The 72,089-nt window shown below is 43.5% G+C and overlaps 1 protein-coding gene across 1 annotated transcript; it reads left to right on the top strand.

Moving 5' to 3' along the window:
* Window positions 1-22,976: 22,976 nt before the first annotated feature.
* smad3a (SMAD family member 3a) lies at window positions 22,977-44,467 on the top strand. The gene is made up of 8 exons (XM_010875209.5): window positions 22,977-24,001; window positions 36,566-36,759; window positions 37,241-37,375; window positions 38,771-38,896; window positions 39,852-40,064; window positions 41,642-41,779; window positions 42,263-42,407; window positions 44,318-44,467. The coding sequence occupies exons 1-8, from the start codon at window positions 23,799-23,801 to the stop codon at window positions 44,439-44,441; spliced, it is 1,278 nt and encodes a 425-aa protein (XP_010873511.1). The 5' UTR covers window positions 22,977-23,798; the 3' UTR covers window positions 44,442-44,467.
* Window positions 44,468-72,089: the final 27,622 nt, after the last annotated feature.

Here is a 72,089-nt window from a genome sequence, read left to right as displayed (position 1 = left end):
TTTATCCCTAATTTTATCCCAATTTTATGTCCTTACACAGCTCTCTGGTCTTGGCCATTGTGGAGAGGTTGGCGTCTGATTGAGTGTGTGGACAGGTGTCTTTTATACAGGTAATGAGTTCAAACAGGTGCAGTTAAGACAGGTAATGAGTGGAGGGCAATAGGAGGGCAACAGGAGGGCTTCTTAGAGAAAAACTAACAGGTCTGTGAGAGCCAGAATTCTTACTGGTTGGTAAGTGATCAAATACTTATGTCATGCAATAAAATGCTAATTAATTATTAAAAAATCATACAATGTGATTTTCTGGATTTTTTTTTATTCCTTCTCTCACCGTTCAAGTGTACCTATGATAAAAATGACAGACCTCTGCATGCTTTGTAAGTAGGAAAAACTGCAAAATCGGCAGTGTATCAAAAACTTGTTCTCCCCACTGTATGTAGAGCACATGATTTTGAAACGTGATGTCACCATATTCATCATGAATGCGCTTTCCCTGGCAGACAGTAAACTTCAAACTTATGTAGCTTATAAATATAACTTAAAAAAAAAAAGTTAACTTCCATTAGGATTTTGTTTGGGTTTTCAGCAGAGAACACACTTCCCATCAACTGCGGTCATACATTACGCCTATCCAAAGCTCTCTCCCTTTTAAGGCTACGCTTTGGGCTGATCAAACACCCCATTACAAAACTCACATTTATCCACAATGCCACTGCAAACACAACAGGGCAAATGTACGTAGAACTGCAGCTTGATTTTCTTCTTTAGGCAACTTAATGTTTTCCACCCAGTCTAAATGGATGCAGGAAATGCTGTCACACCACTTAGCTTTCCAAACTTCCAGAATGAGGTTTTGGCTCTGAGTGATGGCTGTGTGGTGGATTCCAGCTCTGTGTCGGCCGACCCCGCTCACATTTCTTTCCTTGGAGTTTGGTGCCTCCCTTGTGCTGGAGTAGAGACTCCATTCTCCCCCTGCTGCCAGTACTAGTCATCTCACATCCAGACTGCATTGTGTGTATGTGTGTGTGTGTGTGTGTGTGTGTGTGCGTGTGCGTGTGTGTGAGTTGGGTGTGATCCTGGTTCCACTCTACATGTTATGTGGGGACCTGAAGTCTCCATAAACACATTAAAACCTGAGAATTCAGTCCATTCAGCCCATCGCCACAAAGGTAAAATGGTTATTTCCGGTTTAGCAAATAGTTTCAGGGGGAAATTTACAATTGGGCTTATTGTTACAATTGGGGTTGGTTTTAGGGTTAGGCTTAAAGGTTAGGTTAGTACGGTTAGAGTTAAGGCAGAGTTTAAGTCAGACTTAGCACAAGGAATGTTTTGTTTTAGGTTTAGGATTAAAGGTTAGGTTAGTACGGTGTCAGTTAAGGTAGAGTTAAAGTCAGGATTAGGATTGTGAAAGTTTTTTCTCATAATTTTTTTTTTAAAAGGAATTAAATAAGATTTGTATATACATTTAAAAGGAGAATAATTAAACCATCATTCTGCACCCTGGGAAAGCTATATGTCCAATGTTCATCCAATCATGTCCAATTATCATGATTTAGTGACTTTGATTGATCTTCGGATAGTTTTTAGGACAGACTAACTTTAGATTTTGTGTGCATGTACGCAACATAGTGTATGATGGGGTCAATTCAATTTGATACTGTTGTTTTCTTTTTCTTTATGTTGTTTTAATGCTTTCATTTTAACTGAGATAAGTGTATGAATGAATTGCGTTTTGGGAAGTCTGTAATGAAAATAAATGTACTCGTTTGCCAAGAATAGTGAACATTTTATAAAACTTGTTTTGTCCTTTTTTGCCATACAGTACCTTTCAATTGTAACTCACCTCTGTAAGAGCACACAAAATGTTCTACTTATGGAATCCTCTCCAAAGTGAACACCGATGCTTCATCCTATAGTTGTAACAATAACAGGTTAGTGCTCAGTTAGACCTGTCAGAACTCAGTGCGCATGGTGTCTGAGAAGCAGTTAACACCAACAGGAATCGGTGTTAAGGATGAGCCCCAAGCTAAATGCTGAAAAGTTTGACAGCATTACAAGTGGTGACACTTACCTCTGCTCCTTTCCCACAGCTACTGTATGGATGAAGCAAAGGTTAAGTGGAATGCTTCATTAAACATGTTTTAACCAAAATACCCTGACAACTCCTTTTTATAATTGCGACGTCGATGCAAGATTAGCCCTGAAACCTGAAGAATGTGGGATACAGTGCAGCATCCCCCAAAATATTGCTTAAATAACGAAAAGAAAAAGCATTTTATTGACTTTTACTCCTGACATCGTCCTTTGATGTAGAACACAATTATTTTTGTTATCATCTGAGCAAAGTTTACTCATATTTGACAACAAATTTGAGGAAACTTTGTCCCCTGAAGTCTTTGTCTGAAAAAATCTCTGTCAGGTCATTATAAATAACTCTACAGATATGAGCACAGATGACAGTTGGTTTAGCCTCTGTATTCAAACCTCAAAATTGACTCTTTTCATCTTTTTCTCTCAACCGCTCTCCCTCTGTCTCTCCCTTTCTCTCTTCATATCAAAGCCTTCTCTCTGACGATGTGGACTAGACTAGAACAAGACTTCATTGTCATGTCTCTTGAGCCAGCCAGAAAACACAAAAAACGTTTTCATTCCTGTTTCTTTGTGAAAATAAGGTGGCAAAAAAAGAGAGAGAAAAGGTGGAATGGAGAGGACTTGTCCATACCACACAAAAGCTATTTTTCTGTGGGTTACCGGTCCAGGTGACACGTTTGAAATCGAAGAACATAATTTCAGCCCGTCAAGGAGACAAGAAAAGATTTTTCAGAAAATACCCTTTTGCCCTGTTGTAACCAGATAGTTGTCCTGTAGAGACGCTAGTGGTATCGTTGCTGTATAGAACAGAGAGGACAGGAGATGGGAGTTAAGGAATTTCACACAAAGTGGCCAATGACTCCGCTAGGTTCTTGCGTTGTTCTGGTTGCCCTTGTTCGAGTGGTTTAAAGGGAGTCTACGAAGCCTCTGTGAGGCTTGTCAGTCAAATACGGTGGAGCTGAAGAAGGTATTCCTTCACTGTCACTCTGTAGGAACTACTCCCATGATGCCCAAGGGGCTGCATTAACGCAGTCATGGCAGGCCTGGAAAAAGCCTCTTAAGGTAGGTGTTACTACACGCCCTCCAGTGCAGAACTTCCACTGCTGTCTGCTTCGCATGCCTTCTGGCTGTAGGCAACCATGCAACACTTTGGTTGGGCTTATCTCTCAGTTCCTTTGGATCCATGAAGATCAAAGGCGGTGTGTTAAGAACATCTAATAGCAGGACCGAGCCAAAAACACTGAGAAGACAGAGTCAGCATTCTGTAAATACTGCTCCGAGTTAATTGATTTATGGAATTCCTCCTACTGCATGTCAGCTAATATTGTAGATATGTCTTAATAATCCTCCTAGGTTGTGTATATGTAACAGTTTCCTGGCATTCATGATTGTCTGTTGACGGGTCATTGAAAAAGAAATCCATGGAATTCCTTTGGAATCTCTATGGAATTTTGAGGCACTGACATAAAAGAGAGATACTACTCCCGTTGTGCATTGTGCCTTGTGCCTTGTGCCTGGATTCCTGTTTGATTCTACCTGTGTGGTCTAGCTTTACAGATTTATTGATTATTAAATAGTCCACATGTACTTGTTTATAAATCACACAAGTAAATGTTTGAATCACAAGTAATCATTTGAAGACTCGCCTGGTTTGAAACTCCAATGGACTTCAAGAAATACAGACAATTATCCAGGATTAATTGGGTTCCTATCATAATGATGTAAGCCACGGATAATGGCGGACTTTAAGTTTACTTCTCAGTTCACCCGTTTCACACATTAAAATAAGTTGTACACAGACACAGGAACACACTGGAACAGAAGCGTGTTGTGTTTGGCACTTTATAACAACTCATGAAGCATTCATAACGGACAAGTAAATAATGTGTTCATCAGTCACAGGAATCCCAGACAAAATCTGTCTTTTCTCTCCACCGTGCTATGTACGCCATGTAGACTGTACGCCATGTAGACTGTACGCCATGTAGACTGTACGCCATGTAGACTGCTTGTGCTACTTTTACACTACGTCAACACCTGAAAGTAAACGGTTGTAGCGCAGTATTCACAGCCCATGTAACGATCACAATGAGGAGATAACATTGAGACAGGCCAAGCCTTCCTGTGTGGAGGATGTGACTGGTCTGATGCAGTATCCAATAAGGAACGACCTGACACCACACTTGAAGTCCAGTTCCAGACAAGCACGCCCCCAAAACGTCTTGGAACTATCTATTACCCATAGACAGATGTGGAATTGAGTGACAATAACAAGCTGTTACAAACATACAACCTTGGCGGCAAATTACTGTGGTTGGTAGCAGACAATACTGCCAAGCCTATTAGCCAATAAAGAAAATGTCTTGCCCCAAGACCTGGGAGGGACGCCAAAGTCATTCCGTTTCCCAACAATAGCAAAGCGCCCTTTAATGATTTGAACAGCCGATCCAGTCAGCCTGCTACTGTTGTCTGGCAAACTTTTGGAAAGAATTGTGTTTGTCCACATACACAACACACAAATGTACACAAGTTAACAACACACTTTGAGCATGCTTAAGGAAGGACAATCAAAGGCCAAGCCCTGACACAAATGCCCTGATGACTGGCTGAATGAAATTGATTGAAACCCGTGGCTGTAGGTTTTTATACTCCACAATGTCATGGATTGAAAGTTACCTACTGTGTTTCTAAGGCAACCCATTTTGCATCAGCATCTGGCCAACTGACCCAGGTAACTATCAACTGACCCTCAACACAGCTCACGCCTTTCTCCTAAAAGAAGCATATCGGCGCCCAACCAGGCCGTTTGGGTGAAGATAAAAAGGCCACAGATGAGAAGCTCAGGGTAGATGTCAAGGCAGAGGAAGCTGCAGGGCTACCAAGGGACATGTCTGCCTCGCCACTCCCGGTCACCTTTTGTGACTTTGTGCCACAGCAATGTGGAAGCAGACAGCGCAGGAAGACAGCCAGGGAGGAAACGCGCAGAGGATGCCTGAATATTGATCGACCAGCCCCCAGCGGTTCGTCTTTCGGTTTTGGCTTACCACTCGCATCTCCTGAGGGTTTTGGTTAAAATGACATTTTACATGAACGATCATTTGACCAGAGAGGCAGGTCGATAGAAACTAAATAACAATGTTGACCCATCCCATCTCAGCTAAATATTCTAACTTGACCTTATATGCTGTCCACTTTGTTTTAAATAATTGCATGACTTAAATTTGAAAATAAATACACACATATCTCACGTCAACTTGCATGGCTGATCATGGGCATGCCAAATGTTGTAGTAAAAAATGATTAAATGCATTATTTATAAGATTATTGATAAAATGTCAATGATTAGCCAGTTAAAGAAACTTAAACACAAAAATCTAATTCTTGTCTGCAAAACAGAATCACTTCATCATGTTGTAAGAAGCATATCCTGGTATCCTAAGACCTGTTGGACATCAGCAGGCTAATGTAAGCTAATATTACACATTGTTAGTTCTCAAATTGAGAAATTCTTTGCAATCAAAGATCAGAAACTACCAGTTTTAATATCAGCCAACACTCCATGCGAAGTAAGTTGAGGCAAAAACGTTACTTGCTAGATTCAATTCATTAAAAACATCTTGCTTGGTGACAAGCTAGTTCTTCTCTCTAGTTTGTTTCTCTGATTTTTTTTTTGCTAGAAGAGAAAAGTCAGGGATGTTAGAATTTTCATTGCATTTATAACCCCTCCTTTGTTTCAGAGGAAATACAGATATCGTATTCAATAGTATTTAAAAATGTGTAAGTAAGCCACCTGGCTCGAGAGATTAGGCCAGGGTTCATTCTGGAAATCGCCTGCACATTTGACCATTACATGTAGCAGGTCTTATTCCTGAATTTTACCTGGGATGAAACACAGCAAAACATATATGCTTCTATTGGTGGTTTTGCCAGAGCCTTCATGAAAGTGAGAAAATGTTGTTGCCAGCACAAATTCACAGAGAACTATGGGTAAAAGAATGCGATGATGTCATGCTAGTATCACCCGAGACACACCCAACTTGAGACTCCATTGACATAAAATATTTATTATAATACTATAAATATATATATTTTTTTCATTAAACTATCCTATTATGTTTAAAAAGTGACAATCTTTGAAGGTCCAGTAACAGTGCTGCCAAACAATATCATGTGTGAAAATATTACTAGTAATGTGAAAATTGTAAGGAGCAGAGATCCCCGTAAGAAACTTGACAGTCCTCGACATTTCCTTAATCAATGTCCTATGTTGTACAATGAAAAGCTGTCACACACCTTGCCACCAATTTGACCAAGGCTATTAGAAAATGTCAAGGAGCCTCCACTGCTGGGATGTCTTCCAATCTATTTGTGAGAAAGTTCTCTGGTCACATTTTTTAGCAATATAAATAGCCTGATCTTTGGATCAGGCCATGCAGCCAGATTTAAGTAATCATTAGTGAATAGTTTATAAGAACCTATATTAAACCTTGTACAAAGTTGTAGTGATGAATACATTACGAATAAACAATTCAGTGATCCCTTGTGAAAGTTTTATCATTTGGAGTTATCCTAAAGTGCGACCAAACAGGGAGAGACAGACTGATATGATGAGATAAGACGCGGCGTCCCTCCCTACCTCCCTCCCTCCCCCCAATGGCGGGATGTTCTCAGCAGCCTCCCTCCCTCCCCCCGATGATGGGATGTTCTCAGCAGTTGTGAAGCGGCACTGGCGACTGGCAGTCGGTCTGGCTCCAGAGGCTGGCCTGGCATAGACAAACAGCTAGACATTCTGTCATGGGCTTCACTTTCACTGGGCTCAGCTAAACAAGCTCCCCGAGCACACTGCAAAAACACACACACACACACTCACACAGGCAGGCAGACAGGCAGGCACGAACACACATACTCTAACACTCACACGCACACACACATGCACAGACACACTTCCTTCCGCGATGCCTGAACCCGATACTGAACACAGGAGCTGTTTACTCTTTTCTACTTGTCCACACACACACTAATTTACGAGGAGAGAGAAGCAGATAGGGCCTGACAGATGACATTGTGTTTACTGTGAGAGACTGAAGCAGATGTACGGTGTGTACTGTATTCTGATGGATGATGTACTGAGACTGCAAGATGTTTATTACAGAGCCCACTGGTCCCCCTATTCCTGCCCTGTCTGGCTGAACAGGCTGAACACATACGATCTACTATCCATGTGGTCTCAAGTCGCTTGCAGCTATTTTAGTGAACATTTTAAGTGTCATTCTTTTTTAAATTTTTGATTGAAAGTCTTCTTATTTGGTTTCTTCCACTTTATGTATAATGAATCACTGTGTTTATTACACTGTGTATTAAATTAGGAACATAACTTTAATGTGTATGCATTTGGTCAAAGGTACCGAAATGTTCTGAAACAGGTTAAAAGTCCAGGATCTTTTTTCCTTTTTCTTTTTTTCACAGTGTTTTTTTTTCTCATTACAATGTGGATGTATAATACATTTAAAAAAAGGTAAAATCTAGGATCTGACTTAAGTTGGCCTTTAAATAAAGATTACACATTAAGGAATAAATGGTTCCATATTAATTAATTTAACTATTTATGTTGTTTTCCCCACTACTTCTGTTTAACTATAAGGACAAGACTTTCGGCCTGATTTATTTCTGAGATGTAAAAAACATTATTGTAAACAGTTTTCTGCCTAATAATGACTGTATGTCGTTTTTTCTTATTCTGTTTATGGAACTCAGTCAGTGATGTGCAACAATTGCCATTTTCATCCCTTTACACTATCATTCAAAAAAAAATCTACTGCACAAATCTGGCATCAACCCAGCTATTGTAGTGTAAAAACATTGTGTAAAGCCATTATTAATAACTTGGTTGGACCAAATTGTTATTTTTGTTGCTATCTTAATTTGTCACTGATGTACAGTAGCTCACAAAAGTGAGTACACCCCTCACATTTTTGTAAATATTTGAGTATATCTTTTCATGTGACAACACTGAAGAAATGACACTTTGCTACAATTTATAGTAGTAAGTGTACAGCTTGTATAACAGTGTAAATTTGCTGTCCCCCCAATAAACACAACACACAGCCATTAATGTCTAAACCACTGGCAACAAAAGTGAGTAACCCCCTAAGTAAAAATTTCCAAATTGGCCCCAAAGTGTCAGTATTTTGTGTGGCCACCATTATTTTCCAGCACTGCCTTAACACTCTTGGGCATGGAGTTCACCAGAGCTTCACAGGTTCCCACTGGAATCATCTTCCAATCATCCATGATGACATCACAGAGATGGTGGATGTTAGAGACCTTGCGCTCCTCCACCTTCCATTTCAGGATGCCCCACAGATGCTCAATAGGGTTTAGGTCTGGAGACATGCTTGGCCAGTCCACACCATTACCCTCAGCTTCTTTAGCAAGGCAGTGGTCGTCTTGGAGGTGTGTTTGGGGGTCGTTATCATGTTGGAATACTGCCCTGCGTCCCAGTCTCCGAAGGGAGGGTATCATGCTCTGCTTCAGTATGTCACAGTACATGTTGGCATTCATGGTTCCCTCAATGAAATGTAGCTCCCCAGTGCCCACTGCACTCATGCAGCCCCAGACCACGACACTCCCAGCACCATGCTTGACTGTAGGCAAGACACACTTGTCTTTGTACTCCTCACCTGGTTGCCGCAACACGCTTGACACCATCTGAACTAAATAAGTTTATCTTGATCTCATCCGACCACAGGACATGGTTCCAGTAATCCATGTCCTTTAGTCTGCTTGTCTTCAGCAAACTGTTTGCGGGCTTTCTTGTGCATCATCTTTAGAAGAGGCTTCCTTCTGGGACGACAGCCATGGAGACCAATTTGATGCAATGTGCAGCGTATGGTCTGAGCACTGACAGGCTGACCCCCCACCCCTTCAACCTTTGCAGCAATGCTGGCAGCACTCATACGTCTATTTCCCAAAGACAACCTCTTGATATGACGCTGAGCATGTGCACTCAACTTCTTTGGTCGACCATGGCGAGGCCTGTTCTGAGTGGAACCTGTCCTGTTAAACAGCTGTATGGTCTTGGCCACCATGCTGCAGCTAAGATTCTGGGTCTTGGCAATCTTCTTATAGCCTAGGCCATCTTTATGTAGAGCAACAATTCATTTTTTCAGATTCTCAGAGAGTTCTTTGCCATGAGGTGCCATGTTGAACTTCCAGTGACCAGTATGAGGGAGTTTGAGAGCGATGACACCAAATTTAACACACCTGCTCCCCATTCACACCTGAGACCTTGTAACACTAATGAGTCACATGACACCGGGGAGGGAAAATGACTAATTGGGCCCAATTTGGACATTTTCATTTATGGGTGTACTCACCTTTTGTTGCCAGCGGTTTAGACATTAATGGCTGTGTGTTGTGTTATTTTGAGGGGACAGCAAATGTACACGTATACAGGCTGTACACTCACTACTTTACATTGTAGCAAAGTGTCATTTCTTCAGTGTTGTCACATGAAAAGATATACTCAAATATTTACAAAAATGTGAGGGGTGTACTCACTTTTGTGAGATGCTCTAGGTCAGGGGTGTCAAACCGGTTCCACAGAGGGCCGAGTGTCTGCAGGTTTTTGGTTTTTCCTATAAATTGGTTCCTAGTTCATACCTACACAACCAGGTGAGCGTAGAAACTAATCAATCAGTGACCTAATTAACCAATCAAGTACAAGGAGAGAGCAAAAACCTGCAGACACTCGGCCCTCCGTGGAACCGGTTTGACACCTGTGCTCTAGGTTATAAGAATTGGTGATTTATGTTAACATGTTGCTCGAATAGTGGAGGCAAGTCTTTGCTTTCTTGTCATGACTAAAACTATTTGTTTTTCATTGTTGTCTTCTACTCTCAGACGTACAATCATGTATAAGCTATGAGTACCATCTGATCGAGGTAATAATAAATATAGGCTATGAATAATGGTTTATGGAAGAGTGTGCAGTCTTTAGTTCCCTGTACAGAGCTCAACGCTGGTGTTGTCAAATATTGCTCTCTGCTCTCACTTTGCGGTAAAATCAATGTACTACAGTATCGCGGTAATGATCTCACTGAGTGTACACCCAGACTCACGGGCGCTTGTCCTTTTTATTCTTTCGTTCTTTCTAGCCTTTTCTAATAAAAGTGAGAGTGTTGGTAGCGAGTAATGCTGCATGACCAAGAATAAAACATGGATGCACAGATTGAGAAACATACGTGTCCAATGGGTTCATGCCAGATACGCATTCAGCCCTATAAATCCTGATGAGTGACGGCCCCAGAATTCTTTCAGCATTTCGTCAGGCGCACAGGTAATTATGCAGCGGTTCCACGACTGGCTGTGACGGAAGGGGACCCCGCTGAGATCATCTGAAGACCCACACTGCATGATAACGTGGGGTGCCACGCACACACACACACACACACACACATAAACTGATATGCCTTGGGGTGGAAGGGGGGAGATAAATGAGGCGAAGGGGCTTAGCCAAACAGAACAGCCCCAGGGGTGGATTTTCAACCCAAAGAGCCCCACCCGCGCTGACATTAGCATGTTTATAGAGGTTGAATGTGTTTGTTTACATTCCACCGCCCCTGGAATCACCTTTTGATGAAACCTATTAGGAGCAAAGGAGTCTGGGAGAAGCCAGTGCTCTGTGATGACGGCTAGCACATGAATGGTTGTGTGCACCTCGTTGTGTACCAAACAAACCTGATGATTTCAGCCCTCAGATGACAGTTAGAGTCATCAAGCCTGTTCCATGGTGTTGTTGTTGGTTATATCCCACTGTGAGAATACCTGGGTCTCAAACCTACATCCAGACACACAAGTGACCATTGTTGGCTCACATAAATCCTATTGTTAAGGCTATTTTTCTTTTGCTAAATTAATTCCCGAAAGCCTCATGATAGAATAGGGTGTCGGGTCCAAGAACTAAAATAGGCACAAACATTTTTACGGAATTTGATGAGAAAACAAACAAACAACAACAGCGTTCTCACTCACACTGGCCAACCGTGGAAATACAATGGCAGCCCTGGGACATCATTTGCATACTGTCAAGGGAGTGAATGGAGAAACGAAATCAACCACAGACAGAGTCAATGGGCTATGAACTGATCTTCAATGCATGTCAGACAGTTTGACTAAAGGCTTTAGATCATATAAATGCAAATTTGGGATTATTCTCATTACACGTGACACAAAGTTCAATTACGGTTTACTGCAGGGAGGGGTTCCACGAAAGGTGATGGGCCTCATTGCCAATCTAGGTCCTGCGGAGCTCTGGAACGCACATTTTTGTCCCAATCCACTCTTGCTCATTCTAATAATCCCAGCTTGTGGATGACGTGGCCAAGTTACCATGGCCAACTGCCGAAGACAGATTTGACGCAAATTAGTGTGTACTAAACTGTGACATTTCTTAAATTTCTGTTACAGTTGATTAGACAAAAACAATTGTTGCAATAAAAGTTAGGGTTAGGGTTTTTGCAATGGTTGTAGATGTCTTCATTGATCACAGTTGATTATGGGATAGAAATTCTGGAAATTATTTTCAGTCAATTGTAATGGGTAGTGTACAGTAAGAGTTATGTCTAATGTGAAAAGAGTGAAATAAACTGTAACAGATTGCCTTCAGCACTTCAAAGACTCCTTTTGAAACATATGCCATGCATTGTTTGATCTTGGGCTAACTGATTGTTACGACGACTAAACTGAGGGAATTACACAATGCTATGTTTTGATGATTGTTGTTCTCAAAAGTCATTAAAACATAACATAGTTCTCATTATATTTCACCAAAAACATAGTGGTTGAATCAATAATCTTGTGGTGTAAGGTGTTTACAAACCAAATGAATGCAAGATCAGTTGTTTTGAATGCAACTGATTTTAGGTTTATCAGGTGCAATAGGTTTATCAGGTGCTATAGCTTTATCAAGTGCTGTAGGTTTATCAGGTGCTATAGGTGTATCAGGTGCTATAAGTTTATCAGGTGCTATAGGTTTATCAGGTGCTATAGGTGTATCAGGTTATATAGGTTTATCAGGTGCTATAGCTTTATCAAGTTCTGTAGGTTTATCATGTGCTATAGGTGTATCAGGTGCTATAGGTGTATCAGGTGCTATAGGTTTATCAGGTGCTATAGGTGTATCAGGTGCTATAGCTTTATCAAGTGCTGTAGGTTTATCAGGTGCTATAGCTTTATCAAGTGCTGTAGGTTTATCAGGTGCTATAGGTGTATCAGGTGCTATAGGTTTATCAGGTGCTATAGGTTTAGATTCTAATCTCTTGAAACAGAATACACATGCATCCCAAAACGACCTGCTGCAAGCCTGAACGTCATTTTGATTGTGACTCTCTATGGAAGACGGGAATATTGATAGTTTTCCTGAATTTGCTGTACCAAGCCAATACATTCCACCATAAATCAAAAAGTAAGCTATGAAGCAATGCTCTAAGAATCATAGATCGACTCAAGCCAACAGTGTCTTTTTCCAGAACACACCTGAACGCTCCTGTCAGGACTCTTCAAGCCTCCTGACAGAATGTTCTATGGGTAAATGACTCAATAGAAGAGGTTTTTGGAGAACATGGGTCGTGTTACGTCTGGCGAAAACCAAACATTGAATTCCAATGCACTGACCCCATACCAAAGGTCAAGCAAAGTGGTAGTGTGATGTTGGGGATGTTTTGCTGCACAAGACCTGGTATACCTGCCATGGTCCAAGACCAAATACAGCTCCAGAAAAAATGAAGAGACCACTGCACCTTTTTCTTTCCTTTCCAAAAAAGTCAAAAAGGAATGTTTTTAGTGATGAACAGAAGTGTTCAATTTGCAGTGGTCTCTTAATTGTAACCCTTCTGTTCCTCTCTCAAAACCTCCCTTTTTGACTTTTTTGGAAAGGAAAGAAAAAGGTGCAGTGGTCTCTTGTTTTTTTCCGGAGCTGTAATGTAAAACACATTTCAGAATGAGTCTGAAGTACTAAAGGTACAGTTACATATGTTACAGTTTATTTCACTGCTTTCTTTTCAGTTAACTCTTCATAATTTCTATCCCATAATCAAAATGTGATCAGTGAAGACATCTTCAACAATCAGTGATGCAACAAAACTAACCTTTTCAGATATTTCCCCCCTTGTGTAGTCAGTTTTAACAAAAATCAGGAAGCATAGATAGATATGTCAGTGTTTGGTGCACACTATACTAATTTGTGTCAGCTCTGTCTTCTGCTTTTGGTCATGATATCTGGTCCACGTCACAACTCATATTTTCATTTTCCATGCACTTTTGGAAAAAAAATTTGGCATGGCATTTCCAAACCTGACATTGGTCACAAGTTCAGGCACACAGAGAGTTGTTGATTGGTCATTGATATTACACCGAGTTTTGGCCCGCTAGAAGGCTGCTTTGCCAGCAAAGATGTACTTCTGATGGTTCACAGCTGCTCAGTTTGTGGTTTTGACACTTTCAAGAGACCTATTCCTCTGACTTGCCGTCTGTCCTTCTCCATTTTGAAAGACATTGCCAGTGTTCACCTTCTAAACCCCCTGAAGCAGATAGCATCAGAACTCGTTCTGATGATTGTTCTGATAGACAGTCATATCAAAGGGGTCACCAAAACAGAATTCTGTCATTTAAAAAATATAGCCAGAATCAAGGGCCTGGTGTCCCAAAAAGACCAATAGAAGCTCATCCATGCTTTTATCTCTAGTATCATTGACTACTGTAATGGCTTCTTATCTGGACACCCCAAAAGGACTGTAAAACAGCTGCAGCTCATTTAGAGCACTGCAACGAGAATGTTAACCAGGACCAAGAGAACAGAGCACATCCCTCCGGTTCTTACATTTTTGCACTGGCTTACAGTCAGTTACAGAAAATATTAGTGGTGCTTTTCGTCTGTCACTGACAGGTTTAGGCCCCAAATACATTTCTGATATGTTTGAAGAATATAAACCAAGCAGGGCTCTTTGATCCATGAACTCAGATCAGCTAGTAGAGCCCAGAGTCCAAACTAAACCTGGAGAAGCAGCATTTAGCAGTTATGCTGCACACAACTACTAGAAGATCTTAGATGTGGCCCAAACGTATGTATTTTTAAATCTAGGTTAAAACATTTCTCTTTTCAAGCGCCTATGACTGAGCACTTAAACTTAACTGCACTGTTTTGCCTTACAGCTTTTATAGCTTCCTCATGGAATCTACTACGGAATCTACCAGTTATGTTTTTATAAATTTTTTATTCTATTTCTATTTTCTTATTCAATGTTTTATTGTTGCTTATTGTTTTTATTCTAGTATTTATTCTAATGTATTTTTTATATTGGTCTTTCTTTGTTTTTATTCTATTTAAATTTTTCTATGTTTTACCAATCATTAAATTATTTTTCTGTAATGCAAGTTCTGGTGCTAATCAGAGGAATAACCTCTGTGTAAATGTAACAATCTGCTGACTGTTTTCATTCTATTGCATTTTTATATTTTTCTTCTCATAGTAAAGTACGATGAATTGCTTCTATGTATGAATTGTGCAATATAGATCAACTTGTTTGCATCACATAGTTTATATGGCTGGATGATTTCTAGTTGTGGTTATTTCTATGGATGGCAATCTTGTCCTGTATTTAAAAGTATTGTATTGAACATGGTCTTTTGTTGATCACAAGTACCAAAGCGACTTAAATCAGGAACTAAAACAAGAAATTCACATTCAAAACACCAAATCTATTCTCGTGATATGAAAGACAGCAGTTTGACAGCAATCATTGCTAAGACCAGTAATTGACCTTAGGGGGAGCAATTGTGTTTTCCCAGTTTGGCATTGGGGGTAACAGCTACGTGTAGGGCGCGTTCAGACCTTGAACAAAATGTTGACATTTCTGGTGGTTCCCAAGAAGAGGCTTGAGAACCACTGTGTAAATTATGTAATTATATATGTGAAATGGATTCAGAACTACTAGTCAATCTTTGAATGTGGCACTTTTTTGATCTCAGAAAAACACTTTAAATACATTTAAGAAACCATGAGATATGCAGTATCCTACTTTGCCACTGGGAGGCACTAGATGACCTTGCTTGCTGACAATCCAACTCCAAAGGCCACAAACACAAAGCTACCTGAATGAGAGGAAGCATGTGTTGTTCAAATAATGTCTCTCCTTGAATTTTAAGAATCTTGATTATATCAAAAAGTGGAGGAGCAGTTTACAGCATTTTTCTTGTTCAGTACAGATTGGAGTAATAGATTTAGAAAATGCACAACTTTCAGATTATACGCATTATATATACATTTTCAAGTTAGTTTCCATGTTTTTGTATGTATTCATAAATATACTGTATATACACACAGAAATATATAAGACAACAAAACAGTGATAAATGCTACTTTGGATGCCTCCACACAACCTCTGATTCAAAACAAAAGCAAACATAAAACAATAAATACCAGACATTCACTGAGTCACTCATGGTCAAGGTGTGCCCACTTAAACCTAAGATATCACTGTCTGCTCAGTGTATCACAAACTACACGAAGCATCACCGCATCTGTGTTTCATAACCACTATCAAAGAAAGTGGGTGAGCATACAGGAAATCTTATCACAAACAACAGAACGTCAGTCCTCATGTCTCAACAATATTGCCTGACAGTCATTTTGCATGAGTCACATCGTGATGGAGTAGAGTCACAGCAGTCTACAGTTGTAAGTGCTTGGGCGGCGCAACCATTTATGGCTCTGTATGACATTGTAGTACCCCGGGGGTATGACTAAAAAAAGTTGCTAATACATTGCTCTGTGTGTCTTTGTGTTTGTGTGTGTGTGTGTGTGAACATGACCTGCATGACTCAAGTGAACTTCAGCTCACCCCCAGTACAATAGAACGGTCACCTCAGCAAATTGTGATTAGTTCCAAGTGGACATTCACACCTGAATCATCCTAGCCAAAACAACATAAACTTGAAATTGGCTGACATTGCTGTGTAGTTACAAGTGGGAGTGGTCAGTGGATGTCGTTCTGGCATGAAATCTAAAGGTTAGAACTGGTTTCAGTCACCACAAGTTCTGTACCTGATTAAAACAATGGCCAGACAAAAAAAGACCACCATTCTTTTCTTTCTTTTTTTTTTATTATTTGAAAGAACGTTTGTTGATGGATGGTATCTTTATTTTAACTTTTTTGTTTTAAAAAAGTTGGCACATATTAGACATTTTGACCTTACTGAAGCCATCCTAAGGTCTATACTAAGCCCTACATTTGCAATTTCTACTAAACTATATAGAATATTAAGATGGTCATATCATGAATTATTTAGCAATTAATTAAACTAAACAACAGGGCACACAGAAATACATTAAAATAACATTAGGAAGTTTGTTTTACAGTATTTTTCCTACATCTGAGACTTACAGTATAACAAATCTCGGGATACCCATACTGCACCACTTGACTTAAAGCGTCCTTGTTTCCCCGTTTCCACTTTCTTCATTGCTGCAGCAACAGTACCTGCCACTGCCATGTTCCTGGGAGTGGTTGGGGTTAAGGTTAGGGTTAGGCTTAAGGGGGAAATGTAATCCAGCCGTGTTCATTTCAATGACAAAATGCAAGGTTTTTGGGGGGGCTGTTAGGTGATGTGAGCATGTTGTGAGGGCATGAACATAGTGGGATCAAAGTTTAGAAAAGCTGAAAGAAATACAGCACTGTTTAAAATCTTAGGCACCTGAACGTCAAACTAAAGCCATTTATTTGGGTATTTTTTTAGTATTTTTAGTATTTTTTTGTAAAAATATTTATACAGCTCTGGAAAAAACTAAGAGACCACTGCACATTTTTCTTTCCTTTCCAAAAAAATCGAAAAGGAAGGTTTTGAGTGAGGAACAGAGGTTCAATTTGCAGTGGTCTCTTAATTTTAACCCTTCTGTTCCTCACTCAAAACCTTGCTTTTAAATTTTTTTGTAAAGGAAAGAAAAAGGTGCAGTGGTCTCTTAATTTTTTCCAGAGCTGTATATATTTGTTGAAATTGTTTATGATTTATAATTTTATTATGATACCTATTATACTGAGATAGCAACTTCTCTTTCTGGTGACCAAAAAAAGCATAGATTATTAGATAATACAAAACATGAATATACAAGTATGGTACAAATACATTACAAAGATAATAGTTTGGCTCTGCCTTAAGTTATAAATATTGGAATACTTTATTTAAATTATATATTTATTTTAGATCATCCTTTCAAATCTAATATTCAATAAAGAGACCCTCTATGACATTGGTGTCAGTTTATCATTAGAGAAGGCCTACTTACCCTGTTGGACCTTGTGGCTGAAAGCAGTCACGGAAAAGGGTCCTGCTTTAAACACTGCTATTTCTTGTTAGGTCTAGCCAGAAACAGCTTCAGAGGCTGGCCTGCATTTCAATTATTGTGCTTTATCATAGAGTGTTGAAAGTAATTTACTACCAATTCCTCTCAAGATTAACCTGGTGTTTTTCCACGGGGGTCATGCATCTGCTGCTCTTGTCCATCTCTGTGTGATTTTGTTAGCCATGATTTGTTAGCCATCCTCTCTCTCTCTTTCAAACCATGTAATTTTAGACCAGTGCCAAGATTTGTATTGCGCAACGGCATTTTGTATTGCGCACCTTGAAACTACCACCATACAAGAGGTTTACAAAACAGAGGTGGCGCCAGGGCAGGGACCTTGACAGGAATTACCAGGACATTGGTGGCAGTGCACCGCCTTGTTTTGCTGACAGGGGACCCTGCACTGTCAAGGCCTAAGGAGGGGCAGACTTGAATCGGCACTTAGGGCTACACCATGATTTGATTGCTTGGAAGGCCGGGCCTTCACTCTGGCTTGAGGACTCATTGGCCAGGAGAGGTCTGATTTACAGTGACTTCAGGTGTGCACACAATGAGAGCACATAACCGTAAAATTGTGCTACGTTATTTCTAGAATGGAGAACTGGGACAAACGCCATCCATAGCAGAATGAGAGATTGATCAACAACAAAATCTACTTTTCGGAAGGGGGGAACTGACATTTGAATCATTTAGCAGATGGTCTAATCCAGAGCCTGGTGGAACAAACACACAACTCTAAAGTAACAAAGAAATTCCCGGGCTTACTACTGGGTAGTTTGTGTTGCATACATTTTGTTATTAAAAAAGTGAAATATGTACATTCTGTATTCAACATTTAATCCTTTATTCAACAAGAGATTTTGGTTGAGTGTCTACAAAGACTTATTGTCAAAATATGCTAAATAATAGAGAAAATCTGAACGAGGCAAATACCATTTAATTACACTGTACATTGACACTGTACAGTCCTTCACCTGATAATCTTAACCAATGCAATTTACATAATTGACTACACAATGATGTCCTTTTAGTACTTCAGCATTTACGTTGCAGGGCAAGGATAGGTGATGAATAAGACCACTGGAAAGCTGCAGTGCCATTAGGGTGCTAAGAGGGCCAGACAGAACAACAACACCCCTGCCCTTTTGACTAGGGCCATGGGATCATTCCTGACATCAGAGTCGGGACGGACGTTTATGTCCCGACCCAAAAGAATGTCCCCCTTCCTACCCACGGAATTTCTTCCATCCGCGATCCAGCCGGGGACCGACCTTATTTAGCGTCAGGCGCAAGCCGGCAGCGCGAGATAGATCTTGTGGGACAATTGTGCAGCATGTTTCGTAATTTTTGAAGACCCTCAAATGGATTCTGCTTCATTAGGAAATAGGATGGAGTATTGCTCCCTCTATTCAGTCTGCTGGAATTGAGCTGCTAGTGTAAACAGAGAGGCAGTACCACTCTACCCTAATTGTATCAGCCAAAAGTAAATTAGAGAAAAGGGTGATGACCTCTAAGAGGAAGAAGAGTTTGTGTATGTGTGTGTGTATGAGACAGAGGGAGAAAGGGAGAAGGAGAGAAGTTTTGGGACAAATGAGGGTTAGTGAAATGTTTGAATGGCATGGACAAGGGGCGGTGCTCGTGCTTCCAGAACAGCATGTGCTGCCTCAGATCTGGAGCTGTCAGTGGCTGCTGAGAGATTGACGGCTTTTAGTGAGGGAAAACATCATGTCATACTATCGCCATGGAGATTTGTGAAAACACAACTCCACAGCTTTCAACAGCTCGCCCTGAGCCCTGTTAAGTCACAAGTGGACTGGAACCACAACCTGTGGTGTGTCATACAGGTAGCTTATAAATACTCTCACACACACAGACACACACACACACACACACACACCGAGACAAACAGTAATAGTGGCCTCAACTCACTTCATCTGGATTAGGTAAATGTCTGTCGTGTTAGATGGGTTGCCCCGCAAACTGCATGCATATTGTGCATGAGGTGCCCTATAAAATAGCCTACAGGGAGATTTAAATTAATTGGATAGTATTTATATGAAATAACACTCTGCTCAAGATACAAAATGTGAGCATTTTAGTTGCACTTGAAAAAGGCCCTGAATTGGTGACACATCCCGTGTGAAACTCTAAGATCTACACCTCCTTAGGCGTTAAAAAAACTGTTTGCTTCAAGTTACACACTTTACTTCCATCATGACTTTGTCAGTACTGTAGATTTGGGAAACAGTTTTGATATGCGGCCTTGGAGTTTGTTGTGTTTTATGTCTATAACAACTATTGGAAGTGGTACTGTCTCTCATTATTTTCAATCAAACAGTGATTAAATTAACATAAAATAAGCAAAATAACAGTTTGATATATCACAGACGTGAAAGTGTTAGCAAACAACTGACAGACTAAAGCTGATGTTGGCACATAAAGAAAACAGACTAAGGCGAAATAAAGTTGTTTAGCCCCCAGGATGATAACTATCAGTTTAGCCCCAGTGTTTTCCTCTTATCAGAGCAACACAAAGCCCCTGCTTCCTTTCATTAGGCCCCCTCATCCTCCACTGGGATGCCAGCTGACATCACACACACACCCACAAACACAACCATGCACGTCCATCCTCCTCAAGTGTCCCCAGAGTCCTGTAAACCACAATGCCATTATCATCCATCGGATTGTACACGGCCATTACCCAATCAGCCCGGCCGACGTGCCTTTTGTGGCGGGCCATTCTTCACGGCGTCCCTCATCCCCGCCCCGCTCCCACCCTGTCCCGCTACCGACCACTGTGGCCCATCTGTGAACCCCATCCCCCATCCTCACGTCCATCCCCGTCCGCCACACACTCCAAACCAAACCAGCTGTCTTGGCCTCCCCTGTCCCGGAGGGTCTAAACAGGTGTCGGCTGAGCCCGCGGCAGGACGGATACAACCCACACATGGCAACACGGGCTCTCCCCGTCTGACCTGCCAACACAGTACCGCACGCAATGAGTGCTGGGAGGAAGCTAGGGCTCTTATCCTTGTCTATGCAGTCTCCAGCTGCAGGCAGTTGATTGTCGCCCCGGACCTGGAGGTATAGCTTTTTAGCTAGAAAAAGAGGGAAAACTAAGAAGAGCTCTGTGGGAGACCCTTAAATGCTTCATCGCATTTGAGCATTTGCTACCCAGGAACAGACGAAAACAATATTACTGGATGATTGGAATGGTTGCCTGTATACGCTGTGTTCCCACTTGACACATGTGATCATGACAACAGGTGACACAAAGAAAATAATCATGTTCAATGAAGAAGAAGAAATCTAACTGTGGTGCTGTAGGACTGACTGTACCAGTGCGTTGACTGAACCCAACGGCAAAAATAAACAGAGCTTCTCCAACACAGGCCACCCTTTAGAATTCTATTTTTAAAGGTTTTAAAGGATTCTTCGACCACGCCCATAAGCTGACGTAAAAATACACATTTCAGCCTCACCAAAGTAGATAGAGGGAAAGCTGGCCGTCATGCTGAGCCTGGGGGAAACCGTATTTTTGTAACAGGCCACGCAGTGTGTAAAGAGAGGAGTGCGGGTTGGACGATGGTCAATACCCCAGTACACACAGACAGAAATAGCAACAGCGGGTCAATGTTACTATTTCAGGAAGACTGCAAACTGTCAATTATTGGACTGGTCAAAGGTTGTAGCTGCTAGGAGATAGTACACAGACACACACATACACACACACACACACACACAGAGATGCAGTGGATTCCTTTGGGATGTGAAGACAAAGTAACAAAGCTGGTAGAGTTACGTACTGACGACATTACAGGAAATAGATGTTATAACACCTTTAGAAATCTCCTGACTGCCATTAAACACAATTCCACGTCAAACCCAACAAAGTAGGCCTCTACGCGCACCGACCCTTTTAGCGACAAGCCTTCAAAACGTTTACAACTCTTTCCATTGTTTGCAAATAGGACACTCAAGACTTGGAAATGCTCCTGGGTAGCAGTAAAGGGCTTCTTTTGATGCTGGAGAACAAAGGCACACAGCACATATAGGCAAGTCCTGGTGACACTGTCTACTGCTGGGTTAATGCTTACATATCAGGCCATTCCCTACTTGTCTCTTTGACCCCTCCACACCCTTTACAGATAGATCACTGCTGTCTGTTTTTCTGGTTTGAATGTACAACACAGCAGAAATGTATCCAAACTGGTTAAATCAGAAAAAGGTGACTACCTGTAATGGGGACATGTTGAACATTATATATATATATATATATATATATATATATAAGTGCTTTATGTTTAGGGAAAAGGTTACTTTTAGGGTTTGGATAAGCCATTAGAGCTTGATGAAGTTAATCACATAAGTGATAGGTTATTGAGGTTAAGGTTAGCATGAGGTTATGGTAAGGTTTATAGTTAGGATTAGTAAACATTTTTTAAGGGCATTCAGTATTGGTGTCCTCGTTTAGACAGTAAAAGTGTGTGTGTGTGTGTGTGTATGTGGGTAAGAGAGAGAGTACTACTCAGTGCTCATTAAATGTTAAGTATCCCTTTGCTGCAGCTAGGATTATGTTAGCCTGACCTGGACAAGCTGAGGCAAGTTCTGTGCCTTCCCCGTACCTCTTAACAGACACAAGTGTCTATCTACTCACTACCACTGATAGGGTCTGGTAGTAAGCAGAGGCCAGGCTCTTACTGGAAAGTCCCTCCCCGGGGATGCATTGCAGTCTAGCTCAATCCCCCACATTAATATACACACCACACTTTACACGCAAGTTAACACACACACACACACACACGTGTAATGCAACCACATGCGCAGCGAATCGATCTTATCCAAGCCACAATACTGTACTCTCACACTCTTGACACTCTGTCTCCTATCACCATGCTCTTGTAGCAATCACAGGCACAGTATTTTTGATTGTGTTCAATGGAGATGAAAGGACGGCAATTACTCTAGTGTCTCTGTGATAGCTTCTCCCCAATGCCTTCCAATGGTCTCCATACCGTACAGTTGAAGCACTGTGTGCCCCAAAAGATTCAGATTGGGTGACAATTTAAAGGAAAATGGACAGCTTCCTGTGTGTCTTGGCATAGATTCTACAAGTCTCTGGAACTCTCCTAGAGGGATGGAACACCAGTCTTCCAAAATATATTCCCTCATTTTGTGTTTTGATGATGATGATCGGGGTGGGGTTGGTGCAGAGTGCTGTTTAACACTTAGGTCCTTTCCTCTTGCCAACTTGATCAACTCGTCAAGGACAGGGTTTGCACAGGTCTTAACCATTAACCAGAAACACATTCGTATCTGTCGCGTAGGCCTTTGTGTGGATTTGGAAAACTCCAGAAAACGCAGTGCTTCCCCAGTGCATGGACAGAGTCCTGGGCAGAGTCCTGGGCAGAGTCCTGGGCAGAGTCCTGGGCAGAGTCCTGGGCAGAGTCCTGGGCAGAGTACTGAACAGAACGATTATTTCTTATTGATTTCTAAATGTGAGCTAAGCTTACGCACAACCTAAACTTCGGGTGGTGTACGGTGGGGCTCGTGACGTTGATGAAAGAAACCTATTGATTTTAAGCTTACCGACTAGGTCTGTAATATGCGACGTGTTCTGTAAAATGTTACATAACATGACGTTTCAGACTTGATTTTTACGTGGAGTCAATCACAACTGCAGGCAATTGGGGGGCCAGGCGAAAGGCAGTGCGCATGCAATGCCGACACAGCACATTTTGGTCAGTTGCAGCAACATATGGGCTTTCGCAGATTTAGTACTTTGCCGTCTGAATGGGGAGTCCGCGGAGGGGTAGTGCCCTGCATTTGCATTTAGAAGCAGACTTTTTAGCAGACTTCTGACGGAGCCTATGACGGCGGATGGCTCTGAACTTGGCCAAACGTTGCTGATAAAAGAATAATATTCGAACCGAAACGCTGGAAGACAAATTATTAGCTTTTTATTCGAAGCTGTTTTTTTATTTTATTTTTTCACCGATTGTTTTAACTTCCTCGAGCAAGATTGCTTTGAGAATCCACTTGTGCGAACTACGTTCTACTGCGGAGTGTTACTGATTTTAGTGGTGTGCAACAGTGTTGCTGTAATCGCTTTGCTGGAGCTAGACTGTGTGCCATAAAATTGATACAATTACATATTGTATGCTTGTGTGTAGCCTAACGTACTAGTGTATTGAACAGTGTTTGTTCAAGCACCCACTTTATTTTGTCATTCGAATAGTTTTAGGGAATTTTCATCTGTAGCTTGCGACACTAAGGACCACAGTATTGGAAGGACTTTACTGAACTCAAGATGTCAATTTTGCCTTTTACTCCCCCCATTGTGAAAAGGCTTTTGGGTTGGAAAAAAGGCGAACAAAACGGACAAGAAGAGAAATGGTGTGAAAAGGCAGTGAAGAGCCTGGTGAAGAAGTTGAAAAAAACCGGACAACTGGATGAATTGGAAAAAGCCATCACAACTCAGAATATCAACACGAAATGTATTACCATACCGAGGTAGGCGACAATTAACATGCATTGCAATGTTTGAATCGATTTCAAATACCCAGCTTGCTATTTACGTTTTGGACTTCATAGCTGATGTTATCGCTAACATCTGCGTGTAAACGATTTCATATTACGGCCGCCGAACGTTTCTAATTCAAGACAAAGTTTGGCGAGTCCTCTTAGCTAGCTACTACAGTACTAGCTGGGTTTTTGTGCAAACCATGGGATGATAGCCAGCGAGCCAGCTAGCTAGCTAGCAAGTTCATGCATTTCTACCCAGCCGGCCACTTAGATGTGTGCATCGGTAAACGTAGTAGTAGCTAGCTGACGTTAGGTAACGTTAGCTTGCAATGTTTTCAGGGTTGCACATGTTTTTTCACCCATCATAGATATATCACGGTCCTTGCATGCCACTTTTGTTGCACGAACAATTTGGTTCAGTTACTAGGAAATTACACGCTCGCCTTGTATATTTTGTACACAATCTAAAACCAATCTGAATTACTGCAGTATCACAAGCTAGTTAGCTAGCTACAATACACCGTTGTGAAATTCAAAACATAACTGGGTGCAGAAATGTATATAACTTGTCCAATCTGGGGCACTTTCCAGTACGATGGTGAGTAGACGAGCATGACTCGTTATCGCCACGGGTAATACTTTTGTTGTCTTGTCAAACTGTCATGGACTGATATATTTCAAATATACTCAAAAGATTCTCATTAAAGCCATTTATTTATTGATTTGGTCTTGGAAAGTTATTCAGATGTACAGCTGCATCCCTTATCATGTCATTGGAGAAATATATCCCCTGTCAGTTCACTGAATGTGGTATCTGTAAACTTACCCTTGTTTATTGTTAAGAGAGTTTTCACCTATATGATCTTTCAGCCTGCAGCAGTGTAGTTTTTGTTTTGATTTGCAACCATGCTACCGAATTTTGTAATGCTCAGGTCTGTTGAGCCCTGTTTTTGTGAAGTGGAATAAGCCATCACTTTCATCCTTTCGGTGACATTGCCCCTCAAGTTTAAGAAAGTTAATGGCCATTTTATTATTGTGTTACCTGACAGTTGCCTGACATAGACTGTGAGTTTAGAAGCTGTGAGCTGTGATACAATTAGCCAAGCATGCACTCTGAGATTCTTGTTTGACTCACATTCTTCAGTCAATCAAATATTCCCTTTGCCAAGCTAGTAGCGCTGATGTCTGTCCTGGAAGCGCTGTATAATATGGTGACGCTAATATCCTCGATGTAATTGCAGGTTGTTCATAAGCCCTTTTCCATGACCAGTTTAGTTTACACACTCCCGTTGGTCAGTGCAGGGTCTGGAATGGGGAAAACTGATTCCAGAGCAGTGCTTAAGGGACGTTATTGTCTCTGGAGGGCTGCCCTCTTAGCCCCGGCAGGCCTGTGCCTATTTATTCCCTTGTGGCGAGGCTGACAGCAGCTGCTTGCTCAGGCCTGTCGAAGGGGGTCATAAGGGAGCTCTCGTGGCTGGCACATTCATGGCTTATCATCATCATCACAGCTGACAGGCGGGCTAAGCTACGGTAGCTAACACCACAGAAACTGTGCTGTGCATCAGGTTCCCCCGTCAAAGCTCACTTGGATGGAGACGATGGTGATGGTGGACGGAGACGGAGAGAGTGCCTGATACCCCCACCAATCACTTCAAAATAATGATTCATGCACATTACATGAAATTGAGAATTGAACTTACTGTACACAAGCCTAATAGTGTTTTGTTTACAGAACCACGGGGCCCAGTTATCAGATTGTGCATGCACTCACTGATCTAAACCTAAAATCCTAAATCCAGAGCGGTTAAACAACTGTTCTCATGTATATTAAGCTGGATTAAAAAAATTAAATAAAAATCAAAACAGGAGCTGTACTGAACACTTAGTGCCCAGTGTGGATTTACAGGCCCTGCCTTGTTGGATAAAGTTCCAAATGGACTTAACAAGAGCCTGGTTTTTCTTTTTGTACATTTAAGTTTTTTGAAATGTTGCACATGAAATCGCTGCTCTCTACTCTTGAGATTTATCTTATCTCTGTAGTGACTCAGGAGTGTCGCTGTGATGCGTCCTTCAGGCCCTTGTGGTTTTCACGCAGTAATTATTTGTAGTTTTTAAACAATAGGTAGCTCTGAGTAACTAGGGCCGTTTGCCAAATTGACATCTTTCATCTTGCAGTATGCCCTTGTCTTTGTGTGGTGTGTCTCTCTCTCTCTCTGCCTCTCTCTCTCCTTCCCCCTCCTATGTTATGGTGCTAGCAGAGACTTTATGACAGGCCTGTTATCTAGTTAGAGGCCCACCTCCACCTTTTATCAAACATTAGTCCGTCAGGAGTCAAGTCACCTAAGAGAGAGATCTCAGAACTGCTGGAGTGGATGCAAAGTGAATAAGCCTGCGCTGTTTGCGAGTGGGGAAGATGACAAAAGTGATCTGTCATTAAACCTGGTTTGGTCAAATCTAGGCAACGTTCGTTTTGTCCCAGAAAAACCGAGAAACGTCACAGACTCAGTTAATAGTCGATTCCATCTCAGCAGCTGTCAGTGCAGTATATTATGTGGCTCTTTCTCTGACTTCAGACGGTTCTTTGAGAAGCTCTTGGGTCTCGGCCAGAGCCTGGGAGCAGCGCCCTGTCTTGTCCACACACCTCCCGTTGGCTGTACTCTGAAACATGTTGCAGCAGGACGGACACAGAGTGCAGGAAGTGGAGGGGGAGGGAGAGCTAAAGGGAACGAGGCCTGAAGAAAGCTCATTGGTTTGAGACTGTTTCATTGAGATTAACGAGTCCTACATTTGTTGTCAGCACTGTTGTTTCTAATAACGTCTTCGTCCACAGATACCCCCACCAATTACTTCAGTGTGAATACAATGCGACAGCCAAGGTGTTATCACGTGAAGTGTGGCAAATTATGTTCAGAAGTCAGTTTTCTGTCCAACGTATATGATGTTACTGACCCAAGTTAGCTAGCTAGATAGCATTAACTAACGTATCTCTTCTGACACAAATGGTTTGTTTCATAAAGTTGTGAACATACAGCCCCAAAATAAGGGGTGGGATTAAAAGGGAAGTTTCATTTTCTTGTAAAAATGTTTAATTTATATTAATGTATTCTTATTATAAAAAATAACCACAAAGCCCTTGAAAAAGCAAAATAAAGTAAAACGACTGTGATAGAGTAGGTCTGGACTTGAATTCTCAGACCGAGCTGATGGTTTTCAGTAGTTTGAACAACCATTAAGTGGAACATGGTTTGAGCAGAGTGGTTAGTGTCCGACTGTTTTCATTATACCGCTCTGTTGTAATGTCTTACTGCTTAAACAGAACCTAATGACATGGAACTGTATCTGTGTTTTCCTTGTTGCTAACAATTAATAAGCTAACAATTAAAATGCCATGGCAAAATGCTTCTTATAATGACTCTAAATTGGCGCAACATTTTATTCAGGCCAGAAAATCCATTCAGTTAAGCTGCTGTTTTTGTTGTAGTTCTCAGGTTGAAAGATTTCAGCAAATGATCCCAGTTATAGTAGGAGCTGGTTCTTTGTTGACTTTGAAAACCTATCGATAAGTAGCCCAGACTAGATCTAAATATGTGTAACTTGAACTCCATCCTGGCAGGTCTGGTGTTAATGCCTTTTCTAGATTTATATGTTGGCCAGGTTTAACAGCCATTTTTCTTATCCATAGAGTCAGTTATTTATTTCCTGCAGTCAACCCTTCAATCAGAAATTGAAGAAATACTAATTTAGAAAATTACAAGAACGTGCAGAAGACTACTTTGGTTTGGCAGTAGGAGCTTTGGTTTTGTCAGGGTGGTAGAGGGTAGGAACACGCCCTGTAATCATAAAACAGGTTTGTTTTCTCACCACACGGGTCTGCTCTGTGGCTGCCCGTCAATGAAAGCATGCGCTTGTCATGTTGATGCATAGACTAATGGCGCAATGCTAAAGCTAAGGCTAATGACGCAATGCTAAAGCTACGGCTAATGGCGCAATGAATAGTCTGCCCTTCATAGGGACAACCTTCTGTATGTTCCCAACAATACGCGCAAGCTCAAATACACAAGCTCACTTTGTCTTTCGTACCTGAGACCTTAATTCGCTCTGATGAATCTGGTTCATTCACTACAATTGAATTGGATGGGCTGTAGCGATTGGGCACGCGATTACATTACGTTGGCCAATATTTTGTGTCAATTGGTGTTTTTGCTAGATCGCCCAGTGTTACGCTTGCAGTAGTTGTCTATATACTCGAACTCAACTTTGGACCTCAAAGCCAGAGCCACAGCTTTTCTTCTGTTCCCTCTAGCTTTTCCCCGCAACAAAGTATAGCTAACATTTAGTTGGGGAAGGTTCTATTGCTATTTATTACATTGAATCGTGTTAGGGTTCCGCAAATACATGGTTCTTGTTTTACAAAGGCATGTGTATAATCTCTGTGGACTTAGCATACAGGGTTTGAATTTGTTTCTTGCTATCAACAGTGAATATATATATTTGTTTTCCCAGGTAGAGCTCTAGGGGAATTCCAGGTCCATCTTTATCTAAGTTTAATCATGGCATACATTTTTCACTCGTTCTTTTCATTTCCCCTGATTGTTAGGTTAGCTAGACATTTTTGTGTGAGCTAAAAAGTAGGCTAGTAATGTATAGTGACTAGTTGGGCTACCCAATAACGTATGTAATTCTAACATGGGAGCGGGGGGAAGTTTCTGACAGATCCTTCTCCTCTTTCTCCTTTATCCCGCCTCTCACAGAAATAAAGGTTTGTGTTTATATAAACGTTTCCAACACACAAAGAAATTGTTCTGAACCCTGAGCTGACCCACAGTTATTTTCTTTATTGCACCTGTTCAGTGATTTAAATTTGATTTGCGGTTCATCCGCAGGGTACCTCCTGCAACCCAACAGATGCAGAACTCCACATCTAAGTGACCTAATGATACAAGTATTAAGAGATCCCTGGCAATTGCAACTCGGATCATCAGTGAAAGCATTCCACTAGCAGAGTAGAGCAGTCCACAGTCCACAGAAAAAGCTACACACACACACACACAGTTTCCTTCTCTGCTAAAGCCATCAAACACTCCTTGAGCAAAGAGAGGGAAGTAGAGTGGGGTGGGAAAGTTTGACTCTGATCCACAGGTGATATCATAGATCTGGACTGTGTGTAATGTCTTGATTTCTCTTTTTGAGTTTGAGTTGCCTCACCTGCCAGTGGAAGTGAGGTTAAGAGCAAGAAATGGATAACCATGGGGCTCAGACTCTCTCACACACACACACACACACACACAGACCACCATGACTGGCTCTGACCATATTCCTCCTAATGGGCATGACATAGTCAACTCAAACATTGTACTTTAAAATATATATACTTTTTTAGCTATTACCAAATGTTTTGGGGGGGAATATAAATACCGCTAGGCCAGTACGCAAACGAATGAGAGGGAGACTGCTGCACATTTACTGTGAACAACCTGGTATTTTAATTCAGGCGCACCAGTGCTTTAACAGCTCAAATATTTGTCATTGTGCACATACGTTTTTCAATATTGGCGCACGTCTTCCTTGTTTTTTTTGCTTTTTGCACCAGTCCAGAGCCCTGCTTTACTCCAATTCACCAGGCTCTCTCCCTGCTTTGTGAAATAATAAAGTTATCCTTGGAGAACGGCTCCCCCCCCCCCCCCCCCTCACACAGAGCCAGTTGCGCTGACGGCAGCGGTGGTTGTGGTGGCGGCCAGTGAAGCACAAAGCAAGCTTGTAGTCTGTGTGTGGAGCGTGAGCTTCTCTCCCCCACAGATAGTCAGGCCAAAGCGACGCCTGGTAGAGTAGCGCTTTCTCTCTACTAATATAACCTAACCCCTCCACCCGAGCCGCTGCCGCAAACCAAACAGCAACCCACACCCTCCCCGAGGCCCGGCAGTCATCCACACGCTCCAGCGCATTCCTCTGAGCTGACTAACCCGCCGCGCACACGCACGCGCACACCGAGACCGCATAAGGAGACACACAGACTGACTGTAAGCACAAGCTAACTCTCTCTCTCTCTCTCTTTCTTTCTTTTAAACTTGCACAATACAAAATGTAAATTTTTAGGACTGCTGGTGAATTTAACAGGTTGTTGAAGCGATCTAGCCAGTGAAGTGACTACTTAATGGAGTGTAAAGAAACGGCTGTCCACCTGCCATTAGCTTTAGATCAGTCTTCATTGTGGTTTTTGAATGAATAGGCATAGGGAACAGTCCGACTGAGGGGAGAGCCCAGGTTGTTCAGGGCTTAGGTCTTCCTTAGGTTCAACAGAAGCCCAGAAAAAGTTAGCGTTTAGACAATTAGGGCATTCCTTTGATCCAAAACAATCCCTCCACATACTGTGGGGAGAACAAGTATTTGATACACTGCTGATATTGCAGGTTTTCCCACTTACAAAGCATGTAAACGTCTGTAATTATAGGTACTCTTCAATTGTGAGTGACGGAATCTAAAACAAAAATCCAGAAAATCACATGGTATGATTTTTAAGTAATTAATTTGCATTTTATTGCGTGACATAAGTATTTGATACATCAGAAAAGCAGAACTTAATATTTGGTACAGGAACCTTTGCAGTTACAGAGATCATACGTTTCCTGTAGTTCTCGACCAGGTGTGCGCACACTGCAGCAGGGATTTTGGGCCACTCCTCCATACAGACCTTCTCCAGATCTTTCAGGTTTCAGGGCTGTCGCTGGGCAATACGGACTTTCAGCTCCCTCCAAAGATTTTCTATTGGGTTCAGGTCTGGAGACTGGCTAGGCCACTCCAGGACCTTAAAATGCTTCTTACGGAGCCACTCCTTAGTTGCCCTGGCTGTGTGTTTTGGGTTGTTGTCATGCTGGAAGATCCAGCCACTACCCATCTTCAATGCTCTTACTGAGGGAAGGAGGTTGTTGGCCAAGATCTTGTGATACATGGCCCCATCTATCCTCCCCTCAATACTGTGCAGTCGTCCTGTCCCCTTTGCAGAAAAGCATCCCCAAAGAATGATGTTTCCACCTCCATGCTTCATGGTTGGGATGGTGTTCTTGGGGTTGTACTCATCCTTCTTCTTCCAAACAAGGCGAGTGGAGTTTAGACCAAAAAGCTCTATTTTTGTCTCATCAGACCACTTGACCTTCTCCCATTCCTCCTCTGGATCATCCAGATGGTCATTGGCAAACTGTAGACGGGCCTGGACATGCACTGGCTTGAGCATGGGGACCTTGCGTGCGCTGCAGGATTTTAATCCATGACAGCGTAGTGTGTTACTAATGGTTTTCTTTGAGACTGGGGTCCCAGCTCTCTTCAGGTCTTTGACCAGGTCCTGCCGTGTAGTTCTGGACTGATCCCTCACCATCCTCATGATCATTGATGCCCCACGAGGTGAGATCTTGCATGGAGCCCCAGACCGAGGGAGATTGACCGTCATCTTGAACTTCTTCCATTTTATAATAATTGCGCCAACAGTTGTTGCCTTCTCACCAAGCTGCTTGCCTATTGTCCTGTAGCCCATCCCAGCCTTGTGCAGGTCTACAATTTTATCCCTGATGTCCTTACACATCTCTCTGGTCTTGGCCATTGTGGAGAGTTTGGAGTCTGTTTGATTTAGTGTGTGGACAGGTGTCTTTTATACAGGTAATGAGTGGAGAACAGGAGGGCTTCTTAAAGAAAAACTAACAGGTCTGTGAAAGCCTGAGTTCTTACTGGTTGGTAGGTGATCAAATACTTATTTCATGCAATAAAATGCTAATTCATTGTTTAAAAAGCATACAATGTGATTTATTTTATGTCTCTCACAGTTGAAGTGTACCTATGATTAAAATGACAGACCTCTACATGCTTTGTAAGTAGGAAAAACTGCAAAACCGGCAGTGTATCAAATAATTCTCCCCACTGTATATTTAGGAGCATATGCATCCTCTATGGGCCAAATGTAGAGCTGTACATGTGCAAAATACCCATAAGGCCTTGCTGTTTCTGAAAATACCGAAAGCAATCAACAAGCCAAAAGCACCCGATGCCAGCACATACTGGGGAATCTTCACACAAAGCAGCCCCGGTTCCAGCGGAATGGGTTTGGGCGGTGGTACAGACTGGAGCTACCAGGCAGCGCAGACAGACAGACCGCACAGTATCTTTCTGTACGTTTGCCAAGACCACACACTCACGGGGAGATCAAGACAAAGAGGCACAGAAAGCGGGATGTCTTAGGCACAGCAGTATCTCCTTTCTGTCAGGCGAATCAAACAATGAGGGCAATTCAGCACCACTCCGTCATTACGGAACAGTAATGCAGGACGCAGACAGACAACCTCTGGGTGACCCGGGGTACTGTATCACCTCGTCTGTGAAGGGTGGGCGTGTCCCTGTGACTGTGGCCCTGTGAAGGGTGGGCGTGTCCCTGTGACTGTGGCCCTGTGAAGGGTGGGCGTGTCCCTGTGACTGTGGCCCTGTGAAGGGTGGGCGTGGCCCTGTGAAGGGTGGGCGTGTCCCTGTGACTGTGGCCCTGTGAAGGGTGGGCGTGGCCCTGTGACTGTGGCCCTGTGAAGGGTGGGCGTGTCCCTGTGACTGTGGCCCTGTGAAGGGTGGGCGTGTCCCTGTGACTGTGGCCCTGTGAAGGGTGGGATGGGCCCTGTGGTGGGTGTCTTTTTTTTGTTGCACGTTGCTATTGTTTGTTAATGTTAGGAAACCATGGTGCTCCTGAAAAATTACCTCATCTAAAGCAACATCCAAAGGCTGTCACAGCATCCAACACTAATTCAGTTGAAATGAAATAAACAGCTAATTTCGCTTCAGGACTAGATCTGGAGTCTTGACTGAATGATCAACGGTCACTAGTGCTGATAACATCACACATTTATCCACATCCTCTCTGCTCTAGTTAAGCTTAGTGAAACAGGATGTTTGTGTGACTGCTATTTTGAGGGGAAGAGAAGAAATATGTAACTAGCAAGCAGGTGGAGATTTACACACTCACAGTTACAGGAACTTGGTGTGTAGGTGAATTGTAAATGTCAAGTCTGCAAAAACTTGCTATTGTTTTGACCTACTTAATCGCTCCCAATTGTTGTTTAGTGAGTACATCGTAGACCTCAAAATCAGCTTAGCATCATCAGCGTACATCGATGGGGTTTATGCACCAGTTCAAGCCTCAGCAGTGTTGCCAACAGGGACTACCATGCTTGTGGGCGCAGTGTCATTTACTGGTCCACCACCGACAACGTTTGACTGCTGTCAGTTTGAGCTCTCTTGGCTGGCCGCAAGCTCCTTATGACGGGGCAAGGCGGCTCAGTTCGTACCCTCTAGAATTCTTTGAGGATGAAGAAGCCCGGGGGCGGGCGGAGGGTCTGGGTTGTTTTGGACCGAGGGGGGCAGCAGACGCTCCAACGCTGAGCTCCAGAGGCGGTCTGTCATTCTTTACCCTCTTTCGTCTAACAATGCAATCTCTAGCCTCTCGCCCTGTCTCTCACTGTTACTTGAACTCTCCCACTCTTATTACTGTATAATGGATCACTATATTGCTAGTATAGACCAGTGTCAGCAGTTATTTACGAACGTTAGCCTACATTTCGTTTTTATTCTCGAACTTGGCGTGGTAATTTTTGTTGCCAGACTTCAGTAAAAACAAAATGTGATTTTTAACTAGACTCCAGACCCAGGTATGTATGACCATTTTCTTCTGATTATAATAATCAGAGTGGATGTTGATTTGAATCACCTGTGTAGGGCTATGGTGTAAACCAAAACCAGAAATCCTCAAAGACCCGAGGATCCAAGGTTTGGGAAGCCTAAGCTAGACCAAAATAACTACAGTGATTTAGCGGTTACAAAGATTTAGGTCAAAAGGCTCAAGATTATTAGTAAATAATTGGTAATATCTTTAAGTGTAGTTATGTAATGGACATTCTCCTTCAGTTCAGTCTTCTAGCAGAGCTGTGGGAGAGTAGGGCTAAGCAAGTTAACGGAGAGCAAATTACATTGGAAAGCAGCAACATCTGCCTGGCAAAACGAAGGGATCGGGCTTGTCTCTCGTTGTCTAAAGTGTTTATTTTGCCCCCCACAGATTTAGAGTAGTTCAGCCTACCAGTCTGGTATGAGTCGTTCATCCGCACCCACAAACCCCTCGATCTGACAAAACCTCTTCACTCCTGCAGCCGACATGTATGCAGGTCTTGGACCTTCGTTGTCCTGTGCACGACAACCAGACATATAAGGCATTTGGGGTGCAGGTCGCCCATCCCCTGCAGAGCTGACAGGGGCTCTGGGTTTATTCTGGTGAGCCACTTTACTCTTCGCCCAGTTACTTCAGGCAAAATCCTTAGCCCTTCCCCCTCACGCCCTCACCCATTTCCACTTCAGTTTTGTTCCGACTAGATCTCCTGTGACAGGTCACTGCTGTACGGCTGCAGATGAATAGCCATTAGCAAGGCCTATTTTTCTTTTTATTAGAGTTGATCTGCCTTCTGAGGGGGATTTATCTTTGTCGACTCGGGAGTGCAGAGGATCAGATACCTTACTGCCAACCCTGTGAAAGGTTCGACATTGACATTTTAGGGCTCAAAATTAATCCTAGCGGGGGGGGGGGACATTTGAGTGAGCAGTGAACCCCCCCCACCCACCCGGGACCTTCCACATCCTCATAAATGAATGCGCTCCGAAGGGATGGCCAGGGGCTGGTTGCTCATCACAAATGGCTCAGGTTTGTCTCCCACTCCTCCTGACATCTTTCGCCGACACTGGTGACTCACTGGATGTGTTTTGTCTACGGTTTGTTTTGTGGTCCCTCATCTGGACTGGTACAGGGGAATCCCTCATGCAAAATCAGCATGTTAATCCCGGTTCTGAATTCGTGTCTGTGTGTCCAGACCAGAAGGCGGTTGAGAGGGTGCTGTCGGGTGAGTGTCCGGGAGAATCGGAGCAAGACCGCGAATGTCAAGTTGAGTCTGTTGATTTGCCGTTACTGCTGTTATTATTAATCTGTAATGGACTCACAGTAGGAATGAATTGAACTGTATTATATGAATGTAAACGCAACAGTAAATTGCTATTAGCCTAGTAAAGGCTACTTGTCGTTGCTGTCGACATAAGCAAAGGTCCTTGATTTAGTACTTGGTTCAGTTCCTGAATTTGACAGATGAGATAAGAAGACTGCCCTCTCTTCAGCTCTCAGTTGTCGTGACGGAAATAATGCCAGGAATGGAAAGCCTCACCCATGTCAGTTTTGGGAAGTAGGACCTTTGTCTGTTCAGCGCCCGCTCCCATGTGTGTACACCCCGAAATGCCTACACCCACACCAGAGCATGGACCTGTGCTGAGACACATACCGCTGACATCGACCCAACACACACACACTGCTTGCTTGGCTAACCCAGTTTCCCTTGTTAACCTTAATTCTTTATGATGGCCACAGGACTCACTGATGTGCAAAGCCCCAGGAAATGGCAGCTCGTTTACAGATTGTGGCAACAGCAACTCACTTCCTCCACTCATCCAATCAGCCGTCATAAAAGGGGGCCTTGCCCTGTGTAAAAAAATAAAAAAAGTGTTTGGATATCAACTAGAGGATTTGTTTGCCAGTAGGGTTGAGGGCATGTCCTGAATGAAATGCACCACTATCAGGTCTGTCACACCCACCCACCATCCACCACCATCAGGTCCACACACACACCCTCCCAGCCATCCACCAGGGATGGGTTGGACACTCCTCTGTCTGGAAATGCCACGATGCTGAAAAGCTGCTCTGAAATATTAACACCCCCCCCCCCCCCCGCGCCACACACACAGACTGTCTGAGTACCACTACAGGCTCTTCCATGCACATTAAAGGAGTGATGGATGTTGAGGTAACTGGTTGCCTGATCCTAACTTTAGAACGGGATGCAGGTGGTTGAGATGGTAGGACTGTGAGTTGGTGGGTTTCAGAAGGTCACGAGTTAGGTGAAGGGCTTCAGAGGATCAGGGGTTAGTTAGGTGAAGGGCTTCAGAGGATCAGGGGTTAGTTAGGTGAAGGGCTTCAGAGGTTCAGGGGTTAGTTAGGTGAAGGGCTTCAGAGGATCAGGGGTTAGTTAGGTGAAGGGCTTCAGAGGTTCAGGGGTTAGTTAAGTGAAGGGCTTCAGAGGCTCAGGGGTTAGTTAGGTGAAGGGCTTCAGAGGATCAGGGGTTAGTTAGGTGAAGGGCTTCAGAGGATCAGGGGTTAGTTAGGTGAAGGGCTTCAGAGGATCAGGGGTTAGTTAGGTGAAGGGCTTCAGAGGATCAGGGGTTAGTTAGGTGAAGGGCTTCAGAGGATCAGGGGTTAGTTAGGTGAAGGGCTTCAGAGGATCAGGGGTTAGTGCACATTTCTCTAAAATGTTTATTGGGGTTCACGTGCGATCTGTAAATGAATGCCATTACAGCCCTAGAAGCCTTTGCTCTGATGCTGTTCTGCGTTTTGTGCGCTGGTCTGTTGGGGTTTACCTGTCAGGGTGTTTCAAGACATTGTCACGCGTCCGAGCGTTACCCGCGACAACTGACGACAACTACCCAAACCCCTCCCTCCACCAGGTCCCTGGACGGGCGGCTGCAGGTGTCCCACAGGAAAGGCCTCCCACACGTCATCTACTGCCGTCTGTGGCGCTGGCCCGACCTGCAGTCCCACCACGAGCTGCGGGCCACGGAGCTCTGCGAGTACGCCTTCCACACCAAGAAGGACGAGGTCTGCGTGAACCCCTACCACTACCAGAGGGTGGAGACGCCGGGTGAGGACGGGAAGACGGGCCATACTGGCTGTCCTTGTTCCAGTTGCCCTCACTGTGATTTGATTTGTATTTTACCTGCATGATCGCAAGTTTGACTGACTGGCGAAGCTTTGTTTTATGTTTTCACAAGTTAGAGGTTAGAAGAGGGGTGTTTGACCCTTTCCCTATACCGGGCGTATTTAGCCCTTTCCATATACCAGGCGCATTTAGCCCTTTCCCTATACAAGGCGCATTTAGCCCTTTCCCTATACCAGGCGCATTTAGCCCTTTCCCTATACCAGGCGCATTTAGCCCTTTCCCTATACCAGGCGCATTTAGCCCTTTCCCTATACAAGGCGCATTTAGCCCTTTCCCTATACCAGGCGCATTTAGCCCTTTCCCTATACCAGGCGCATTTAGCCCTTTCCCTATACCAGGGGTATATAACAATGAGTAGCTGTGTTTCCTGGTCTGATTAATGTCTGTGTGTGTGCCCCTGCAGTGCTCCCTCCAGTGCTGGTTCCTCGACACACAGAGATTCCCAGTGAGTTCCCTCCACTGGATGACTACAGTCACTCCATCCCAGAGAACACCAACTTCCCTGCTGGCATCGAGCCACAGAGCAACTACATACCTGGTGAGATATCAATCCTGTAACTGGTTTACGTACCAGCTAGCGTCGGGAGAAAGCTAGCTAGTAGGTAAACCTCCTCTTTCTTTCTATAGGCCCCTCCTTTAACCTTCTTTCTATAGGCCCCTCCTTTCACCTTCTTTCTATAGGCCCCTCAACATGGCTCAAATGGCCAATGATCATTGCTCACCCACAGCAGGCTAGCTGTTTATCTTTTGAAAGGTACATATTTCTCCTATGCCACAGCATTTATAGAATCACCATTTACTTGTACCTCTGCTTTCTAATCTTGTAATAGTCTATTTTTTTTATTTTTTATTATGATAAAGAATAATTAACAAATGAAAGCACTAGTTTAATTTACTCTCATCACAATCACTTGGTTTCGCCAAGTTTCCAATCGTAGCAGCGGACTCAATGAACACTCCCACGCTTATCTTTACTGACAGCAGAATAGTCCAATTGAGTGCATAGCAAGCTGCGCTGTTTGAGTGACACGTTCTGTCTGTCTAGTATTCAGTAAATATCTTATCACAGATTTGAAATAATCTGATTTTGTCCGTATCCAGCATATTGCTCATATCTGTACTGACACTGTCAGAGCACTCTGCACACGCCTAGTATATGCAGCTGGTAAGTAGTCGTAAGACTGTTTTCAAACCAGGTGAAGTTGCGGAGCCTGGGGCATGATGAGCCAAGAGTTAGTAATGCATGACCTTCTTTCACACAACTTGGTGGCTCAGATTTTCTCTCTTCTGCCCACTCACACAGTCTGGTTGGCCAGTGGCTTTTAGGCAGTCACTTTTGCTTCAGTTTGCCTCCTGTATGCTCACAGAGAGTTTGGGTGGCATCTAGTGCCCTCCAGGCCCCTCTCCTCATCTTATGTTCTATAGGCCCCTCGTCTTACGTTCCACAGGCCCCTCCTCTTACATTCTATAGGCCTCTCCTTTAACCTTCAAGAGGCCCGCCTCCCCTTCAGACAGTCACCAGGAGAGCCGAGAGCTAGATCAGCAGACAGAATGAGCCCGTCCACCCCAGGACCTGGGACATGTCGTTGTGGCTCTCAGGAGAATGACTTACACAGAAAGTACTTTCAAGCTATGCTTCCCACGTCCTGTTATAAGCACTGTCCGAAGGCCCGCCTGCCGGGCTGTAGAGATGGTTAGCAGGGGGTTGTTAATATGCAGGTGTGTGGCAGTGTGAGGACCTTGGGTGCGTATCATTTACAGGATCCTACCTGGATACCATAATCATTGTTTACTGTGTTCCTTCTATATTTACTGTGATTACCTGAGTGTGTGTTTGTGTGCGTGCGTGCATGCCTCCATTTAACATGTGCTTCTGAAATTGGACATTGGATTTGTGGCCTCAAATGAAGTATTTGAAATGTGTGTGTTTCAGAGACTCCACCGCCGGGCTATCTCAGTGAAGATGGAGAGACCAGCGATCACCAGATGAGCCAAGGCATGGACACGAGCTCGCCCAGCCTGTCGCCAAATCCCGTCTCTCCGACACACGGCAATTTAGGTAAGTGTGTCTGTGTACTGAACAAGTCAGGCCGGGGCAGCATGTAGATCAGCATTGCTTCTGGTAATGTGTGTCGGCGGATGTTTGGTGGCTTTCGGGACAGTATGTGTGTGACAATGAGATTCAATAGTGTTTTTGCGGTTGTACTGTGGCTCCCTCCCTTCCATAAACGTTGGACAAGCTTTGCCCCACAACCCTCCCCGGGGAAGCCAATCCATTGCTTTGTGTTGTAAGCGAGGAAGCCTGGTCTCCTCATGAAAGAGGCCTTTGTCTCTGTCCCATCTGAGCCTGGAGTGGGCCAGCTCACAGCCGGCCCGCACTAACATCAATAATAATGTCCTCTGGGTTATTATATCAGTGTGGAAAATCACAGTGGGGGGGTCATGAGCCAAGTTACTGAAGAAAAAAAATACAAATGGTCGAGGTTTTATGGCCCCAAGCCAGTTCACTGTACTTCAAAGGTAGTTAGAAGTTGGTCAAGAAAAAAAATAACTGTTACGGGAACCGTGCAAAGCGTTTGCCAAATGTCTTAGTTCCTGGAACCCTGTAATTTTGCCATTTGGTCTCCACTGTCTTTCAGTGATGGAGGATGTTTCCACATTTCTGGTTTATATTTCTGGGAACTGCTGCATTGTATTTTGTGACGTTGGCCACCTTTCTCCTTTAGTTTTTCTCCATCTCTCTTGATCTTCTCTCTACTCCCTCTCTCTCTAATATCCTTCCTTCTGTTTCCTTCCTGGCTCTGCTGTTATCTCCAGGTTTGCTTGCCATTGTTAGCTCTTCTCTCATCTTCAGTTTGCTTTCCCCCCCTCCTTCCTTTTATCTCTCTTCACTGTCTTCCTTCCACATCCTCTTCAAGTCTGTAGTTTACTGATACGTTCTTAAAATGAAAGGCATCCAAGGCCGCCAAAACACTAGAGTACAACAACTGTTTTCCCCCCCGTCCCTCCCTCAGACCTGCAGCCAGTGATGTACTGTGAGCCGGCCTTCTGGTGCTCCATCTCCTACTATGAGCTGAACCAGCGGGTGGGCGAGACCTTCCACGCCTCCCAGCCGTCCCTCACCGTGGACGGCTTCACCGACCCCTCCAACTCGGAGCGCTTCTGCCTGGGCCTGCTGTCCAATGTCAACCGCAATGCAGCCGTGGAGTTGACACGCAGGCACATCGGTACTGAGCCTTGTAATAGGGCGTGTGCTTGTGGCTGTGATTCCGTTGCGTTCGTTTTAGCGTGGCGCCCTGCCACGGCAAAACGATTTTCTGCCACGTCCAGAAGAAAATCACTAATCAAAACGTTATGTTTTGACAGCTAATTTGTTCGGGTTACGACACCTTTCTTAATAGCACAGTGAGCTTAACACCCTTTTCTGCATGTGATTTGAGAGACACCGATCGCATTGTCGTGTTATTCGTAGCCACCAATATGCTCTGTGCAGACGAGCTGTATGCAAAGCACAGGCGTACTTATCGCATGCGAATCACCTCGTTCTCAGAGTGAGCATCACGCGTAAAACGGCTCATGTTCCTGGTGTGCGAAACAAATTATTTCTGAGTGTATGGCGATAGAGAGGTCCCCCGAGGAACCCACATTGAAGGTAGCTGTCATTTGTTTGACTTCGTCAATTAGTTTACTATTCAGTTAAAACACAAATTATTGTAACCTTGTTTAGGTATAGCTATCAATATTACTGCCCAAATTGTGTCCCCAGTTATACTGGGAAACGAAGACTTTAGGCAAAGCCAGTTTTGCTAGTTAATAGTATGGATTTGCCACGTTAGCGAGCTGTATATCCAATGTTAAGTGCGATGTAAATGGATACTTTTTCGGTGAGTTTATTTTACGTTGAGTTTGTTGAAATGTTTAAATTTGTTGCAGAAAAAGAGAGAGGGAGCAGATTCCGATTGTCATCAAACTAGCTAAAGTTATGTATTTACTTGAACCTAAATAACCTTATTAATTACGAGAAGATTATTAGAATCATCTTTAAAATATTAAGCTCAGTGTTTCTATTTGAAGTGTATGCATTACATTACTAGGCAGGGAAGAGACAGAATGGGACAAAGCCGTGGAAGTAGACCAGAGGAAATTGGAACAGAGGAGAAGAAAGAAGAGGAAAAAGATGGTTTTGTTATGGAGATAATGGAAGCAGAATAGAGAAGAGATGTCTGAAGTGGAGAAGAGATGGAGAGGAGGCAATAGGAAGAGAGATTAGATGGAGAGGAGGCAATAGGAAGAGAGACTAGAATGGAGAGGAGGCAATAGGAAGAGAGACTAGAATGGAGAGGAGGCAATAGGAAGAGAGACTAGAATGGAGAGGAGGCAATAGGAAGAGAGACTAGAATGGAGAGGAGGCAATAGGAAGAGAGACTAGAATGGAGAGGAGGCAATAGGAAGAGAGACTAGAATGGAGAGGAGGCAATAGGAAGAGAGACTAGAATGGAGAGGAGGCAATAGGAAGAGAGACTAGAATGGAGAGGAGGCAATAGGAAGAAAGATGAGAGGCAGAATTAAGCCTCCCCCAGTCAACAACATTCCCCCCACAGCAAGAACATTATCCAGAGGAAACAGTGGTGCGTCGTGCCTTTATTTGGTTGCTTTTAAAAAAAATGTTTACGTAGTTCTAGTTAATCCAAACTTAACAAACTGATGCCAGTTCATTCGACAGGGTGTAGCGAATTAGACGTGGGCGTGAAGAGAAGACGATTGGTTCACTGGTTGTGTTTAAAGTCTGCCTGTCTCTACCAAGGCCGGGGTGTACGTCTCTACTACATCGGGGGAGAGGTGTTCGCTGAGTGCCTCAGCGACAGCGCCATCTTCGTTCAGAGTCCCAACTGCAACCAGCGCTATGGCTGGCACCCCGCCACGGTCTGCAAGATCCCCCCAGGTGAGGCCCGACAGTGTGGGGAGGGCGGCGGACCAAGGGGGGTGGGGGGGGTGGGGAGAGACTCCATGCACAGTCGCAGATGCGTTCACATAACCAACCAACCGACCAACACTTTTTGAACCCAGATTCTTTTTGAACACACACACAACACTGACGAGGCCTGGTTGGGGACAGGTGTGCCTCGTCAGGGGGTGTCGGCTGAGCTGCGTTCAACAGCCACAGTCTGCGGCTCGGGGGGGGGCCAGGCGGTTCTTACCCCAGGTGTTGACCGACGCTGATTCAGGAGGAGGGGAGTTCACGCCACAACGCTCAAAACACACACACACACACACGCACACACACACCTGTAGGGCATCATTCCCTGTGGCCAACTGTAACACCGACGTGAAGGTTGTCTAGTTGTGGCGCCGCAGTCGTTCATTCGCCCGTTGTTCAGTGGTTGTGCGGAGGTTACGTCTTATGGCTGTCTTGTGGCGCATTTAGGCTGCAACCTGAAGATCTTCAACAACCAGGAGTTTGCAGCCCTGCTGGCCCAGTCGGTGAACCAGGGCTTCGAGGCGGTCTACCAGCTGACCCGGATGTGTACCATCCGCATGAGCTTCGTCAAGGGATGGGGGGCTGACTACAGGTAACCACCGCTCACTGATGACCACCTCCACCAGTCTCATATGCGTTAAACTCTCCTGTGGCCTTCTACTGGGACGGGACAGTCAAGCCTGTTCCCGTGGCCTCGGAAGCTGACTAGTTTATGGTGGTGTGCTAGTTCTGGACGAGACCCACATTGCAGGATAGCGGAGGGGTGCTGGGTTCTGTTGTAACTCGTGAACTAGCGCCTCGCAGGCCTCACCACAGCATTTCGACCTCTGTTCTCCACCCTCTGCGGAGGTCAGGCTGTGCCCACCGCTGTTTTAACCTGAACATATGCCCTGCGTCACAGGGAGCCGCCACAGTCCTCCCTCCTCTCCCTGCTTTAGTCTCTCTCTCTTAATGATTGATATTTACTTAATGACTATTGCTACCTAAATATGTTTGCTTTGGTCACTGTGGCAACCATCCATTCGCGCCAACAAAGCACCAATGGAATTGATTGGAGTAGAGGGGGGGAGTCTGTAATTGGGGTCAGTGGTAACTTTTCCCCTGGGGAGATATTCCTCATGTCTCCCTTCCCCTTTATTCATCTTTCTTTTTTCCTCTCACCTTTTCGCTGTCTGGGTCTCTGTCTCCTCAGTCTATGCCTTGTTCTCACTATTTATTTCTCTCCCTCTCTCTCTTATTCTCCCTCTCTCTCTTATTCTCCCTCTCTCTCTTATTCTCCCTCTCATTCTCCCTCTCATTCTCCCTCTCATTCTCTCTCTCCTCTCTCTCTCTCTCTGTCTGTCTGTCTGTCTGTTTGTCAGACAAAGTGGTCTGACAGACCTAGCTGTTGTCTTGATTTATCATTCACCTCTCTGGGCTCTGCATGGGTTTGGCTGCTAGTAGCTCTCCTGCCTGGCAGACATTTAGTGAGGGAAGCATGAAGGAGCAGAGGGTTTGGACAGCAGGGAAGTGTTGAGATCAACAGTCCTCGCCAGCCTGAAATGGTTAGTTCTACTTTTCCTTCGTCTTTTTCTCCCCAACTGTGAGGACGGGTGTGGAAAACAAAAGGATTTCTTTGTATCTTCTTTATGCCTGCAGCGACTAATGGTGGACAGATTTATCTTTTTAGTGCCTGCAGAGTTCTGTTTATTTTTGCCCTATGCAGTTTCGCACTCTTATTTATTCGTTACGCAATTCTTATGCATGGTGCAATTATTATTATTATTTTTTTTTTAAGATATCAGATTAATCCCCAGCGTACAAAGTGTCATTTTTATTTATTCCATTTGACGAAGTGTGCATCTGATTCATCCCCAGTTGATGAATTGTACATCTGAGTGGGTCTAAATCCCACCAACTCAGGCCAGCACCCTGGGCTATGACAGAGAGGGAGTTGTATAACGGGGAAGGAATGCCGGAGAAACTGTTTGGCAGGGGGGTCAGTGGGGAAGAGAGTGGGCTGCCCTGCTGCTGTCTCAGGTGGGACATTTTAGGCTGCCCCCCCCCCCCCCCCACATGCTACGGACGTCCCTCGCTGTGCTATTACTGCGCTGTCTGTGTAGCCGGGTCTCTATGCATGACCACTGGCAAAAGTAAAACCATCATTTGTATGTTGTTACATACAGTATGATATCATGTGGTGCTGATAGTTGCTATGGGGAAGACCGGGTCGTGGAGTTAATGAGGAACTGCACACTGGGTGTGGTCCCTGTTTTGTTATAAGCTTCACAAAATGTAATGAGTCTCTCTCTTTTAGTTCTACTCTAGTTTCATTGTTATTTGCCTTTTATTTTCCTTTTTTCCTTGCCTTTCGCATTGTGTGATTGCATGTCTTTATAATAATTAGGGTGGTATGAAGAACATGTTTGAAACATTTCAATGCAGTTAAAATACATTCGTAAATAAATTAACCCGAAAATGTTGAAGGTTTTTTCTCACATAAATGTAATTCCATCTTCCCAGGCGACAGACTGTGACCAGCACACCCTGCTGGATCGAGCTTCACCTCAACGGTCCCCTGCAGTGGCTGGACAAGGTGCTCATGCAGATGGGCTCCCCAAGCATCCGTTGCTCGAGTGTGTCGTAGGAAAGCCCCCCCCCCCCCCCCCCCCCCCCCCCCACGTTGCCCACCCAGTCTGTCACAGCACCCAGGAAAACCACACAGACTTCAAACTCACAGACGGTCAACACGAACACAAATGGTCATGGGAAGGCTTGACAAGCGTGGAAAGACGCCGGAGTCTTTTGTAGGCTAAGAAACCCCTGTCTGCATTTTGCTCTTCTCACCAACTGTTGGTAGCACTTTTTTTTTTTTTTAAGATATTTGTGGCAAAAGGGGATGAGTGCATTATAAAAACAGTACCGTGTTAGTATTGTCTCCTTGTCCATATCAAGTTTTGATGGCAGTTTTTTTTGATCATGTGTAATGTGTCTGTGTTTAGTGCCAAAGCCGGTAGCATATACGCAATAGTTATCTTTTTTCATGACTTCCACTTTGTTTTTTTAGTTGTACATAATGTATGTTTATGTAGAGGTACATGATGATTCCAGGATATATATATATTATAATTTTTTACGTTAAAGTGATGCTTTTTGTATAGCATGCAAGTTTTTACATTTCAGTGGAGGTTTGTTTTTAACAGGCATTGGTAATTTGTAGCTACATTTTGGAAACGAAGCCCATTGTTGGTCAATTGAACATTTTATTACTTTTTCTGGAGAAAAAAAAGTTTCTCCCTTGTTTCTCACTTCTGAGCAGTGTGTGAAGGGAAATATAGTAAGACATTTTTATGCGTTGTAGTTGGCCTGCCCACTATCAATATTTCACATGTTGAAATGGTCCTCTTTTGATTTTTGGTGCAGAGAAAACTGAATGAAAGTACAGAGAATTCACTTGGAAATCTTGGAATGCAGAGGATTGTGAAAGCAAGGATCAGCCAAGCATGGCATCAAACTGGACATAAATTGCTACAGTAATGCTCTTATTGTCTACACCTGTCCAAAACAATTTAACATTGTTCTAGCTTACATGTTAATTCTGGAAACTCACATTTTCAGCCTCTCGTGCTCTGTCACTCATTCCTCGTGGCAGGTTTATCATGTTTTCCCAGTTCGTCTTCTGGAAGCGAGCCAAATCTCATTCTCGCCCTCTCTTAGATGATTGCGTTGTGAATTTTAACTGTCAGCCAGATGTCTTCTCCGAAGGTTTGAGGAGTTTGAAATGGAAGTGTTAAATTGGTCCGATTGGCTAATGGCAGAAGTTGACAAAAATATTGTGATAGGAGTCATTGTAATGTTGGCAGACATTACAGCTAAATTCTACAACTGATCTAAAAAAAAAAATGTATCAGGAATATTTTATGTAATCGTACATAAGCAATTGTCAACTCAATTACTACATTGTGCATTTTATCGAATTAAGCCAATTGCCCTGTACAGGAGGGTTCCTCCTCTGGTCTCACTCACTACAGAAGTGTTTTCAAGTGTAGTGTTTTGTATTGTGCGACGAAACACGGAAAGTGTACGGTGCTGAAGTTTAAAAACCCAGAGAGTCGCAGCGTTGCGGCGCAGACCCGTGGAAGGCCAGCTAGCCTAGCCGCTTAACGCACTCCACCCACCATGTCCTGATGCCTGTACTACAGCCTGCAGGATGGTCTGTCGTTTCCCGTCGCGGTTTCACCGAACACTCAGAACGTGTTGTCAGATCCACGAAAGGACGCATGCTCATCTCTCTGTCCACTTCCTCTCTATACTGTATATTCTATTTTGTTACGGAGTATTTTTTCTGAAAGGGGGGAGTGGTATATCATTATATATGCTCTAGGTGTTGGTCGCGTCTCCCGAGGCGTACAGTTGAGTGGTCCTTGTATTTTTGTACTGGAGAAGATACCGCTATGTGTAAAGGATACTTTTTAAAGGGAAAAGTTTGTCAGAGTCAGGCTATTTACGCAGTCGGTCTGTAGTTTTTTTGAATGCCCCTCTTATGAAAGACGGGGTTGAGCTTGTTTTCTGTGTGTGTTAGTGCATGAGTGTGTCTGTGTATGAGACTGTTGATGGCGGAATGGTGAGATCACCAACGTCTCCGTAATGACTTCGACAGGCAAACGCATTTTGATATTGCCCTCACTACAGACTGCTTGTACTATTGTAGGTTTTCTGTAACAGGTTTCGGTTATCCGAGTAATTCTGTTGGCCTGATGCATTTGGGGTGCATATTAGAGGAGTGAAATTCACCACTCGATTTATTTAAAAAGATCTATCTCACTGCCCTTAGAAATTGTCAGGTGTATTGACCAAGCAGAAACTTTAACACGATGCAAAGCCAACTGCCAAACGTGACAAATATGTGACCGAGTAGAGTATGTCACTATTTTTCATCTCGCTCTGCGTCCATTGTCCTAGAGAGACGTTTCAGAGAAAGTAGTATCTACCAATCTGAGATAAGATTAGCTATTTGTTAAGCTAGCGGTTGTGTCCATGTGAACCCAACCCAGATTGTCATATTTGGCCGTTGTAATTCTGCAAGTAAATAATTTTTCTCCTTAGAACATACTGTGTTTTATGAGTAAATTAGCAAAAATAAAGTAATTGTCTCTTAGTTATCATGCTTGGTATAGTTTTCCTGTGTTATGGTTATCCGTGCCTATTAGTTGTACTTAGTTGGGCTTTTATCCTCCCTTTTTTTCATTTTGTATGAAGAAATATAATTTTTTGTTTTTCTTTGCCTAATGAAATGTTTGTCAATTATGCATATTTTTGTTTGTTCTGGGTATTTTAATAAAAGATATCTGAAATGATTCTGCTGTTGCCTATAATCACGAACAGGTATGTTTTCATTGTTTACAGAACTCCTGTTTAATATTTAATTTATTATTATTTCCCATTCACAGCCATTTCTGCTGTCAACCCTTTTCATATTTTTTCTAACCGTTCACCCGAGGCAGTAGGCAGGTCCTGAATGAAGTTAGGTAAAAGAGGAATAAATATCAACCGGTGTCCTCCATGTTTTAGAGTGTCTTCCTGTTTTTCAACCAGAATCAGAATCTCCTTCATTCACTAAGAATGTAAGCACATACCCAGAATTTGCCTTAGTGTAAAGGTGACGCTAGACAATATACAGGAACCGAGGACTGTAGACAATTGTACAAAGTGTTGTGGTTTACCCCTGCAATGGGCAGACGCAGCCCCAAACCAGACAGTGATGGAGGACATGAGGATGGACGATTGACCTGTAGAGCCGTGTCAGGACACACCAAGTTCAAATTAGATGTTCTGTTTGAACTGGGACATTTGAGGTTCAAAAGCTGTGACAAGACTATATTAAGTGGCCCCAATTACTGTGACTAACAACAGTAACTAATGACTTGGTAGTAATCACAGGTATTACAGTGTAACTAACATTAATAACTAATGACTTGGTAGTAATCACAGGTATTACAGTGTAACTAACATTAATAACTAATGACTTGGTAGTAATCACAGGTATTACAGTGTAACTAACATTAATAACTAATGGCTTGGTAGTAATCACAGGTATTACAGTGTAACTAACATTAATAACTAATGACTTGGTAGTAATCACAGGTATTACAGTGTAACTAACATTAATAACTAATGACATGGTCTCATGAGATACAATGTAACTGTGTGCTAATATGATTGTTAGGGAAATATTACACTCATTATTCTTCCAAAACTAATGTTACTGCATATTTTGTTTTTTTTGACTGTATAACCAGTGCGTTGTAATTACTCATGACAATGTTAATAACTCATACCAAACTGTGACCAGTACAGCAGGCTATGCATGCTAACAATCATTGTTACCAAGGTATAAATAAGACAATATAAGACTCTCGGGTCTGGGATAATTTATAGGTGACTCTCACATCTGAATCAATTTATATTCAGCTACTGTGTTAATGCTACAATTGTAACTGTGTTATAACAAATGTTACCGTGGGCTCCTGAATGGCAAAGCGGAAGGTCGGTAGGTTGTCACATACTGGTCCAGCTCGATCAGTGCAACTAGTGTACTGGCCCTGGTCCTGTTGGTTTTCTGGGGTCCTGCAGGGGACGGTGCTGGTTTGGCTAGTGTTGAGCCTTGTTTACCCACACTCTGTGACAGTGTCTGGTTTGAAAAACAAAAAAACAAGTTTCTTTTTCCCCCTTGTATAGTTGTTACTGCTTTGCTGTGGATACAGAGTCCATTGCTGCACTAAGAACCAGTGCTATGTCTGTGCTCTGACTTTAAAGACGAATGTCAAGTGGAGCTGCTCCAGAGTCTTGGAGAGGTTTCCTCTTAACTGGGGGAGAGTCTGATTGGTCGGTGAGTAATCTGGCTCTTCTCCGACCTGCAGACAGAAAAAGGCCCACTAATTACAGGCTTGCAGCCCGACGTGCTGTTTCACTCTCTGTGTTTGGCCATTGCTTGGCAACTGCTAATGTAAACCATGCCCACATCTTTGAGAAGCACAGACCTGCTGAGATATGAAGGGAGGGTTTGTTCAGATACCCCCAGGGAAAGGAGGACCTGCAACCTACCGTCAAAAACCTCACCCTCTGACCCACCACAGACAGTGGGCATAACGGAGGACACCACAGACGGCAGCCTTAATGTAAGACACCACAAATGGCAGGCTTAATGGATGTCACCACAGACAGCGGCCTTATGGAGGACACCCGAGACAACAAGCTTAATGGAAGATGACACAGACAGCGGGCCTAATGGTGGACACCAGAGACAGCGGGCCTAATGGAGGACACCAGAGACAGCGGGCCTAATGGAGGACACCAGAGACAGCGGGCCTAATAGAGGACACCAGAGACAACAAGCTTAATGGAAGATGACACAGACAGTGGGCTTAATGGAGGACACCAGAGACAGCGGGCCTAATGGAGGACATCAGAGACAGCGGGCCTAATGGAGGACACCAGAGACAGCAGGCCTAATGGAGGACACCAGAGACAGCGGGCCTAATGGAGGACACCAGAGACAGCGGGCCTAATGGAGGACACCAGAGACAGCGGGCCTAATGGAGGACACCAGAGACAACAAGCTTAATGGAAGATGACACAGACAGTGGGCTTAATGGAGGACACCAGAGACAGCGGGCCTAATGGAGGACATCAGAGACAGCGGGCCTAATGGAGGACACCAGAGACAGCGGGCCTAATGGAGGACACCAGAGACAGCGGGCCTAATGGAGGACACCAGAGACAGCGGGCCTAATGGAGGACACCAGAGAAAGCGGGCCTAATGGAGGACACCAGAGACAGCGGGCCTAATGGAGGACACCAGAGACAACAAGCTTAATGGAAGATGACACAGACTGCGGGCTTAATGGAGGACACCACAGGCAGCGGGCTTAATGGAGGACACCACAGACTGCAGGCTTAATGGAGGACACCACAGACTGAGGGCTTAATGGAGGACACCACAGACAGCGGGCTTAATGGAGGACACCACAGACAGCGGGCTTAATGGAGGACACCACAGACAGCGGGCTTAATGGAGGACACCACAGACAGCGGGCTTAATGGAGGACACCACAGGCAGTCAGCATCAAAAAGGAGATTATTTTAACCTAGTAAACTCTAATAAGCCTGTCCAATTTGTTTGACCTCAAAAAGCATTGTGTTGAGACCCTGATAAGTAAATGTCCCTGTCCAGAATGGAAAAGATAAGCACCATATAATCCCTCATCTTACTTGGATAGTTCGGCCTTTACTTACCGCATAAAGAGTGTAATGATTCACACTCAAATGGTGTTGCATAGAAGCTTTATTTATTTAGATTTTACTTTTCAATGCATCTGAATAGTGAACTCAAACATGTATGTTTTACAGCTTTCTTTCATTCATTTTTGACGCACAAACAAAACATCTGGAAGGGACTTTTGGTCCCCTTTTGATTTTCTTATTGTATGCCGGCCAGCAATCAGATCACACACTCATGGAAACTGAACCAACCTCCTGAAGACTGAATCTTATGAGATGATGAAGGCCGGGTGTCTCTGTAAAGCACTTTGTGACAACTGCTGTTGTAAAAAGGGCATTATAAATAGATTTGATTTGATTTGATGATGGTTGACTGTTTCATTTTTTGTGTTGTTCCGATACATTTTCTTCCTTTTTTCATGAAATTCGTCTTGTGTTATTCTGTTCCTTCACTTTTAAACCCTTTTCAGAGGTTTTACATGGATTTGGCTCTGAATGAATCTTCAGTTAAAATGCATATTACAAAAACATACCACTACTAATCTCTGTTCATAATTAACTCTGTGGTTTGGGGGGGAAGTCAACAAGATCCGGGATCTATGAATCATTGATTGAGTTTAGGCTGTGTACGGCTTTTAACTTAACTTTGTGCGGACTGATTCATTTTGTTTACACTTTGGAAATATTTTTTTACTTGACAGGTTTGCTAGTTTCCAGCTGGTGTTGTGCTTATTACCCTGTCTGATGCTCTGAGAACTAATGGAGCTGGTTTCAGACCGAGTATTACATTTTCTACAGACTCAAAAGGCGAAGACATTGAAAGTGTTTTGCTTTTACGGTCTTATCTAGGCATGTTTACAGAATGAAAGCCGTTATCAAATTGGTTAGATATAAATGTACTTGATTAGGTCCCAACTTAAAAATCAAAGGCTTTTAAGTGGCCTACATAAGGTCTTCACAGAGGCTTTCATATGGCATTCATAAAGGTATTCGTAAATGATTTCATATGGCATACACAAGGTCTTAACAAATGCTTTCATTTGGCATACCAGTAAGCTAGCAATACCAATACTGTATTAATGATTACACCTTTCAGAAAAGGCATATTAATTAGCTTGTGTTATGGTACCCTTTAAAAGAAAATGTATACATTTTAAATACATTTTAAAGATCACCTGTTGTACCCCATGGATCACAGGAAGAAAACCACTGCATGAGAGAATAGGCATAAGGCCCCAGATGCTCTACACACTCTTTTGAGTTGAACAAATGCAAACCACAAGCCTGACTTGTCTGTCTCACCTCACTCCTTTACAAAGAAAAAAAAAGGAAACTAAATGAGCTGCTATCTGATACCTGCACCAGTGGAATCCACCAAACCTAAATGTACAGTATGTGTCCTATTATATTGAGTGTCTTTTTTTTTACTTTATATTGTTGTTTATCATCTTGTCTTACAGATCAATGCCTTTAGCATTAAAATGAATGGTTAAATGAAATAAATATCCCTTACACATTTCAATATCTTTGCTTGTGCTTCGGTAATAGGCCTAAAAATGTAAGTGGGGAACCATTCATTAAAAAGATCACACTATGTTGTAAGAAAAAGTCCATGATTGTTTTCTTTTTAGAACTTAAAAGCAGTAGTTTTTTGGATGCATTGCATGGCTAATGTGCCAATTGGGAACTCATACTGCATAAGGAGCTGTCAGAAACTCCACCACTTAGGACGTTAGACGTAGATGATTAAAGTTAAAGTTGAGTTCAAATGGAAGTGGTTATTCATTAATCATGACCCTGGGCGACGTCTTCCCCAAACTGAAAGCTAGTTTGCCCTGACCCATTTAAGAACAACACTGGTATGTTTCAAAGAAATGTAGGTGGTGTGAACACTTCCCCTGGTCCTACTCTAGATGTTCATACCAGAGGTTGTGAAGGTCAGAAGGCTTAAGATGTGAACCTGTTTACCTATTCCTAGTGTCAAAGTCACCAGAGTCACCTTATTTGCTTGCCTGGCAATAAAAAAGGGAACTCCTCCTTTGTTCGCTAAAAACTACTTTCCGTGCTTGTTGTGTCTGGGGAGCCAGGTAAGTTTTGTATGCACCAATTTCAGGGTAATTCCCTTCTCAACAGAGGTGATTAGGTGATCTGAAGGAAAGATTCTGTGACTTTTAAAGTATACTCCGTAATGTTTTGCGAATCAAGCATAAGTAGTTTATGATAAGGCAGTAAAGTGGTTAAGTAGCCTAAATAATCGCAAACAGAAACAGGGAAGTGCCAGTAATTTAGGACATTTTAGGTCAGTTACACCGCTGGTAAAGCAAAGGTAACCCCGGACAGAGAACAAAGCCCATCCTGGTTTCATTGGCAGTACATGTGTATTTTCAATTACGTGTTGTTTGCTGTCAACAAAATGTTATCTACACCTCCTTCCCTTCATTAGGCAACTTGGATTTTATCTCAAACCTAACTTTGTCAGTCATCCAGTCAGTTCAGATCCATGACTGCAATTTTCCTAGGAAATAATGTCAAAGGCCCGCGACCTCAGATGTCGTCTTTCTAAACAGTGGATTGGTACCCCCTCTGTTGTCATGAGGAGGAATTGCATCCCTCAAGACTTCAGGAAGTCAATGGCCAGTGATTTTCCCCATACAGGTTAACGTTGCTGGACATTTTTGCTTCCAAACATTGAATAGGTCAAAGAATGTTTGTGGTGTATTTAACGTTCACTGAAAAAGGAAATCATCATAAGCTGTTCTTATGTTTTGGTATGGACAAATCAGTAAAATCTGCTTAGGCCTTTGTTGATGTTTTTGGGTTAATGGCATATTTATTTCGATTTGGTTATTTCAGGTTCCATTATATTACTTACTGATGACTGTGTTAATGTATAAACTGAAGACATGTTTTTCATAATGGTGATCGATGGTTGATCACCAGAGAACCTACGTGACTGTTGTTCAATATCACCATCTACTGGTTATATTGCTGAAGCGAGGAGACATTTTGAGTATTGTATTTTCATTTAATTAAAATAATCTAGTTTATATTATATTAAAAACATATATAAACGAAATATGTTAACACGTTGAAGGTCACTACAACTCAAGTATTTGGCAAAAACACTAATCCTAATCAAACAATTATTTACGATTTTCTGTAGCCTGCTGATTTCGAAACATTCATGCGTCTCTTCCTCTAAAATCCAATAAAGGAAATCTAGAAATCTTAAAGGACTGGTTCCTATAAACGTTTTATAACATGCAATCCAATATGAAAACTAATGAGAATTCTATAAGTTTACCCGTAGACCATGGTTCTTCTCAGTAAAGAAATAATAAATGTGGACTTTAATTTATTTATCACCTCATTACTTTATATTCAGTAATTATTTATGTGGATTATAAAATATCCGCCGTTTTGAGGCTACACTGCAATTACGTAATTTATCATAATCACGTAAGTGAAACGACACATGAGCACTTCTGAGGTTTGTGCTGTAGATGAGTAATTGTTTAGGTTACGCGTAGCCTCTGGCTATGTTATTATAACACGCCGAGAACGTTCTCCTAGCCTTATGAAATTCTTCACGGTGTACTATCGACGTGCTGCCTCTTCTTCTTTGCTAAGTGTATCACATCAATACCGACGTGGATTCATTCTCGGGGGGCCAGTTGATAAGAAATTATTACACAAATTATTGCAGCTAATCGAGATGGATTGTGTGTTATTACGCAGTGATGTACTGCCTCTTCCCACACTGCCCCATTGCCAGAGCGGCAGAAAATGCCTATGCTGGGTATATAGGCTGTGCTGGAGAGTGATGGGACAGGCCCAAATGAACAGATGACTGCAGTCAGCCTCGTCTCCGCAACAAGACCGGTCTAAGTGAAGGTCACCAAGGCACAGGTGATGACAGCAAGAACATTTTGGGCAAACAAATGAATATTTGTAAAGGTCGCCATTTGTTTCACGCCCTCAGTTACACCCTCTTCGGTCTTTTTTCTCCGTTCTTTACTTATCTCACTGCAGCGTTAGTTTGTCATGAGAAATGCTTCCGCGGTTGCTGTCACTTTCCGGCCCTTGACCGTCTGCCAGCCATTCCGTGGCGAAAAGGCGCAGATTGTCGCGTTATCAGCATTCGGCAGAAGTAGCCACCAACCTGATTGCTCGGTCACGGGCGCCTGGTTTACAGCTGTCTTCGGACAGAAACGAGTACCTGGCCTTGCATGCCAACGAAGACGGGCACCCGCTTCCCCAACTGGCGCCGACTGGCCCTCCGCCAGATCGCCGTCCTCGTCGTGCCATGGTGCCAGCCAGCGCTTGTTCTCCTGTTGTCATCCGTGCCAGCGACGAGACTGTCACACATTTACCACTACAGGGCTTTTTGTTCTCCCAACAACATTCATAAGCACCTGGCCATTGAGTCTGTTTGAAAACTCAGAAAAAAGTAGAAGTATGCAGAAATTCGGGTAGGTTGTGGGATTTTGTTTGTCCAAGCGCCAACACAAGGATGGTCGTTTCGCACCTTGGAGCATTTTTTTTCTATTTGGCGCACCAGCCAGGATTTTGTTACCGTTTTCTACTCAACTGCCCAAGTTGGAGAGAGACACTCCAATTACAAAGAATTTTCCATCAGCATACAGAAATATTCGGATGCATTTTGTGAGCATAAATGGTTCATCACAGAACCCCTTAAAGTGAGTAAGCAAGAGAGCAGCAGAAAAAGAGAGCATGAGGAATGAATGAAAAAGGAGTACAGAAAACATATTTACTGACATCCACGCGCTGTCACCGCACTGATTAATGGCCGGCTGTATCGTTGCCTGGTGGAAAGGTGTTGTTGGTTGTAGAGAGAGCCCAGCCGCTGACCCGAAACTAATAACATTCGACTGGAACAAACCATCCAACCTGAGAGAGTGTGGTCTGCGCTGTTGTTTGTAATAGAAGTGGTCCGGGACCAGGGTGGATCACAGGGGCCTATCTAAGGCTTTGTACACATAGGAAGTCCAACTGGGATATTTCTTCTGGTATTTGGTCCTTTTGAACAATCACATTACATCTTATAATATCGACTCTTTTCCAAAACTGGTCTGATTTGGTTAAAATACCAATTAGTGAAAGAAATACCCCCAGTCCGGGCTGAGTGCGTGTATGCAGCCTTTGAAGGCAGGGCGGTGTGTCGTCATGTTTTAGATGGCAGGCAGGTCGCCTTTCGATGTGATGACCTTTGAACTCACTTGTTTTAGGTCTGACCTCAGATGTGCAGTTTTGCTGACAGGCACCCTGATAGGGCTCCCCACACTTTGCTTCCTCTGCCGTTTGGGAAGTTGGAGGCGATTTTCCTGACACGCATTTTGATGACATCGCTGGCTGTCTGGCTTTCAAACATAGAATATGCCCAACACACGTTGTTGGGGACCACTGTAAAAAGACTGAAATTGGTTTCTGATATGTGGAGAAATAGTAATGGTACAAACAACCATTGAAGGGTCTGTATATATTCAGAAGGGCTCTGACCCTTTAACTCTCTCTCCATGTAGAAACTGAGATTTAAGGTGGCTGCCAAACTTGTTTAAGTTTTCCGATCTTCCAGTGGCCTTGTTCATGATGGTTGAGTTAAAGTGGACAAAAAATGGAAAAACACGAAAGAGCAATGGTGGTGTCCTCCACCCATGCCAACCAGGGCCACCCCCTGGCCAACCAGGGCCACCCCCTGGCCTACCAGGGCCACCCCCTGGCCTACCAGGGCCACCCCCTGGCCTACCAGGGCCACCCCCTGGCCTACCAGGGCCATCCCAAGGACATCCAGAGGAAAATGGTACACTGCATTACAACAAAAAAACACCCCGAAAAGCCTAGCTTCTGGATTTGCATTATACGTCAAATATTATATGTTTGGCACACGCCTTTTTAAACAATTTCAAATATAACCACCAAGGTCTCTTCAACTCATTTGTTAGTCCAACGTTTGCCAAAAAGCCTTCCCGTTGTGACTGCATTGCTGAGGGGGACAGGAAGCCAACAGCTGGGCCATAATGGAGCTCCCAGGCACGTGTTGTCCTCCCATGTAGAGGCAGCCCCTGTCTGTTCACCACCAGATGTTCCATGGTTTCCCTCCAAATCAAGGCAGAGAACGCACGCACACACACACACACACACACACACATAGCATTCAGACAGACGCGAATGCACACACACACACGCACACACACACACAGAGGCACGAGCAGCAGACATTCAATTGATGGTTACCAACTGACAGCAAGGTTAATTGCTGGTTCAGTGTTTATTGCGATGTGAGGTTCTTTCTCTGGTTTGCTTTTGTTGTTGTCTTGAGTCAGAAGTACCTTATTTGTGGTGTCGGTGGGGGGTGGGTAGAGAAAGTAGCAGGTGATTATTTTGCAATCAAAAATCAAAATACAAGCGAGACTTCTGATTGTGACGCTGTTGTTGGGGTATGAAAGTAGGGTGTCCATTTAGAGTCAACTGGTGAGCTTTTCTAGATGTTCTTTATTGTATAATGACAAAACTTTAGGTTATGTCTATAATCCCCCATGCAAACCAGAATATACATTAAACACTCACCTAAAGGATTATCAGGAACACCTGTTCAATTTCTCATTAATGCAATTATCAATCAATCAATCAAATGTGTTTATAAAGCCCTTTTTACAACAGCAGTTGTCACAAAGTGCTTTACAGAGACACCCGGCCTTAAACCCCAAGGAGCAAACAACAGTAGAGTTGAATTTCAGTGGCTAGGAAAAACTCCCTAAGAAGGTCGAATTTTAGGAAGAAACCTAGAGAGGACCCAGGCTCTAAGGGGTGACCAGTCCTCTTCTGGCTGTGCCGGGTGAGATATTAAGAGTCCAATTGGAATAATAAATACATTTCTCTGGGCTAAGTCCAGAGTCTATTTGATTTTAGACTAGGTCAGAAGTATGACCAGGTGGACAAGGACAGGGACAGCAACGGGCCCCCCAAACCAGGTAATCCGCAGGTGTGGACCAGGACCTCATCTCCTACTAAAATGTAAAACTGGAGGAGACTAAAAAAAAGTTAGTAGTGCATTCCTCATATCCCCCAGCACAATAATATAGCAGCGTAACACCTTGGAACTGAGACGGGGGGGTCCGGTGACACTGTGGCCCTACGCGGGGAGGCCCCGGACAGGGCCCAACAGGCAGGAAATCAACCAATCACATGGCAGTTGCTTCAATGCATTTAGGGGTGTGGTCCTGGTAAAGACAATCTCCTGAAATCCAAACTGAATGTCAGAATGGGAAAGAAAGATGATTTAAGCAATTTTGAGTGTGGCATGGTTGTTGGTGCCAGACGACCCGGTCTGAGTATTTCACAATCTGCTCAGTTACTGGGATTTTCACGCACAACCATTTCTAGGGTTTACAAAGAATGGTGTGAAAAGGGAAAAACATCCAGTATGCGGCAGTCCTGTGGGCGAAAATGCCTTGTTGATGCTAGAGGTCAGAGGAGAATGGGCCGACTGATTCAAGCTGATAAAAGAGCAACTTTGACTGAAATAACCACTCGTTACAACCGAAGTATGCAGCAAAGCATTTGTGAAGCCACAACACGCACAACCTTGAGGCGGATGGGCTACAACAGCAGAAGACCCCACCGGGTACCACTCATCTCCACTACAAATAGGAAAAAGAGGCTACAATTTGTTCGAGCCCACCAAAATTGGACATTTGAAGACTGGAAGAATGTTCCTTGGTCTGATGAGTCTCGATTTCTGTTGAGACATTCAGATGGTAGAGTCAGAATTTGGCGTAAACAGAATAAGAACATGGATCCATCATGCCTTATTACCACTGTGCAGGCTGGTGGTGGTGGTGTTATGGTGTGGGGGATGTTTTCTTGGCACACATTAGGCCCCTTAGTGCCAATTGGGCATTGTTTAAATGCCACGGCCTACCTGAGCATTGTTTCTGATCATGTCCATCCCTTTATGACCACCATGTACCCATCTTCTAATGGCTACTTCCAGCAGGATAATGTACCATGTTACAAAGCTTGAATCATTTCAAATTGGTTTCTTGAACATGACAATGAGTTCACGTACTGAAATGGCCCCCACAGTCACCAGATCTCAACCCAATAGAGCATCTTTGGGATGTGGTGGAACGGGAGCTTCGTGCCCTGGATGTGCATCCCACAAATCTCCATCAACTGCAAGATGCTATCCTATCAATATGGGCCGGCCAACATTTCTAAAGAATGCTTTCAGCACCTTGTTGAATCAATGCCACGTAGAATTAAGGCAGTTCTGAAGGCGAAAGGGGGTCAAACACAGTATTAGTATGGTGTTCCTAATAATCCTTAAGTGAGTGTATAACGCTTAGCAAGGCCAATAAGAGTTCAAGGGAAACACTGCTCTAAAGGGTTGGAGCCTCCACTCTCAAGAGTGGTCTGCACCGCTGGAAAACAGTGTACCGTGTGAGTACTCTGTCCTGTGAATACTGTGTCAGTACTCTGTCCTGTGAATACTGTGTCGGTACTCTGTCCTGTGAATACTGTGTCAGTACTCCGTCCTGTGAATACTGTGTCAGTACTCTGTCCTGTGAATACTGTGTCAGTACTTTGTCTTGCGGATGCCGTGCCAGTACTCTGTCCCATGAATACTGTAGTACTCTGTCCTGTGTATACCGTATCAGTACTCATGGACCCTCTGTATGGCAGACAGAGTGTCTGGCCAGTCACACCACTGGGTGTGCCCTATACCACGGATGGCTGGCTCTGCCATCAAGAAACATGGACGGACACAGAGAGAACTGTCTTCCTGGGACCAGGGAGACGTGGAGAGTCTTGCGACTTGGGATGTGTTGTACAGTTGACTGTGGTTCGGCCAGATGAGAGAGAAATGAAGGGAAACATTTATTAACATCACACAACAGTAGACACTTGCTGGTCTAGCTCCCGTGTAACGCCGAAACAACCCTCCAACCCATGAGTTCAAGCGTTACTGGGAACGGCGTTGACAAGACGTGCCTGGTGTCCACGTGATTTGTTCTGTTTCGTGGCTCGTGCACGCTCACCACACCCACTGGGACGACACTCGGGTGAACAGCAGGAGTACAGGCCGCAGGGCTCAACGCATGAGGCACCTGGAGAATTACCTCAGCAGGGAAAAGGTGAGCTCAGCCTACCTGCTGTCTCAGCAAGCACACAGACACGGACACAAGCATGTACAAATGCAACGCACACAACTGCTTTCCATCATGTATGTACACATTGTCTTCAACAACCACACGTCCATATGTGACACGTATGTGCAATGCACTCTTCTTTTAAACAGATCCACATAAACACACACACACACACAATAAACAGAGAAGAAGGAGGAGCAAGATACAGATAAGCTCAATGTCATCTCTCACTTTAGTGAAATGAATAGAACATAATCCCAACAACACTCTTCTGTTAAGGTTGTCAAATGCAGTTTGAAACCTTCTCCAGGAACACAGATAGCTTTTTAATTAGTGCTCATTGTGTGTGTGTGTGTGTCAGTGTGTGTATGTGTGTGTGCCTGTGTTATTGAAAACATTCATACACTGTTAATTACATCCTCTAATCTACCCCTTGCCAGTAGCATCATGTAGCAGGCTAATTGAATTAACTGAGTGTAGATGTTTCTAAGTATGTAATTGATTTAATTAATATAATTCATGCTTTGCTCGTTTCTGTTAAAGTCGAACAGAGACAAGCACCAGTCCTGCTTCTCGTGCATTCGCCGTGACTTGATGAATGCGCAGTTCCGTCGCGTCACTGATCAATGCGCGTCTTGATTTCGAACATCTGGCAACCAACTGGAAATTCATTGGGTCTTGCAGTAACTGTGCTATCCTCTTATCATTATCTCTCTCTCTTTCCATTGCCTCGAGGTCATAGAGAAGGAAAGAGGGCTCATCTCGGTACATGTGCTTTTATAATGTTTTTTCCAGCACAGGGCAGGTGTAGGTTTCTGTTCCCTGGTATGTGTGTTTTCGAAGCTCTGTGCAATAGAGGAATGACAGGAGTGGTTCTGCAATGGGTTGTCAAAAAGGAGTGGGTTTTCCGAAAGCGCTCTGCTTAGCTATGTGAAGATGTATTCATTTTATACGTTTGTTTCCCCAATCCATTTCTCGTGGCAGTAACATCTTGTGGCTGTAACATAGTGTAGCTGTAACATCTGGTGCTGGTAACATCTCTTGTCTGCGACATATGGTGTCGGTGACATCTCGTGGCAGCGATGTCTCATGACAGTGACATCTCGTTATGAAAACATCTCATCTCGGTGACATTGTGTCAGTAACATCTCATGTTGGTAACATCTTGTGGCAGTAACATCTCATGTTGGTAACATCTTGTGGGCGGTAACATCTCATGTTGGTAACATCTTGTGGCAGTAATATCTCATGTTGGTAACATCTTGTGGGCGGTAACATCTCATGTTGGTAACATCTTGTGGCGGTAACATTGTGCTACTTTCCATGCACCAACCCCTTCAGAAACACACACATGCACTTTGACTTGGTTGGAGCTGTGATCATGTAACATGACAATCTGAGTGATCAGCAAATGAACAGTCATCAGGAATGGACTATTTTGACTACATTAAAACGGCAGATGCTTTCAGCGGTGATGTCGGTGCTAGAGTTTCTTTTTCCTAGTTATGTTCTCTTAGCATCTCTATGTGCGAGGTCCATCACCAACCCACCAGCATTACCCGACACGTCTCAACTCCTTTATTGAGCGCAGGGATATCACGTCCCGCTTGTCTTATTCAAATTGGACGCGGTGGGGAAACGGTCTCTCGTCATGACGGAGGCGATAATACCAGAGCCTGTTTGCTTCAAACACCATTTAATTTAGAGATTAGGCAAATAAAAGTCATTACACAGGCTCGCTTCCAACCACGGGCTGGGGTGATCTGGGTGTAATGCTCGTCATTCATGTGAAATGAACTATAAAGGACTTGGATTGTGTAGCCGTGCTTTTATACATTTCCACTTAGCCTTCTCTATCTTCACGGGAGCAGAGTGATCCTTTGGCTCCAGTTTATTTTATTTTTAATGGTTCCCGGTACCTATTGCAATCAGGGACACTCGAACCGGCTGAAGTCCTGCGCTGGTTTTAATCAAATGTGCAGTCAAAATGATGAGCTACATTGACTGAAATTATTTAGTTCTAATTACAAACAGATGGGAGTGTTTATTTGCACTAAGGGCGACTGAGCAAGGGAAATGCTGTGTGAACAAGAATAATTAAGAAGTTGGGCGACATGTTTTTTGTGTTTTGAGGCTTAAATAATCAACACTTTCGTGTTAATTAAATCTATTATATAATTACAAAATGTTTTTCAAACTGCAACGTATCCATCTCCAAGGCTTGAGGTTGTGAGTAGCACACATATTTACTATTCATTTATTGGGGCCTTAAAGAGTTTGTTTCACAGAGCAGAACTGCACACCGGTGTGTAACAGAAACTCTCCCTCTTCCGGAGTTTCCCGCCACCAGCCGCGCAGCTCGACGGGTTGCCACTGGTAACTTGTCAAGTGAATCCGACTGTATTGTGCTTCTGGTTGTCGTTCATCTTATTTGCATAGTTTATGCATGATAACATTTTTAAAATATGCATTTAAATAGATCAACTGCGACGTGATGACTATTGAAAGGAATAATATACATCTAGATGAAAGTCACCCTGTAGTCACACGCTGTTCAACTTCTAAGCTACACGTAGTTGATAGCTTTTATTGTAGCCATTGTTGGGGTCTCAACCTGTCCTTAATCTGTGGTAAGACTAATTTCTGGACATCATTACAATCTATTTAGAGAATCCCTTTTGGCAATCTGTAAACTCTTCAAAATGGCCCAAAACATGTTTGGCAGCAACATCGTAAGTAGGCCTAGTTATTGTTTTGGAATATTGTTTTACCTAATTCATGGATTTTGTGGCCATAATCCTGGTGCTTCCATACGAAGACCTTTCATTAAACCATCCAAGCTAAACCATCTATGCCTAGTCTAACAAGACATATTTCATCAACATTTCCTGGATCCCTTATCAGTTCACATGATAAAACCGTAAAGGTCACGTCCTATCTGATTGAGACGCATATTATCGGATATTATAAGTAGAAGGAAAGGGTCTGTTTGGTCAGCGTGGTAAACACCTTAATTAAAATACCCAACCAACAGCTTCAAATACACTACCAAAATCATCAGCAGAAAAAGAATAAGCGAAAAAGTCTCCCTGTAACCCAAATGTTCTTCTTGTGAACAGCTTGTATAACCATCCTGTCTGATTCAGCTGACTTTGAGAGAAGCATTGCTTTATTTATGCCGGTGGCTTCTTTATGCATGACGCTTTGCTGAGTGTGAAAAAAAATCTGTATCTATCCTCTATTGATTTTAGGGTTGCTTTGCTTTGAAGTGAAACTATGCCAGAAGTGTCAGCTAGACAAATCACTGTTAGCCCAGGCTGAAATAGCTCTGTCCCGGCAACAGAAGGGAGAATTCCGCACGGATGAAATAAATACAGATGTGAAGTAATTAGTTGTATTCCCAAGGAGCCTATTGCCGGCGCGCTAAAGATGGCAGGGATTGGCTAGCTTACCCGCTAGCAGCTTTGATCAATTTAAACAGCAACCAGGAAGTGGCTGGGTCACAACCCAGGTGGTTTTTAATGACATCGCTGACTGGCGCATATAGGCTACAAGCTAATAGATTGAAGGCGGGGGATAGGTCTTTGATAGCAATAACAATTGCTGTCAGTTCATTGTGGTGATTGTGCATACTCAAGAGATAGAGTAATCAAATTTACAAAGTTAGGCTACTTCATTTTGTGTGCAACAGCATTCATTCGGCGCCTTCCTGCATGTCCATGAAATAGAATACATATAACATTTCTTTTTTTAAAGGGGGCATTTTTACAATGTTTTACTTTAATAACATTTTATTGTGGTTTTCATTAGTGAACATTTGTTCAGTTTCCCACAAAGCATCAGTATTCAAGTTTTAAAAAAGATATAGCTTTTTTTCTTCTCGATGATCAAATTGCTGACTAATATGTAAATTAGTCAGCAATTTATTACATAAAGGTATTGAAAAAGCTCACATAAAATACTTCCATGTTGTGCCATGCAACCTGTGTTGTTGATGTCGTACATTGATCAGAGCCCTCGTAGAGCCTTGTTGATGTAGTACATTGATCAGAGCTCCTCATAGAGCCTTGTTGATGTAGAACATTGATCAGAGCACTCGTAGAGCCTTGTTGATGTAGTACATTGATCAGAGCTCCTCATAGAGCCTTGTTGATGTAGTACATTGATCAGAGCCCTCATAGAGCCTTGTTGATGTAGTACATTGATCAGAGCCCTCGTAGAGCCTTGTTGATGTAGAACATTGATCAGAGCCCTCGTAGAGCCTTGTTGATGTAGAACATTGATCAGAGCCCTCGTAGAGCCTTGTTGATGTAGTACATTGATCAGAACCCTTATGTCTTGTAATGATGTACTACATTTATCAAAGCCCTTGTAGCCCTCGTTGATGTAGTACATTAAACCCTCAAATATACAGTCAAATTGCGGACTACAGACCTTTTTTTACATTGGAGTCTTCAAGCTGACGTTGTTATCCAGAGCAACTTACAGAAACAGCTAGTTGTTAGCTGTCCTGCTCAAGGACAGCACAGCACAGATTTGTTCACCTTGCTGGCTCAGGTATTCAACTGAGGTATTCAACGGAGGTATTCAATGGAGGTATTCAACTGAGGTATTCAACTGAGGTATTCAACTGAGGTATTCAACTGAGGTATTCAACTGAGCAACCTTTCAGTAACTAGTCAGAGGCTTTGACCACTAGGCCCCCCATTTTTCACTGATGTTGTTGTTGGTCTTACTTGAGCTCATACGCTTCACATGAACATGGAAATGGACATTTTAAGCACAAGTGGTGCTGTACATTAATACCTCCTTCTTCAGTCATTCATTTGAGCCATGCTTTGATCTGTGGTAATAACCTTAATTCCAAATGGACCTTTGAAATAAGCCCCTGTTTTAGGTGCAGTTCTCGGTAACAAGGACTGTTATATTTTTCAATACAAAACTGTGTCACATAGTGGGAACACTCTGCTTTGCCCTCGCAATTACAGTCCCTTTCAGAAACAGGCATATTTATACCTAGCAGTTAGCCTTGCATTGATTTAATATGTTTCTAATCAGGACATACAGCTTCAGGGCCTAAAATGTTAATTTTTCCTACTGCTTACAAAGTAGCCTTTGATTTTCTGTCATGACCGTAATTACTGTGTTTTGCCACTGGATAGGAGAGCTTTGTGTCCTCTAATTACAAGGTAATCATCCTCATGGACCCAGACACAGTGTTGTTTTCACCTTTTTGTTTTTAGTTGTCTTGGCAGCACCCATCTCACAGCCTGGGACACTGTAGTGGCCATAACTCCAAGCTATTAGCTCCTGCTCTAATTCACACTGTGACACAGTGTGTGTGTTTGTGTGTGTGTGTGTGCGCATACTCGTTTGCATGGGTGTACGTGCATGTGTATGTGTGTGTGCACGTGTGTGTGTGTGAGAGAGAGATAGAGAGAGAGAGAGAAAGAGGCTGTAATTGTTGTGGTATCACTGCTGTTAATTACTGGAGTAAACGGTTGAACTACTGCCAGAGCTCTTTGTGGTGGTTGAGGGGGCGGCAGAGAGGGCTGGAAAATTGGGTTTTTAACCATCTGGGGACCCGGAGAGAGGGAAGAGCGCAGGGGAACAGTGGAAGGGAAGGGTCCAATCGGTGGCTAGAGCCTGAAGGCCTGGGGTCCATATGGAGGCAGCACTTTGCCGGAGCTTTATTGCACACCTTGCTGTTTTAATCAATGGCAAGCCTGTTCACCAAGCCCGGGGCGGCAGGGGTTGTTTCTCAGTGTCACACTGCTTCTACTTTTCATTGCTCTCCCTCATTCTCCTCTGGTCTCCGAACTTAATGATTGCACTTCACTTGTAGCCCACCTGGGGTTACTCTGGTGACTTCGGAGGTGAAGGGATGTAGCTCCGGAGAGGTTTGCCTTTGTGTCGGAGGCGAGGAGGTTCCGTTCGGGGATTGGGATCACCTGTGGGAATCTGAAACGGGAGGTTTGGGTCAAAGGCCTGTATCTTGCCGCTCAAACGTTTGTTCTCTCCCTACAGATATTGTCAGCAGTGGACACCTACTGGTTTGGCACCAAGCCCTCAGGACAAAGCAGTGTTGCCGTTCCAATCCATCTGAGCACTGTCTTGGTTAATCGTTTCGAGGAGCCATTTTGGTTGGCGTTGATGACATCATAAACCCCTAGACCAGCTGCAGCCTCCGCCGGTCCTCATTGGAAGCCCCACGCTGTTTGTTGTTATGGTTCCCATCGGACGGATGTGTGTATGGAGTGTGTTGGGGTGAGTGGGGGGGGGGGGGGGGGGGGGGGGGGCTGCCAAGCAGCAGACTGTGTGCATATTGTTTAATAATTGCCTGTGCTGGAGGCCCCAGCATGAACTACAGCTCTGCGAACTACCAGAGGACAATACACAGGACCCCATGTGGGACGGAGAAGAGGACATGAAACTCCCTTTATCCAGCTCACGCTTTCTGTTCTTTCTTTCAGAATTTCCAGCAGTCCTTGTGTCTTTGGCGGGCGCGTGTGTTTGGATTCATGCCAGGATCAGACTCCGTCTCTCTATGTTGCATTAGCACTGGCCCTGTGTTGTTAACCAGTCTATTTGCACCAGTGTAAATCATATCAATTGCCCTAGCTCGGCCCTGTTCCCCATCGCTGAAGTGCCACGGTGTCCGTTTAATGTGGGCCTCCTCTCTGTTAGAGATAGAACTGTTTTTCCCACACTGCTGTGTGCTTTATGACTCGTGAAACAGGCCAGAATCCAGAGCCTGACCTCCAGGTCTAACAGGCTCCACAACAGACCGGGCAATTTCATCTGACCAGAATTTTCTTTTTTACTGTAACAGGGTTTTGCTGTAAACATATTTTATTTTATTAGAGCTGAATTAGGACTGCTCTAGTGCAGTGGTCGTCGATGCCTACTCACCAGGTGTCAAAGTGTTTGAGCTCCTCAGATGATCCTGTCTGACTACGAAAGGTAGTTTTATATAAGTGCTTTAATCGCACATGCTTAATTCACAGTCACTCTAATAACCATATGAGCCAACATGACTGTCATAATTGTTTCATAATCATTGTAATTGTGTAGAACTCACAACACAATGTATGTAGGCATTACTGCAAGTGTTTTTGGATGGTGGTGGCCTGCTGAATGGTTTGTATTAATCTCATTTAACTCAATAGAAGCTTGTTATTCCTCCGCAGCATCACTCAACAAGCCAGATCGACAACAAAGTGAATGCTACGCTTGTATAGATTACAGTCCTCTTCTCTATCTGTTGGGTTTGTGATTAAATTCAGCAAGCTGCTGGTCTCTGAGTGTCCAGCCACCCTCAATTACCATCCAGGGAGAGTGTCTCGGAAAGCTTAACACAGCAATTAACAACATAATTAAGTGCCAAAGCCATTGTGGCATTTTCCGAGCCCAGAAACAAGAGAGGAATTGATCAGAAGGACTGCCAGTTGGCCCCTTGATTGATCGGACGGATTGATTGGCTTGCATAGGCATTCGTCAACGACGAATGGGGAGTGTGTGTGTGTGTGCACGCGCACGTGTGTGTTTGTGTGTATGCGTGTAGATGTGTTTATGTGTGTGTTTAAGATGTCGAATTGCTGTGTGACACACTGATAATGACCTGTCACACACACTCACTGCTTGGTCTCTTCCTGTCCCATGACACAAGTCTGGTGTCAATCACACACACACACACACACACACATGCTCTTTAAGGCCTTAGGACCTCATCTGAATCTTAAGAAACATCTGCAAGCCATTCCTTCTAAATAGACATGACAAGGTTTGGTCCCAACACCGCTGGCTCTAACCTGCAGCCAGCCTAAAGCCTACTGTTATTGTGCTGTTTATTCTGTGTGTTGATCTGACTATGAGGATAACATAATGTATATGGTTTTGCTGCGATGAGCAGTGGCAGCTTCGGTAGATATTGCTAATGGGAGAGAAAAAAATCCATTCCACTGCAGGTCCGTTAAATTATTTAACAGATGCAGAAGAAGCATTAGAAAATGACTACATTCACTACGTTGGAGTTTTTTTTTTTTTTACAACCGTCCGTCCCCCAAATACACACCCACACACACACACACACACCCAAACACACACACAAACGGTCACGCACACACCATCTCCTGCACGCACACACCCTTCTCTCCAGTGGTCCTGAGGGAGCCATTCCGCGGCGGAGTGGGCAGCGGAGCGGGGTCACAGCAGATGTGAAGGAGGTAAGACATCAAATAAACTGCCATGTCTTATTGTGTCAATAAACTAATTCCCCTTTTTAAGGTCTGCCCTCTGACCTCTGCAAGCCCCACCAATCGAGGCGTTTGTCAGGGACCATGAGGTGATAACTAATGTCCAGCGGGGGGGGGGGGGGTGTAGGAGGGTGGGGTACTAGGGATGGGGCCCGAGCATCGAATCATTTTAAACAAGACCTGGTTGACTAGGGGAAATGGGGTTAAAAATGTCTAAAATGTAAATGGGACGACTGTGACCTTCCTGTACCTCCTTCCTGGTGCATGTCCTTCTTACCAACCGTGTCTACTAGCCTTTATGTCTTCCTGTACTGTAGCTAGCCTGCAGAGCAGCTACTGTTTCCCTAATCTGCGCTGCTACGACCAGCAGGATGAGTCCCCAGTGACAAATCCAGAACCTCCGTACCCAACCAGCCTCATAACCATTCCAGTCCCCCAGACGGAACAGGAGAAGGGGCTACAGCTAATCGGCTTTCTCACCACGGAACCACTGCTGGCAGTTTTAGTACAGCTTCTAAAGTGACGTCCAGTTTAGAGTCACTGCAACAAGGACAGGAAATTCATATTTGTCCATAGCTCATGCTCCACACTGTTTTTGAGGGGCGTGGTGTGGTGGAACTGTTCCCTCTATACAAATCTTTGTGGAAACTCTACCTTAAAAGTTAATCTGACCTTGGTCTAGACTCTAGAGCCTTGGGGCAATTTGTTTTACCCTAGGTAGCGGATTGCCCTCCCAAACCTTCAGTCAGATGTGGAGCTTCTGTTTATATGTTCTTCCACTAGAGGGCAGTGTCCTATGTCTGTAATGGACTGAGGGAACATGTACTTTACCCATAATTAGATTTAATACACCATGTGTTATGAATAAATGGCAAATAACTGTAGATAAAGGTTCAATTAGCAGAACTGACCACATAAATGTTCCATTCCAGCATAAGTATTGACACTGTTACATCTACAATTTATAGAGTCATACTGGATTCCAAGTCTCGAACTCGATCAATTACAGAAGACATAACTACATTAAATATTAATTATACACCATTGCAGTGTATTAGTACTAGTAAAAACATCTTATTGAATTTTGATGACTTTTCAATTACCTGAATTAATATGGCATGTAGCATTTTGTATACTTCCTTTGACAAGTAGCTGAATATTGGAATGTGTTTTGAAATTCTCACTGTATGTTTGTGCTTGTGTAGGGTGAGGTAAAACCTTATGGAAAATGGTCTGCCCATTCAACACCGTGGACAACATTCAACAGAACATTTTAAACATTAAACAATGTGTACAAAAATATGTACTGTGGTATGGTATGTCTATGTATATAGAAAAAATGTATACTGTATATATTCACAATAAATATCTATATTTGCAAATAGCTTTAGGCCCCTGGGCTTCAGCACATGTTAAGGGATGCATTAAAATGGCCCATGTGTGACAGGCGCAGCTTTCCCTGAGCCTGCTCTTGTTCTTAGGGGATGATCTTTAGCCCTGTAATTACACTGCTATTCCACTCATAACATTTCTGGGGAACAGGCAAGCCTTGGGCCCTCTGCCACTGCTCTGTCCAGATACAGCGGACCGCCTGCCCGAATACAGAGGACCCCCTGTCTGGATACAGAGGACCGCCTGCCCATATACAGAGGACCCCCTGTCCAGATACAGAGGACCCCTGTCCAGATACAGAGGACCCCTGTCCAGATACAGAGGACCCCTGTCCAGATACAGAGGACCGCCTGCCCGAATACAGAGGACCCCCTGTCTGGATACAGAGGACCGCCTGCCCATATACAGAGGACCCCCTGTCCAGATACAGAGGACCCCTGTCCAGATACAGCGGACCCACAGTCCGGATACAGAGGACCCCCAGTCCAGATACAGAGGACCCCCAATCAGGATACAGAGGACCACAGAAATCCTGACTAGTCCAGTCTTAAGAGACATGAAAGATAGAACAAGTGCATTCAAGAATGCTAGTTAAGCCGATACGGGTCATTAATAAAGATCTCTGGATTGTTCCCTCATTGCATATGCGGGCAGACATTTCAATTCTGAGACAGCGTACGGCATTGGTGGAGGATAAAACATGACACACTGCCTGGGCCACTTACTAGAACCACACAGGGCCAGGTCCAGAACCACAGACACATGGTGTGTACGGACCTGTCTGTCTCTCAGCAGACCCATTTACACTCAAACCTGTCTCCCTCAGCACACCTTATTTACACTAAAATCTGTCTGCATCTCAGCACACCAATTTACAGTCAAATCTGTTTGTCTCAGCACACCAGTTTACACTCAAAACTGTCTGCCTCTCAGCACACCAATTTACATTCAAACCTGTCTATCTCTCAGCACACCAATTTACATTCAAACCTGTTGCAAAAAAAAGATAATTTAAAACTCGGCCGCTGACTGTCTATCTTTGGGCTGTAGAAGAAGGCTTGTGGCGGGTCGCATGTGTCTGCCCTTGTATTCCGCCAGCATATTGTGGTGTAACAGAGCCTCAGCTGCCTGGATTGCGGCTTTTAATGAAAAAGTGGGGGGGCCGCAGAGCATCAGGTAAGACCCCGGAGCTCTTATTTCAGAGGGCTTTGTTACGACTGACAATGAGGCGGTGCAGTTTGATTCTTAGAGACTGGGTGAATGGTCCTCTGGAGTCTGCCTATCACACACACACACACACACACTGTCTGTCTGAGAATAACTAGATGAGAGGCACCATAGCGATCAATGTGTTCAAATCAACCTCTTCAACTAGATGTATGTTTTATTATTGAGGTTGTTTCTTCACAGTCTATACTGTTATACATTATTGTGCCATAACGAAAATTCAATTAAGGAGTATTTGGGAATCATTACGTATTAAAGTGTACTTTTTGTATACTTTTTAAAAATTGCAAAATAAAACTCTCGGGTGTTTTGTTCAGTCTTGTCAGGTCCGGACTCAAACCAGCAACCTTTCTGGTAGCAGCCTTACGCTCTAACCACTAAGCTATCTGCCACCATGTATGTTTGTATATGTGTTCTGTATTTCTGTGTGTGTGTGTGCGTGTGTGTGCGTGTATGTGTGCGTGTGTGTGTGTCGTGACTGTGCGTGTCTGTGTACCCTTGTGTGTTGGCGTGCACGCATGCATGTAAAGACGCTGTTGAGCCATTATTGGTTGTCGCCGAAAGCAGAAGGTCAGAGACAGGCGGCCATTTGCATTTGCTGGCAGGGGCATTTAAGTTGACGGATAGGACCGGCACGCTGCGCCCACCGCCACCTGGCATTTAGTTATCAACAACACTTCTACCGGTGATTTATATGCACCTCTTAAAGAGCGGGAGTGGAGCTATTAGAATATCATTGGGAAAATTAGCCCCTGTTTAAATATGAGGGCCTTGACTTGGCCTGACCCCTCTAATACACTTATAATGACACCATTTAGCATGCGGATGTTCAGCCAGGCCTGTGAATGAACACACGTCCGATGATATGGTGTGTGTGGACTGCTACTGGATCTGATACAGTGTGTGGTGACTGCTTCCATTTGTGGTACGTGAGTGCTTTTGGTGGAGACTGTATGCTGGACTATCTGTGTTGGTATCCATAATTAAAAAACGGTTTTTTTTTTTATTCTGTTTACTTTAGTTCACCGGGCACAACCAATTTGGAACAAAGGTTTATTTACAATTAGGGCCTAGCAAGAAAACTACATGGTGAGACCTCACAACACCATAATACTACATGGAGAGACCTCACAACACCATGATACTGTGTGAAGAGAAACCTCACAACCGCATGATACTGCATTAAGAGAAACCTCACATCAGCGTGATACTGCATGAAGAGAAACCTCACAACAGCATGATACTGCATGAAGAGAAACCTCACAACAGCATGCTACTGCATGAAGAGAAACCTCCAACAGCATGATACTGCATTTAGAGAAACCTCACATGAGCATGATACTGCATGAAGAGAAACCTCACAACAGCATGATACTGCATGAAGAGAAACCTCACATCAGCATGATACTGCATGAAGAGAAACCTCACAACAGCATGATACTGCATGAAGAGAAACCTCACAACAGCATGATACTGCATTAAGAGAAACCTTACATCAGCATGATACTGCATGAAGAGAAACCTCACAACAGCATGATACTGCATGAAGAGAAACCTCCAACAGCATGATACTGCATTTAGAGAAACCTCACATGAGCATGATACTGCATGAAGAGAAACCTCACATCAGCATGATACTGCATGAAGAGAAACCTCACAACAGCATGATACTGCATTAAGAGATACCTCTTATCAGCATGATACTGCATGAATAGAACTCACAAAACTTAACTGACTGTACATCGAATCTACTACGGAATCTAGCAGTTATGTTTTATTTCATTTTTGTTCTATTTCTATTTTATTATCCCATGTTTTATTATTATTATTATGTTGTCTCCCATTTTATCCTTAAGGTGGTTAGAGTTTTTTAAGGTGGTTAGAGAACCCCTTGTTTTATTATTTTTATCCAAGTATTTGTTTTTATTCTATTGTATTTTTGTATTTTTCTTCGTACAGCACATTGAA

The sequence above is a fragment of the Esox lucius genome, chromosome 2, assembly GCF_011004845.1.
Source record: "Esox lucius isolate fEsoLuc1 chromosome 2, fEsoLuc1.pri, whole genome shotgun sequence".
NCBI lineage: Eukaryota > Metazoa > Chordata > Actinopteri > Esociformes > Esocidae > Esox > Esox lucius.
Note: the sequence above shows the minus strand (reverse complement) of the source record. Positions and strands in the feature narration are given on the sequence as shown.

Excerpts from the sequence above, each read along its gene's own strand:
- smad3a (XM_010875209.5), top strand. The coding sequence starts at position 23,799 with ATGTCAATTTTGCCTTTTACTCCCCCCATTGTGAAAAGGCTTTTGGGT. Across the intron at positions 37,376-38,770 it reads ACAGAGCAACTACATACCTG|AGACTCCACCGCCGGGCTAT; the intron begins GTGAGATATCAA and ends TGTGTGTTTCAG. Across the intron at positions 41,780-42,262 it reads GGTCTGCAAGATCCCCCCAG|GCTGCAACCTGAAGATCTTC; the intron begins GTGAGGCCCGAC and ends TGGCGCATTTAG.